This window comes from Osmerus mordax, chromosome 26 (genome assembly GCF_038355195.1).
Source record: "Osmerus mordax isolate fOsmMor3 chromosome 26, fOsmMor3.pri, whole genome shotgun sequence".
NCBI lineage: Eukaryota > Metazoa > Chordata > Actinopteri > Osmeriformes > Osmeridae > Osmerus > Osmerus mordax.
In genome coordinates this window covers 5,633,272-5,684,368 of record NC_090075.1, presented here as the reverse complement: position 1 = coordinate 5,684,368, position 51,097 = coordinate 5,633,272, and the positions used below count along the sequence as shown (strand labels likewise).

At 48.8% G+C, this 51,097-nt stretch overlaps 1 protein-coding gene across 1 annotated transcript; it reads right to left on the bottom strand.

The window, feature by feature from the left end:
- Positions 1-3,225: 3,225 nt before the first annotated feature.
- On the bottom strand, positions 3,226-31,360 carry atp10a (ATPase phospholipid transporting 10A). Its single transcript, XM_067229636.1, has 21 exons — positions 30,933-31,360; positions 26,046-26,250; positions 25,069-25,154; positions 22,889-22,995; positions 22,450-22,581; positions 21,854-21,984; positions 21,324-21,576; positions 20,742-20,959; positions 20,027-20,221; positions 17,707-18,283; positions 14,801-14,904; positions 14,134-14,260; positions 13,750-13,934; positions 12,715-13,078; positions 11,337-11,413; positions 9,978-10,103; positions 9,016-9,216; positions 8,500-8,580; positions 8,136-8,240; positions 6,831-7,018; positions 3,226-6,533 (listed from the first exon to the last, which is right to left on the bottom strand). The coding sequence occupies exons 1-21, from the start codon at positions 31,358-31,360 to the stop codon at positions 5,882-5,884; spliced, it is 4,542 nt and encodes a 1,513-aa protein (XP_067085737.1). The 3' UTR covers positions 3,226-5,881.
- Positions 31,361-51,097: the final 19,737 nt, after the last annotated feature.

Here is a 51,097-nt window from a genome sequence, read left to right as displayed (position 1 = left end):
AAAGAAATAGAAAGAGAGAGAGCGAGAGAGAGAGTGAGAGAGAGAAGCTGCCCCATCGATATCTGTAGCCAACCTAAGCTTTACAGTCCACAGCTCCTACACAAGGGCCTGCTGTACCATTTCCATTTTACAACACAAGCGCTGTTCCTAACTAACCTCTCTGCTCAGGTCATGTACCTTCTCAATTATTCAACGCCGCAAAATCAGGGATTTGAACAGACTGCCCGTCGGACAGACCAGCGCTCAGCTAAAACTGCTCTGTGCTGTATAAGCCCTGGTCCCACGAGGAGGGCAAACACGTGTCGTCGTTCCAGCCGTTATTACCCCAGTCAGCCTTTGTACGAGATGAGAGGATAACACGACAGAAAGAGGCTTCACAGTGAAGGTGAAGCCCCGCCACTGTTCAGCACGGACCGCAGCATGGCCTACACGAGGCGTACTGTACCACGGGACACATCCGACTGACCCTGCTGATGCATCGTTGACATGAAATATGTGAGGGTGACGGCGGGGTACTTTCAACCGTGTTCACGCAGCCAGCCAGACCGAGGCCTGGTGAAGGTTGTTCCTAGGACAGAGGGAAGGGGGAACAATATAGGAATGTTTCCTCATCATCGTTAAGTGATTCCTGGAAATGTGCCACGGGACCAGCAGAGAGAACGAAAGAGACAGGGACAGAGAGAGAGAGACACAGAGAGATAGAGAGAGAGACACACACACACACAGAGAGAGACATACAGAGAGAGAGAGAGAGAGAGAGAGAGAGAGAGAGACATACACACACACAGAGAGAGAGAGAGACATACAGAGAGAGAGACACACACACAGAGAGAGAGACACACAGAGAGAGAGAAACACAGAGAGAGACAGAGAGAGAGACACACACACAGAAAGAGAGAGAAAGAGAGAGAGACACATAGAGAGAGAGACAGAGAGAAAGAGAGAGAGACAGAGTGAGAGAACGAGGGTTAGTGAGGCCATTAAAAGAGAATCCAAGTGCTCCGTGATCACGGTGAGCCTGCTTCTCCAGAGTCCCACAGGCTACAGCATGGTCTCTGGGCCGTGTCCATGGCCAGCATAATTAACTCGTCCTCCCTCTCTCTCCTGACTTGGACCGCTGGCTCTCATTATCCTGTCTCCCCATCATCTAACTCTCCTCAGTACAGTACCAGTTACCTCACAGCACATCCAGGCAGCAGTATGCAACGGTACAGGTATGTTTTCAAATGTGGGTGGGGCATCGTCTTTTTGATAACTGAGGATTTGGTCGTTAAATATAATATTCTTAATAAAAAGTGTGTGTGTGTGGTGGTGGGGGGGCGGGGGAGTGAAACCTGAAGAGGTGTGGGAGGTTTGGACCGACCGTGTCACTCTGGGAGGACAGAGCCACTCGATGTCTTCTGGGTATGGAGGCAGATGGCCCTGGCCAACCCCGCTCTTTCATTTGCAAATTGGAGCCTAAAGTGACTTGACGCCTGACTCACGTCTTCTGCACGGGTGTGAATCAGAGGCCAGTATTACTCTCCGGTCTCCCCCACACCCTCTGTTGAGTTGGGGACGGCCCAACACATAAACTAGTCGGTAGGAGGCTGTAACACGGCGCGGTGGCAGTCGCATCGAAGCAGACACTTTTATGAGGTGGCTCAGAAGATTGGAAACGTTCTGATTTGCACCTATTAAAACTATGAACAGTGAAGAGGGTCGTGGTGGTTCACGATGCGAGCCCACCGGGCGCACATGCAAAACATGCAAATAACCTCCATAACTGCAGCTGCGCCAGCCTCATCTCGGCCCACGGGCGCAGGTAATCAAAAAAAGTTATCAGGACGATGAAAGGAGAGAGGAGCGGATCCATTCATCCTCACAGAAGAAGGTCGTCCAATCACATTAGTCACCTGCTACATATCATCGTGGACAGAGATAGGACAAGCTTGTGACGGCAATTAATTTCATACCCTATTCCTGGTCATATCACTCTAGAGAGCAGCAACGAACCCCTAAAGACTTCGAGAAAGAGAGAGAGAGACAAAGCGAGAGACAAAAGCACTACAAAGTCGCAAAAGATGCCCATATTATGCAGAAAAAACAGCTGATCAATCTGTCTGCGTATACGACCTCGGCGGCAGGGCGCTGAAAGAGATAGAGAGAGCATCGCGCAAGGGCGGACTAGTCATCATTATCTCTGTGTTAAGATGAGGAACTTGCTTTTGAAAAGTGCAGTGACGGTCAGTAATTTGCCGATCCCAGGGTAAGGGCGGAGTAACGGCGGCATCAGCACTGCCGCCTCCGTCCCATCTCCCTCGCTGCGCCTTAAAAGAAATTCATTAATAACAGCTTCACCTGGCGAGGGACCACAGATGCTCCGCTCACACAGCTAAAGCAAACCTCTGCAACAACAGGCCAAAGATCATTCATCTTGTAAAGGCCCATCGCCTCCTCCCCGCCCGCCCGCCAGGTCTCAGAGGAGAGACGTGCCGAGGCAGGGGAAGAGAGACGGGGGAGAGGGATGGAGAGCACAATCAGGCTAGGGAACTCCTTCAGTAAACGTGATGATAAAGCTTTCACAACGAGCGGCCAGCACGTCAAATATTGAGCACTCGATTGACCAACTCCACATATAGGCTAACAATGTTACTGTGATGTTGGTGTAGTAATTACATTGATTTTTTTCCCCCTTTCTTTTTCCGTTGAATGAAAACCCTGCTGTTTACAAGCAAGCACACAAGACAGACAGTTGTGCGGTTACCAACTCAGCTACAAACTTTGAACCTATGGCAGGGACTCGCAGTCTGCAGGGAGGCAGTCTGCAGGGAGACAGCAGTGCCTTCTGTGCTTATGGGACAACATCAAGCCTTGTCTGACCGCTGGAGTTGAACAGAGGTGACAAGGGAGGGGGCAGCAGGACCCCTCCAGGGACCTGGGTTGTGTGTATGGGCAAACACAGAGATGCACACGCAGTCCTCCTGCCACCAGGACTCCTCTGGGACAGGGATGACCATATGCCCCCCTCAGTCCAGATGCACAGCAACATCCGTCTCCCGGGGTTACACTCCCAGCTGCTCCTCCATAGGTCAGCACGGAAGGGGGTTAGGTTTGGTTCCTCAATACACCGGTCGCGATGTCATTCAAACATGCAAGTATCGAGTTATCAAATGACTTTTATTCAGCTCAGGGTTTCAGTTTTATTTTGCACATAAAAAAGGATTATACACAGATGTTCTCTTTTTCCAAATCAGTTTAAATTTATTAAATATTTCAGACGCATCAGAACTAAAAACGGCATTAAGTAGGCATTGCCCGAACACCACATCAGACAGACAGAAAGAACAGCTGGAGAAGTCCGTGAATCAGCAACGGCACCGTAAACAGTACATCCCATAATAACAAAACACCGCAACAACGTTGTTGGTGGTGAAAAAAAAACAGGAAACTCTCAAACAAATGGTGTGACACATCAAACTAACCGACAACTATGACAGCCACCATGTGACAGGAACGAAACAACAAACCAGGAGGTGTCCCAGGGTCAAGTACTGAGAGAGGGAGACGGGGTGCTAGAGAAGAGGGCTCACAACTAGGAGAGCTCTGTGCCGGAAGGCAGCAGGAATTGAGGCCTGGTTTGGTTCTAGAGTGTTCTGTATGTTCAACAGCAAAGAGAAGAGAGGAGACAGCAGCCGATAACAGCAACACATCCATCAAAACATGGATGTTATACTGGAGACCTACACTGTGAAACCTGGCGACCATTTTTTTTTTTATACAAAAAAAGAAAATACAAAAGAGATGGATTTAAAATCCTTATCAATGTGCAGCTGAATTATCTTAGTGTTATCTTGGTGATGGTAAGTATCAAAGTCTTTAATGAGGAATACCTTTTCCAGTGTTGAGGAACGTTACCGTTTAGGAAATACACCGATGGACTGGATAACAGTTGGTCCATCGAACACTTCAAGAGATGATACTGTCAGAACCGATTTGGACAATATAGCATCATAACATAACCAGCTGAAAGGCTTTACAGGCACTGCTTGGTACAACCCTTAAGTTTTTGGAAAAAGCACTTTTTATTATTTTCCCCTGGATAACTGTAAGCATCATGGTATGGCTGAACATGGTTTCCTTTACCTAAACTAAAAAACACCAATGTGAGTGCATAGTTAGAAACAATTACTTTTGTAACTGAACATCATTAAAATAACAACAGTATACGATTTGAGATAGGATATATATCCAGAATCTTTGGTAGGAAAGAGAAGAATATGTAACAAACTTGGCTGCTTAAATTCAGAGTAAGTACACACTAGAAACAGAGAACTTGCATTGATATTTTAGACATGATCCTTTTGAAGCCATCTGCTCAAGGTACTTGGAATGCTCTTGCATAGAATGTTGCTCATGTTACTCACGGTCAGGCCGTTTTTTCATTGGCTGCCAAATCGCCAGAAAATTCCATAGTGCAACTTTGGATTCTATCTGGGAAGGAGCAGTGGGTAGCAGAAAAACAACAAACTTAACAATCATAAGTCAAAGGTCACACTCTCTAGGTACTTTGGAATGCTGGATTTGGTACACGAGTAAAGTGTGTATTGGTTGAGATGTGTGTAAAAAACAAAACAAAAATCAAAACGAAAAACGTATTATTACAACTTACAGTTCTACTGCAGTGTGTGAACCTTCAGCTGACCCTCAACACACACATACACGCACACAAACACACACGTGCACACCCACGTACACTGTGTAAAGGAGTGAAGACTTGAACACGGAAGTGAGACCTCGCTGTGCTCAGTACAGTAACTCACGAGGCATCTTAGGGGTCACTCACAAGGACTACATCACTTGGCTTTGTAAAGGACTACACGTCTCCATAGAAACAGCACAGGAGGAAAGTGAGGAGAACCAGATGAGAAGAACTACGTTTTGTACTGCTACAACATTACTGCTTCTACCGTAAAGACTGTAGCTTATATAAATACTTCATGGAATGCACTTAAGGTCAGCGGAGCCATAAAGAGGTGAAAACGGCCAAATTCAAGGAACTGAGTGACATTCACACGGTTATATAAAACGAAAAGGCCTGTGTTGAGACCTAAATGTGCTTTGAAGCGAAGCGCCTCAACAAAGCCCGCGTGTCATACAGTTTCAAGTAATGGCAAAAACCTCGATAAGTCCTGCTCCGACGCCGTCCTCCAGAAACTGGTGTCGAGGAGGCTTGAACACAGAACAAAACGGACCCATGTCTCTCACCAGAACCACAGGGAAGCTTCCAGTAACAGTTGGTGTGAAATAAAAGGCACGTGGAATCTTCCGAACAAACGCGCCACAGCGTTGAGGCTAGCCTGGGTTGGAGCATAAAAGGCACATTGAAAAGGATTGATCGTTCGGAGAGCAAGGTCACTGTGAATCTGGACATAGATGAATGGATTCACTCCCAGACCTGGCTCAAGGAATAAACATTGTGCAGTTGTACACAGATTCCTTCTCCCATCAAAGACACATGGAAATAACTGTACTCTCTCTATAAGAGAGAGAAAGAGAGATATGCAAAGAGAAAGAGAGAGACTTCAAAATATATCTATACAAGCTGGAAATGGAATGCCTTTGGTCTGCTTTAGCTGGAAGCAGAAATCCTCTGCAATTTGCAAGACATCTTTCTAATACCCCTGCAGAGTTCCAACTCCCAAAAAGCGACCGTCCAGTTTGATAATCTCCCCAGTCAGAGCGACTAACTCTGCTTCACTTTATACATCTAAAATACAAACGTTGAGTACCTACAAATCTTTTATAACTTTATAAAATATCTCCAAAAAAATATAAAAAATTCAATAAAGCTATCGTGCAAATCAGATGGTTCGTGTAACATAGTACAAATGGTGAGCCATCATAGTAAGCTGGTTTGGAGCGAGTCCCTGGGGCCGTGTGAGGCCCGTGGGCCTGGCTCCAGCACCGCGTGGTCGGCCCCCGGCCTCCCCTCGCAGTCCCTCCTGTAGGTGGCGCTCTGCCTCCCCCCAGCAGGGGGCGCCGTGAGCTGGACGCTCTCTGCCGGGCTGAGCAGAGGCGTGGAGGTGATCCAGCTGGACAGACTAAGGCGGGAGAGGTCCAGACTGGCGTCCACGTCGCTGGCCGCGTGTTTAGCCGGGGAGCGGTGGTGCTCGGCGGGCCTCGGGGCCTCCTTGGTGTACGGGAGAGTGTCGGTCTCTGTGGAGGCCAGGGTGAAGGGATCGGTGAGGCTGAGGTCGTTGTCTCTGAGCCCTGCCAGGCCGCTGGGGGCCTTCCCTTGCGGCCTCAACGGCCTCTCCTCCAGGGGGCTCTTGGAACAGCCGAGGCCGTCCTGGCCTCCGAGGCCGCAGTCTTTAGGGAAGGAGTCGCCAGGGAAGGGGAAGAGGGAGGGTCGGAGGGCGTAGCGGGCGCCCACGGCTAAGCCGCTCAGGCTGAGAATGTTCCGGCGTGTCTCGGCTGGGAGGCGATCCAGCTGCCGGCCAACCTGGACCTGGCTGGGGAACAGCGAGCCCTGACACGCCCTGTAGAAGTATCTGGAAGATAACGTGGGAGTGAGACATCAGGACATACTTCCTGGCAGCTCTATCTGGGGATGTGAATACCATTTCACTGGAATAAACATAAAAGCATCTGGTAATGAAAACAGAAATAACCCAGGACTCTTATGACAACATAACCCTGCTCTGAGAATGCTGTAACACACACAGAAAAACTTGCACTCACTCCAAGACAAACACACGCACGCACACACAGTATACAAACATGCAGAGGTAGACAGACATTCAGACAGACAAACACACTACACACACACACACACACACACACTTCACCTGGGCAGCAGAGCGGCCACAGGAGTGACGACACACAGCAGGTAGAAGAGCGGTTCTCCCAGCAGCCTCTGCATGGTCCAGTAGGGGTTGGACGGGGAGTAGCAGGAGGGGCAGGAGGCATTGTAGCACAGCGACACGGCGAAGAACAGGGCCACGCTGAAGCCGATGGACAGCCAGTTCATCCACGTCTGCAGGGAGGGAGAGAGGGGCACAGTGACTCACAGCCACCTGACTCTGCTGACTCACCACACCGCCGGTGGCCACGGACCGAAAACATTCACAACGCGGAGAAACGTCCATTAGTGTGTCACCAATTAAAGGGAGGTGGGGATGACGACTGAGGGGTCTCTCTCTCTCTCTGGTGGGGGGGCAGGTGGTATGTTTCTCTGAAGGGGGGGGGGGTACACAGTGTTCCCTCGCACCCCCTCCCTACCTCCCATACCTTTTGAATGACTTTCACAAGCCTGTCCCAGTCAACAGACTTTATTTTCCTGGCCAGGCAGGCGGTACTGGAACTGCCAGCTGAACATTTGCTCTCCAGCGTTGCCACGGCTAACTGGGAGTATGGGCTTCCTCTCTGCCCTGCACAAGAGGACATCGTGGGCCATTTTTCATGTACGAAAGCTGTCAGGTAAACCAAATTTACAGCCTTCCGGCGTAATGGAAAAGGCTTTAATCCAGTCCAGGGTCATCCGTTTTAAAACGGCTCGCAAGCCGCCCATCTCGGACGCTAGGGGAGGCACGCACACCTGGGAACCGACTCGTGGGACACCCAACTAAATAAAGCTTTATTTTGGCGGCTGTGCGTGGCGCTGCCTCGTAGGGGGAACGCAGCGTCGACACGTTGAGCACAGGCGGGGATAGTCGCCGCGGTGATAGATGGCCTCGGGTGCCGCAGTGTCTTCTGGTTTGATATACTCAGCTAGACGCGCGGAAACACCTACTGCCTTGTCAAGCCTCGGGCTGGTGCAGACACTCAGCCAGGGGGCTGGTCGGAGGCTGCAGGAGAGGGGGATTCTGGGAGAGGGAGTTTCTCTACTGCCAGGACCGAGGAAAAGGATTATTTTTAATCCCCCAAAAAGCTGCAGCAACTAAACCTCACAAGCTTTGGTTCAGTTACCGCAAATTCCCCCTTTTTCTTTGTAGCTAAAACGTTTCCGCTTAAGTCAGGGGAGCCTCTCCTGAACCAGGGCCTCATCCAGCCGCAAGCTTCTTTATCGGATTTCTCAAGTCGATTGATTCCGGAACTCGAGCGCACAGTCAATTAGTACTGAATGAGCGTGTGTGGGCTGGCGGGGTCCTCACCCAGGTCTTGGTCTCCACGCCCAGGTGCAGCAGTATGGTGAACAGGGCCAGCGTGGTGATGGGGGTCCCCCACGTCAGCAGATCCACCTCGGAGTCAGCGTAGGCCTGGAGGAGGGTGGGGGATGGAGGGAGGGAGGAGAGGGGGTAAACAGGGAAAGGAATGGGGAAGAGCAGGGAAAGGGGGAGTAGAGAGAGAGGGACAAGAGAAGGAGAGAAGGGAGAGGGAGGAGGGAGAGACAGAGAGGGAGAAACACAGGGAGACCAAACAACGCCAGAGACACAAAGAGAGACCACAATCAGGCTCGGCAACGAAACAATATAACTGAATATCCAAAACGCAAATCGAAACCAGAAAAACACTCACAAAGTAAGGGATGAAGAAACAGATGAGGCTTTGGTAGAAGGCATCGATCATGTTCATCCAGAACATGTATGGCTTGTATTCCTGAAACACAGATCCAACCAAAGCCTTAACTTTGAGCATCACAAACCACTGCTCCCTTGTGCCTGTACCAGAAAACAGTCCGCCGGTTAGGACGTCCTCATAATGGACCTATATGAAGTTATGGTCCGTGAACAATAATCATAAATGTCCTCTGAAGAGTCGCAGAGGGCCCAGATCAGCCCTAACTGTTTAATTGTTCCGTGTAGGGTGATTCGGCTCAGCGGTTGATTGAGTTTTAGAAAACAGAGCCATGCCTTCCTCGGATGTCAAACTCCCTGTAGGATCAGCCGCTACAGAGGCTACAGCTGGGACGTAGCTTCTCTCCCGGCGCTGCGTGCTCTACACACAACCTCCCCTCCATGAAACCCCAATACGCTTTCGTACCTCTTAAAAGATGGGCTGAGAGCACAGGTGAGTGTGTGTGTGTGTGTGCACCTCTGAGTTCTGTCCGTTCATGTAGAGCTGAGGTAGTTCCTGGAGCGTCTGGGACGACACGTCCTTGTCCAGCGTGCCCGTGACCAGCTGGGGGAACGCCGAGAACATCAGGTTGAAGAAGATGAGATACCACTGGTCGATCATGGCTGAGCCGGAGAAGCCACAGTAGAACTGATACCAGAAGACCAGGGCCACGAACATCTGTGAAGAGAGGGAGAGAGACACAGACAGAGAGAGAGATGGGGAGTGAGAGAGAGGGGGAGTGAGAGACAGAGAGAGGGAGGGAGGGAGGGAGAGAGAGGGACATGGAGAGGGAGAGAGGAGTGAGAGACAGAGAGAAAGGGAGGGGAGAAGGGAGAGAAAGATGGAAAGAGGGAGATAGAAGACAGAGGCAGAAAAGGTGAAAGGTGAAGAGAGAGAGAGAGAGAGAGAGAGAGAGAGAGAGAGAGAGAGAGAGAGCGGAAAAGGGAGGGAAAGGAGGAGGCAGAGAGATAGAGAATGAGCCAAGTGAGCATCTGCAGCTGTTCTCAGGTAAACAAACGCGGGGGAATCTCATAGCCCCAGGCCACACAGGATGGCCGTCCGACAGACCAGACAGCAGCTCCCAGACTGAGGCACGCTTTAATCCAACGGATTCCAACACGGGACACACAAACAGGGGGCCGCGCCGGCCACTAAGTAAAGAGCTCTGATGGAGGACATTGAAAATATTGATGGAAAATATTAGCACAGATCAAAGCAGGAAGGAAAGAAACCTCTTCCAATTTTTGGGTTTGTTATTTGGGGTGACCTCCGTGTAGGACTAAAGATGAAAGGGAAAGGAGTCAGGGTGACAACATGAGGTTTAACCTACATGTAACCCCCTCAGGTCAGTCATCCTAGAACCATCATCATCTATTCTAGCCCAATGACTTCCCGCCACAGTCCCGTTGCAGACCAGGCCTCGGGAAACAGACACTCACTGCATTCTTGTAGAAGAAGTAGAGGATCATGTTGGCCAGCCGGGAGTAACACCAATGTCCGTGGACCAACAGCAGCTTCTGCAGGTACTGGAAACGTGGGAGGGAGAAGTCGCTGGCCATGACAGCCTGGTGGAGGAGGGGGAGGGGGGGGGGGGGGGAAGGAGGAAGTGTCGGGTGAAAAAACATGTATAAGTGAGCACACACACACACTTCAAAGTGCTGACACACACTATTGCCCACACACACACACACACACACACACGTTACTAGGCACACAGCCCTTCCCCACACTAACTCCTGCTGTGGGAGCATGACAAATCAGCTGCTTCTTCTAGACTAAAACGCTTCCTGAAATGATCTAAACATCCCCTGAAAGACTCCCTCTCCTCAGAGCCGCGCCGGGCAAGCCGAGCGCCATAGTCGAATACAAACACGACCAGAAGAAGTCAGAGAGACACAGAACCCCCCCCCCCACACACACACACAAATCCCTGAGACACCAGGAACCTTCTGGAAGGCCTCACGACTGTCAAAATAACAGCAGCTGCCTCATTGTACAGTAATTTAATTTCTGCTGCGCCCCTAATAACCGAGCTTAAACGACCACGCGGGGGAACCGGTACCGACTAGAGAGAAGGCCAGTTAATCACAGCGCCTCGTTCGCCGCGAGCGGAGAAAAGCCCACCTCAGCAAACCGCGGGCTCTAGAGGAGTGACTGTCTTCTCATTAAGACCAAATTTTATTAACAATGATTAATCTGGCGGGCGGCGCAGAGACAGGATATGGAGTCTTTAAACAGATGTGAGGTGCTGCGTGCCGCCCACAGAGCCCTGCCTGCAGGTTAATTGGACGGCTCCCTCCGTTGCTATGTCGTTGCTATGCCCGGTCACCTTCCCGGAACGCGGTGCACAGTTGCACTCTAAGTTCATGCACATCTCTCACTCGCACACACAGACAAACTCACACATGCACACACACACACACATATGACAAACACACACACGGCAGACTGTTCCTCAGAGCCCAAAGGACAGTACCTGGTGTGGTTAATGAGTGGGGATGTAGAGTGCATTACAGGAAACCACCCAGTTAACCCAGCCATTTACCATTACCCCTCCTCTGACTGGATCTCCCTTTTAAATGTCATCCTTCGCTTCCCCAGGCCTATTACTGTACATCCCATCCTCCCTCCATCCTCCCTCCATCCTCCCTCCTCTGTCCTCAACCCCCTGTAGGCCCTCACCCCCCCATCCACTCACTTACTCACTTATATATTTTATAGTCCCCTCTAAATCACCCCAACCCTGCTCCTACACCACCCCTCCCTCCCTCCCAGGCCCCTCCCATGTTTCTCCTTACCTGCATGCCCTCCTGTCCCGAGATGCCCACGCCCACATCTGCCACCTGGATCATGCTGACATCATTAGCCCCATCACCTGAGATTAATGTGGGGAGAGCAGAGAGAGGTACAGATAGAGAGAAAAGAGAGCGAGAAGGAGGGAGAGGTGGAGAGAGAGATGAGAAAGAGAGGGAGAGTGGAGGGAAAGAGGGGTGGGGGGAAGGGGGAAGTGGAGAGAGAGAGAGAGAGAGAGAGAAAGAGAGGGGGGTGGGAAGAGGAGGTCTCACGAGAAAGAGAGAGAGAGAGATAGAGAGAGGGTGGAGAGAGAGGGAAATAGGGAAGCAGAGTGGGAATGAAAAGAAAAGAAAGGGAGAGATTCAGTAAAGGGTGCAAAGCTCCCCATCCCTCACCACTAAGTCACTCCACCTAACTGCTAACACAGCAGAGGCAGGAAAGCGCTCAGCAGGCAGAAACGTGAGCTAGCCGAGCGCAGCGGCAAACAAAACAACACACACACACAGTGAACAGACAAGACCACAGTGAGTCGTAGCGGTCCCCGCAGAACACCACCTTCATCCCGACGGCACACCCTTCCCCAAAACACACCTCTGCGTAAACAGAAAGTCCTCTCCATCAGAGGGGGGGGGGGGGGGGGGGGTCACAAACACAGCCTATATATATATATATCTGGGTGTTTTATTATCGTTATTGTGGGTAGGTCCGATGGTGGACCCCCCCCCCCTAATAAAGCAAAATAGTTTTGGCACCAGTGGAAACTGCTGTCGTACGGGGGGGGGGGGGGGGCGAAGGGGGTTATGGATGGAGGTCTTGTGATGGTGAGCTGCTGGAGGTAGGGAGCAGTCTGTCAGAAGGTCTCTGCCTGGTATTGGCTGCCAACACGCTGCACGCTAGCATATTTCACAGCCGTGAAGCCCCTCTCCTGCGGGGGAATAAGCGAGGAGTGATGTGGGGGGGGGGGGTGGGGGGGGTACGCTACACTTCGGGGTTTGAGCCGCTTTCGAGGCATTCCATCCATCAGTTGGGTTGTTTTCCGGGAATCACCTGCCACAGTGTTTTAGGAGGTGAGGAGCTGGGGTTTTCTCAAAGAAAACTGCAGCGATCACTTACAGCTGCCCCGGTCTCCCCACATGACGAGCCAATCACCTGCTGACGGGGCTAATCGACCAATCGCCTGCTGATGTGACGAATCGACCAATCCCCTGCTGATGTGACGAATCGACCTAGCGCATGCCCAGCCAGTCACCTGCTGGTGTGACTAATTCACCAATCACATTCTTATGGGCTTCGACAAAGACAATCTCACCGAGACGGTGTGAGAGAGGCCACAAAACAAACCTGATCATTTAAAAAGCCAGACAAGGACGGCACTTCACCCACCTATGGCCAGGGTCATGACCTTCAGCTTGTTCCGAACCAACTGGACCACCATGCTCTTCTGCAGCGGCGTGGAGCGACAACACAGCACCGAGCGGCAGCTCCGGGCCACGGCCAGGAACTTGTCCTCCAGGCTGCAGTCCAGCGCGTAGGCCAGCGTGCGTCCGTCGATCACCAGCCCCAGGCGGTGCACCAGGACGGGCGCGGCCTGGGAGGAGGCGGCGGAGGAGGAGGAGGAGGGAGGAGGGGAGAGGTCGAAGAGGGGGAAGTCGTGCTGGAAGGCCCCGGCCGCCTGCTCCGGGGAGGGGCACAGGAACTTGGCCTGGATGTAGTGGAGGCTCTCCTCGAGCAGCGCAGCACAGGCCTCCTGAAGGAGAGAGAGAGGGGGTGGGGGTGGTGAGGGTGAGAGACAGAGAATTGGAGAAGAGGGAGAGTTAGGGAGGAGGAGTAGAGAGGGGTGAAGAGGAGAGGAGGAGAGACAGGGAAAACAGAAGAGACAGAATTGGAGAGGAGGGAGTTGGAGAGAAAAAGAGAGAGGTGAAGAGGAGACAAAGAGAGAGGAGGAGAGAGGGAAAATAAGGAAATAGTCAGGGAGAGAAAAAGACAGAGAAAGAGAGGGTCAGGCTGTTTCTATCTAACTTTCACAGAAGGCGCGTGATTTACAGACACACAGTCAGGGAGGGGGGGGGGATAGGGGGGCAGGGCCGGAGGAGAGGACACTGTCAGTATCCAGCACCGGTCTATCCCTCAACACATCTGGCATCCAGACCCTGGTACCAGACCAAGCCAGAACTCACTGCCACGCCTGACCCAATCACATAACTTTCTCCTCCGCGAGCCAAAAATAATTAGCCAGGAGAGAGCGTTCGCCGAGGTGTTGAACAGCATCCAAATCCCTTCTCCTTCACAGAGAAAAAGGCCCAGAAACGATCCATCAATCGCTCTCAGCGCTCCCTCCATCCATCTCTCTACATGGGGGCCAGTAGAGGGCAGCGGACTAGGGGCAGAGCCAGCCAGAACCGCCCGCGGGGGCCTCACCTGGGAGTCGGCGTTCAGAGTGATGATCTCCTCCTCGGGTTCCAGCAGCTTGCAGGCGTAGGCGATGTTGACGGCCGTTTCCTGTTTGTCCCCCGTCAGCACCCAGATTTGGAGTCCGGCCTTGCGCAGGGAGGCGATGGTCTCCGGTACGCCGTCCTGAAGACGGTCCTCGATGCCTGTCGCACCTGCATCGTCACACGCCCGCTTTGTTTACTTCCCACATGACCCTCACAGGGACCCTTACACATTCCCCCCCCAAAAAAACGAAACAAAAACGCATTCTAAATTCTCTTTAAACCCCCAAAAAAGAAACACTGAATTGTAGACAAAACGTCTGGATTCTTTCGCTGCTGGTGGCGGGGCGGTGTCGAGGTGTGCGTTTACCCAGGAGATGGAGGTTGGTCTCCAGGCGCAGGGCCGAGTCAAACAGCAGCTCTTCTCGGCCCTGGAGGGCCGTCTCGGCCTCTAGGTGGCGCCGCAACCAGGCGGCATACTCCTCCTTGGTTAGAGTCTGACGCGAGCACACACACACACACACACACAACAACACAGAGCGTAAAATCCCAAATTTAGTTTTCTTACATTTTTTTTAAATCTTGATGTGAACTCTGAGCTCAAAAACAAGGTTTTTCCCTCCTTACTGGGCAAGGGGAGGTAAACAAACCAGAGGCAGGTGGGAGCGAGCGAGACCTTGAGGAAGGGTTTCATCACACCAGGACGCGCCGTACACAAGGGAAGCTCAACGATCTCACGAGCCTCGGAGGTGTCGAGAGCGTGAGTTGACAGGCTGGGAAAACGGCCCGGCCTTCGACTGTGTCACCACGCAATGTCACTCACGGAATCACGGCGCGGTCTGTGCCGCGCCACCCCAAAGCCTGCCAGAACAAGGCTTTCGGGAAAGTTTTCCCCGCGGCCGGCTCAGTGACACGTCACGGTCGAGTTTCAGGTTTGAAAACGGATGGTGCTGGATGGCAATGTGCTGCGTGTGTAGCGGGGGGGCCGTGGTGTGTGTGTGTGTGGGAGTGTTGTCGTTTTCTCCGGTAAGTGTTACCTTTTTTGCGATGCACAGTGTGCGTAGCCCGTCGGCCGCGTAGAGGTTCAGGTAGTTCTGGGTCTTGTAGAGAATCTTTCTTTGGCGCTTTCCTTTGGAATCATCTGGAAACACACCAAAAAAAAACGGGGGAGTAAATTAAATTAAATTCAAAAAGGGAGGATTCCATCTTGTTCTGGGAGGCCATGTTCTAATCCTGAATGACTTAGCAGCTCTTTCCCTGTCAGTTCTCGCACGAGGCACATGAGAGCCATCTGTCCTTCACACCAAAACAAACCCACAGGCTGGTGTCTTAGCGCAGCACTGCATGTTAGTCATCCCACACAGATAGGACAGCATGCAGAGCATTCAGCTAGAACAAACTAAGATATTTCAGCAGGAAGTTTCAACAAGCGTGACAACAAGTCCTCATCCGATACGAGTCGTTCGATCGAGACGTTCGATCGAGACGTTCGATCGAGACGCACGTCTCGCTTGAGGACGGATTGGCAACCTTGAGGATGGGTGTAGCTCGGTGGCAGAGCATTTGACTGCAGACCTGCAGGTCGCAGGTTTAAATCCCCCCCTGGATGATAATGGATAAAATAAATTGGGAGTGCAGCAGATGTAAGGGACTGTGTTTTCCCTGCTCTTTAAAGCCTGGCCTGGCCTGGCTTTGGGCTGAAGTTACATTGTGACAAAAGGGTAGTTTGTCACTTGGGTGTCTTGTGGCCGTTCCCCCTCCACACGCAGTGTTATTAGAGTGACGCGGTGGCCCTCCCCACTGGCTGCCTGAAAGGAGCCATTGTAGCGAGGGGGGCTCCACTGGACACACCCAGCCTGCAGGGAGGACACAGCACTGAAAGCCTGGAATTATGAAACGTTTGGGCCTGGGCTGGAGCTGGGGTTGGGGCTGGGGACAATGTCCCAAAACAGCTCTAACCTCCCAGTCTCTCTCTCTCTCTCTCTCTCTCTCTCACACTCTCCATTCAAGTAAGATACAACACTGCAAGTTTTATATTTTGGTAAAGTTGAGCCATTTCCTAAGTCTAAATCATAACGTCCTGCGACACTGCTTTAGACAGCCCTGTGCAGAGGACACTTAAGATGATGAAGATTCAGCCAGGTACCAAAACGCAGGAACGCGCTGCCGAGTTCTAGTAATGGAAAAATCCATATTGTAAATCACATTTTAATTCCGAATTATTTCACTGGGGTCCGACTGCTCTCAGACGTCAAAACAACCTGGGCAAGTTTTTTCTTCTGATATACGCTTAAAAAAAAAAAAAAAAGACTGTTCGAGGAGAGAGCTTCAAGTCATTCAGGGTTGTATTTCTTTGCGACTGAGATGAACTCGGGTCTCCATAGTGAAGTTCGAAAAGAACATATTCAATCAAAAACAGCCCGAACCCGACGGCAGGAGGAAGCACATAATCCACACAACGTGACGCCATGTTTGAATGTTTCCATTCGGCTGCATGCCATCACACCATCAAGCTGCTGAGAGCTACAATCTGAACCTCGTCATGGAATGCAGCGGAGAGTGATGTTGAACGCGTCCTTGAGCGTGAACCAGCACCTTTCCCCGTCACAACGGCAGGGTGTTCTGAACCCGCTGCTTTCCTGTTGGACGCCCCCGTCTTTCCACTGCACTTCTGGAACCACCTCGTTCCAGGACGCGGTCGTGAAATAAAACCCTTTGTAACCCCCCCCCCCCCCCCCCCTACAACTGTACTGGATGTGCTCCAAAAATGGAGGAAAGGTGATTTCCATGACCGAGTTGTTTTTGGTCGTTCCCGCAGCCGTCCTTCACCCAGCGGGGCAGCGAGGCGTCCGGGCTGGGCCCTGCTGGCCAGGCGACGGGGGCCTGATACACAGCAGTACTGATACACAGCAGTACGGCAGAGGGCCTCCATGGCTCTTTGCAGGCCTGGAAAACTAACGACCCCTCCACCTTTCCGTCATTAGGCCTCCACTCCCAGCTCCGCTGACAGAGGGAGGGGGGTTTCAGCGTGGAGAAACTCACACACACACACACACACACACACACACACACACACACACACACACACACACACACACACACACACACACACACACACACACACACACACACACACACACACACACACACACACACACACACACACACACACACACACACACACACACACACACACACACACACACACACACACACACACACACACACACACACACACACACACACACACACACACACACACACACACACACACACACACACACACACACACACACACACGGGGGTTATCATCACGATGTGACAACAGCCTTTCTTCCGCAAAAACGGAGCTATCCATAATTGAAAGCAATTAATCACAGGGGATTGACCAGTGCTGCTGAAAATCTCCTCCATTTGTTAGGGTGTTCGCTCCCTGGCCGAGCCTGGATTACAGCCAGTGATTTGTAGCCTTTCTGGTCCTGTGCCAAGATTCATCAATCCTACTGGAGGATTAAGTCGGAAGACAGCAGGCTGGTCCACACACAGTCTGGACTCAGGACACACACACAGCCCTGTTAACAGCATGATCGTAGTGGGTTCGTACTCTTCTGGGACTTTGATGTTATCACCTCTCGCCTGAAAATACCCCCATCATCCAGGAACCCAACCTACACCACGGTCTATCTTTACAGCCTTCCCAGCTCAGGATTTCAGAGCCGCAGGTATTTATGCTCAAGCTCATAACTGACATCGGAGTTTTAGTGACACATCCAACCACATTTTAATATCTGGAGCGGGGCAATACTCCAATAATTAATTGTGTGTTATTTGTTTATGAAAAAGATGTATTTCTGAACCTTGGGAACCAAATGTTGCCGTGTGTATGTGTGTGTGTGTGTAAGGGTGTGTCTCTGTGTGTGTCTTTCTCTCTCCCCCGGCCTACCTGTAGATGGAGGCCTTATCAGGTCCATGATGACTGAGTCGGCTCCCTTGGTGTAGACGGTGATCTGATTGGTCAGCGGGTGGCGCACCACCACCGACATGCGCTTCCTGGTGGCGTCAAAGCCCAGCGTGTGCAGCAGCTCAAAGCTCAGCTTCCCCAGGTGAGGCAGCTCCACGGTCACCTGATCCGGCAGCCGGCCAACCAGGGAGCACTTGTAGGCCCTCGCCGCGTACACCAGCGCCGCCTCATCCGGAGACTCCGCCTCGTAGCGAAGCTCGCCCTCCTCGATGGGCGCCGGTTTGGCGTCGTAGGAGGGGGGGGCGGGGCTGAAGGCGTTGGCGTCCGGCCCTTCGCCGCCGCCGCCGCCCTCCCCCCCCTCCCCCTCGTCCAGCTTGGTGAGCGTGCTCTCCGAGGAGGGCGAGGGCATGGCGCCCGACACGGCCCTGCGGGCGGAGCGCTCGGCCAGCAGGCTGGAGGAGCTGCTGCTGTTGGAGGAGGTGAGCCGGCTGGGGGTGAAGCGCTTGATGAAGTCCTCGATGGTCTTCACCGGACTCTTCAGCTCGAACCTCATCCTCACCTACAGGAGGGGGGGTGGGGGGGGGGGAGGGAGAGAGAGAGAGGGTTCAAAACCCAACCTTCCGGAACCACGCCAGAAACCCAGAGAACGTCGACACCCAGGTGTGTCGGCCGTACTGCCCCGGCACGATCTGCGGAGGGAGAGAAACGCCACCCGCCGCATCCCGCCTACATAGTCCCCAAGGTCGTTCATCTCCGCATCATACCGCGATAGACCTGACACGCGAATACCGTCATCGTTTATCTACTCTTCTCCCAGTGCCTCCCCTCCGCGAGACTCCTCAGGTCACACCTAGGAGGTGGTTCCTGGTCTGCGTTTCCAGCCCAGGCGTTCTTTCACGCCTGGGAATGTGGCCCAGTCTCCTGGGCTCCAGACCAGCCAGCACACCTCCTGACTGGAGACCCCTTAACTCCTGGGCTCCAGACCAGCCAGCACACCTCCTGACTGGAGACCCCTTAACTCCTGGGCTCCAGACCAGCCAGCACACCTCCTGACTGGAGACCCCTTAACTCCTGGGCTCCAGACCAGCCAGCACACCTCCTGACTGGAGACCCCTTAACTCCTGGGCTCCAGACCAGCCAGCACACCTCCTGACTGGAGACCCCTTAACTCTTTACTCCGAGGTGGGTCTTTACTCTGGAGCTCTCTGAGGACCCCGGCAGCAGAACTCAAGATATTAATCATTCAGCTGGCTTATGCACAAGGGCACACAACAAAAATAATAAAACACAGGCAGTTACAAAAAGGGACTGGGGAAACACTAGAAAGAGGTGAGAATGATAATGTCAAGGTACAGCATCTAAGCCAGCTGCATTAAACAGACCTGTTTCCACTCACATTCTTTTTAAAGTGTTTCCTTATTTTTTGAAATGCTTTGTGACGTCCTTGGCATCCCCAAGAGCCTTCTTGCAAGTAAAAACTTCATTGTTTCGTGGACGCGCGTAAGAAAGTTCAGGAAACAGAAAAACTTGGAACCTCCACACAGAAACCCATCAGTGACGCAGTCGAGATATAAAGGTGTTCGATGGGAAGGGGTTTGGCACGGAGATAGGACAGGAGCTGGGCTGCACAGCTGGGCAGGATGTTACCCAACCCTGACACTAGGACCACACCTAGGCTTCCAGGAACCAACACAAACACACACCCAACCAACCAGACAGACAAACACACACTGAAAAGACACACAGACAGACACACCACCTTCATCCAGATTTATGAACACTAAAAATCACTGCAAACCGGAAAAACTTGCCGTTTTTCCCCCTACTGATGCAATATTGTCATAGGTCTTATGCATTACACCTCCCTCTGCTCTGCCCACACAACCAACACAGCTGCTGGCTGCATGGAGCGGTGGGCTGCCAGGTTGGGGCCTCCGTGTCTCTCCCAGGAGAGTCATGGCAGTGGGGCACACATGGTTTATCGGTCGACATGGTAACTGGGGTGAGGGTGGGTGAAGGAGGGAAGGGGTCGAGGAGGGTTAGGGGCTGAGAGGTAAGGGAAGATTGAGGGTGTGGAGGAATGGAGTGAGGAATGGGGTTGAGGGATGGAGAGGGAGAGGGGCGGAGGGATGGAGGACAAGATTGGAAGGGGTGAAAAATGGAGGAGGGGACGAGAGGAGGGATGGAGGGCAGGATTGGAGGGGGTGAGGGATGGAGACAGGGAGGCGTGGAGGAGAGGAGAGATGGGTGGATGAGGAGAGGGGGGGGGGCAGGGAAAGCAAGCACGTGTAGAGGGTTTCACCTTCTGCCTGGGCTGGTTGGGGGACGACACCACCACTGTGTTGCAGATGGTGAGAGCGATGAAGAAGTCATTGATGTCGCTGAGGTCGGAGGGCAGCTGGGAGAGAGGCTGGCTGTGGAAACGCATGAAGTCCATCTGGCTGCCGCCTTCGTTGACCTTGTCCAGGAGCTGAGGGTCAGGTGTGATGTCCTTCTCCTGCAGGACACAGAGCACACAGGTCAGACCCTGGGACCGACAGACAGAGAAACAGAAAGACAGACACGCAGGCAGAGAAAAAGATAAACAAACACCCAGCCGGACGAACAGGCAAACTAACCAGGCAGACAAAAACAGCTAGCCAAACAGACAGACAGGTAAACAGCTAGTCAGACAGACAGACAGGTAGACAGACAGTCAGGTAAACAGCCAGACAGGTAAACAGCCAGACAGGTAAACAGCCAGACAGGTAAACAGCCAGAGACAGGTAAACAGACAGACAGGTAAACAGCCAGCCAGCCAGACAGGTAGACAGCCAGATAGACAGCCAGCCAGCCAGACAGGTAGACAGCCAGACAGACAGCCAAACAGGTAAACAGCCAGCCAGCCAGGTAAACAACCAGCCAGACAGGTAAACAACCAGCCAGACAGGTAAACAACCAGACAGACAGGTAAACAGACAGGACCCCCAGCAGACAGCAGGGTGTGCTGGTGCCGGGGCCGGCAGGCCGGGACCGACCATGGGGCTGCTGAAGGCCGTGTGCTTGGACAGGATGCTGGCCCGCTTGGCCTCAGCCCGGCTGCCCGTCCGGCGATGGGACTTGGTGCTCTGGGAGCGCAGCACCACCTTGGCGCTCTGGTGGCTAGTGACGCTGTCGCGTCTGGACAGGGTGCCACCGTGGGACACACACTCCTCCTCCTCAGAGTCCAGCTCCTGGTACATGGCTAGTCTCCGAGCTGGAAGGGGAGGGACACACACACACACACACACACATGCACGTACACACACACACACAAAGAAAAATCAATTCATGATGCGCGTGCACACACACACACACACACACACACCACTTCCCATCCCACACGGTCATGTATAAACAGATTCTACAGTCAAATTCCGTAGTATAAACAGATGAACACATCGCTAAACAGAGCACCGCCCGACGTGTCCCACCCTTGCCCTCCGGCCTCTCTCAAAAGCAGCATCCCTTCATCTCACGCTTTCATCCGAAGCCACGTGCTGCGCGTGGCTTTGAACCTGCGACCTGTTGACCCACAGCACAGCGCTCTAACCCCTTGAGCCATCCTCCGGCCCTCGTACCGTTGGCGTCGTGGGAGTACTCCACCCCGGCCACCGTGCAGCGGCGGAACACCATCTTGTTCTCGGTCAGCGTGCCGGTCTTGTCTGAGAAGATGTACTGCATCTGGCCCAGGTCCTCGGTGATGTTCAGTGCCCGGCACTGCAGCTGCGAGTCGGTCTCCTCGTCGTACAGGTCCACGTCCTGGTGGATGAAGAACACCTGGCAGATCTTCACGATCTCGATGGACACGAACAGCGAGATGGGGATCAGCACCTGGAGAGGGGGAACGGGCAGGCGGACGGTAAACAAGACTGCGAGGTGGGAGATACACAGGAAATGTGGTTGCACATCCTATGTGGTTTTTGGTATCTAGGGCCTGCTGTCTGGGCTTATAGAGCAGGAGTCCTAACCAGATCAATTGTAGTAAATAAGAGAGTCTGTGAAGGTAATACATGATTATATTCATGTATGTTTTTGTAGTTTTTTTGTTGTTGCAGGAAGCATCTTTACGTCATTGGTTCTGGTAATCTGGGACCCGGGCATTCCATACCTGAAATACGATGATCATGGTGAGGAAGAGATAGATGGCCGACAGGGCGGGCGATAAGTCGGTTCCCTCAGGACTGAGAACGTCAAACACGGGCCTCTTATCGCCATATTGAAACATCCACAACCCGTGACCTGGAACAGCAGCAGAACAAGGTCATTCTACCCTCACTGTTGATAAGTAGAAGATTTAAACAGTGGTACAGCACCAAGTTGCTCGAAGACATTCAGAAGCTCTCCAGTCTACAATAACCAAAGCATCCCAAATAAATAGCTTGAAAACATTTGAAGTATTATTTAAATTCAATGAAATTCAATTGGGAACACAACTCTGTGATGTTGCTGTTTTTAAAGCACACTACCCAGTGGTAAAGCGCATTAAAATCTCTAAGCAAAAAGACAGTTCTCAGCTCTCAAAATCGGCTAACCTATCTAAGCATCCCAAATAAATACGCAAATATTTTTGACACAACACTTCAATTCAATGACATTTTCTTCGGAACAAACCCCCGTTTAGACGATCATATGCTTGTGAACGTTTTGACCCAAACGAGTTCAGTCGAATTTCCAGAGGCCGTTCCGACCTGTGGACACACCTACCGATGGCTGCCAGGAGGCACATGATCAGCAGGATGATGACACACCAGAACACGTCCACGTTCATCTGCCTCTCCAGCTTGCTGCGCTTGTAGCGCGGCCCGTTGTTGTTCAGCATGGCTTTGGTCTCGTGACCTGGGAGGAACCGGGAGTTAGGGAGTCAGGTGGCTGAGCGGTTAGGGAGTCGGGCTAGTAATCTGAAGGTTACCGGGTCGATTCCCGGCTGTGGCAAATGACGTTGTGTCCTTGGGCAAGGCACTTCACCCTACTTGCCTTGGGGGGAATGTCCCTGTACTTACTGTAAGTCGCTCTGGATAAGAGCGTCTGCTAAATGACCTTCCCAGAGGGGGGGGGGGGTTGTGTGTGTGGTGGATGATAGAAGAGGTTGAGTGTGGTGGATGATGGTGGAGGCTGTCTGTGCTGGCGTCACGGCGGCGGTTACCTGCATAGATCACGATCCCCACGGCCTCCTCGGTGTTGCGGACGGTGCAGCCTCGCAGCAACAGGTTGTCCTTGTACAGCCCATCCCTCCTCCCACTGCGATGCACACTGTCCCAGACAGCCCAGAAATAACAGAATTACTGGTGCTGCCAGCACAGCACACAAGCAGCAGCTTCTGAGCAGACCAAGCAGTCGTATCCTCGGCTATTTCCCATCAGCTGCCCTCAGTCATGGCAAAAGTTGTGAATCTGAAGATTCCGAGGTTGATCTGAAGGAGGGAACACTCGTCGTTCTACTCGGTGGGACTCGTCCAATCACAGGCGAGCCTCAGGAGGGATACCGTATCACGACGCGCTCCCCGGGTCTCGTGACGTAGAGTTGAGGAGATCCCCTAGGTCTCCATTCCGGCTGGGACGGCTCCCTCTGGGAGAGGGGGGGGGAAGCCAACCTGGCAACCCTCCATCCCCCAACCCCATCATCTCACCTCAACATCCCAGAGTTAAAACGCATACAAATCAGGACGCTTGATAGAAAGCGCCAGACGCGACCAGAATCCCACATCAGTCCTAACTACCAGTCGGACCTGCGGGCTGGTTCAAACAGCTCTGAGAGTAAGCTTCCATACTCTCAGAGTAAGAAGTCAAATGCAAATGGGAGAGATTTAAACGAGAGCCAAAACGTTCGACGCCCCTGGTGCAAAGAGGCTAAGCTTTTAACGTCAGCCCTAATCCCATTACTAAATCGAGGATTACATCTGTGTTAGTTAAATAGCCCACAAGTGTTGGTTTGGAGCGCCGTTTAATCGCCTGCCCCTTCCCAGTGGGTCTTCTGGGGAAGAGGCTCTGTCAGCACGTTTAGCTACATTAGAGGAGGGGAAGGGGGAGTGGTAGAGCCTTTTCCCGGACGGCAGCCAGACTGACACAGAGCCCAGGGATAACCATTTCCCTGGGCTCTCTGGAGGCGTCTGCCCCTGGTATCACGGCCAGGGCCCAGCCCAGTCACCAAACGGATCCCAGTTCGGACCTCCGGATTCTCCGCTTTCTCTCCCCGCAACGTTGTGAGATTAGACCGTGATGCCAGTGGCCTGTGATAGTTACCCAGGAGGTGTGCCGTTGCACAAACACACCACACCACCCACACACACACACACCACCTACACACCACCCCCACACACACAGCATGGCAACGGAAGGATGGCAGCATCTGGTCCCCGTCAACGCTGGGAATAAATGTCATAACCCTGGGGCTCCAGGTCAGCAGACTGGCTGGCCTGGCCGGAGCCCTCCGTAGCCCCGCAGCAACACTGGGGACCCTCTTCGGCCCCAAGGGGCCTGCGTCCTACTGCTGGAGACCAAGAACACCCTGACACCAGCCTAGAAGAGAGCCTGGAGGTAGCTCATCGAATCACTGCACGTACCACGCAGGCTAAGGCCTTCCTGCAGAGGCCTGGGCTCACAGTCTGGCCTTGGCCCTTCGCTGCATGTCTTTCTCTCCCTGCAATTCCCAGTCACTCTTCACTTGAAACTGTCCATAAAGCATGAAAAATGCCCCAAATACACATATATATATATAAATAAGAATAGAACCAGTTGAAAGAGAACACCATGTGCACCATGTACGTAGTCCTCACAGCGCTGTATCGATCCCACACCAAGACCGGTTCTCCTCAAGCTCCCTGCACTACCGCGACCTCTGACCTTCTCAGACAGGGAGAACCCGGTTGCTTACGTTTTGCCCTCTTCGACACGAGGAGGGCAAAGGAGCTGAGGGAGGAAGACCTGATCGCTTCTGGAAATGTGCTGGCAAAGAGTTACTTGGGTAATTACGCTCTATAATAGAGTGGGGGAGCCATCTGAATAATGCTAGTGCAAGTGAAATGCAAAGCGCAGCCCTGTGAGGACATTATTAAACTTTGGTTTGTGGGTCAAAAATACCCACTCATCCAGGAGATTTTACTGGTTAATGAGCTTTTAACCAAGATGGGCTCCACGGGACTGAGACATTTGAAAGTATTACCACCATCTAGGAGTTATTGCGATGAAAACAAATCATCCCAATGACCAAAAGTACAATTAACCCTGATAACGAATGATTATAGCTGAATCAAGCTTTCTGTGCAATTAACAGGCACCAGTGTGTGGATGACAAATTACACTGCATGGACATTTTAATTATACTCACATGTAACCACGGAAACGGTTCAGGTCGTTGTTTGGTTTCTCACATTCAATTACGCTGTTGTACTTCGAAGGGTCAAAGTCACAATCCTGCAAGAACAGACTTAGTTTAGTGATTCAGGTCCTTAAGAGGAACAGACACCTCAACTGAAGAGAGCATTCATGCATCAACAATCTCTAGAGTAGGTGACAAAATTAATAAAAAATTGAGAAATTACCCACTAAGTAGGCCAATGGATTCTTGCCACCGGTGTGTGAATGGCAAAACAAACTTTTTAAAGTCGGTTTCAGAACACTGACAGAGCTGTTAAAGTGCTTTTGTTGGTGGAGTGCGAGTAAACAAGGAGACTAGCTCAAAAAGTCCATTAGCTTTCGTCCACATCCCATGGGGGGTTTAGGTTCAAGGTCAAAGGTATAAAATGCAGTCGGAGCAGTTAGGATTTTGCATCCAGTAACCGTGCTCTTCTGCTGCCTGTGTTTTGGGAAACAGGCCAACGATGAGAGCGACGGCTTCACACCTGGGTGTTGTGTCTCGGCTTTGGCAGACTGCTGGAACTGGCCAATCAGACCACCAGCTGAACACACCGACCCCAAAACAAACACCTCTCCATTCCACAAAACACACACGCTTAAAAAAAAAAAAGGAAGGAAGAATCACTACCACCCATTTCCCTTCCTCCTCACTACCGTCACCCTCCCCTCTAGTAGAGTTTAAACTGCTTATCGAGACGAGCGTTGCAATTTTAGTTTGTCAACAAGCTAGTCTGAGTGTTTCGACATGAAACAGTGTTTCGGAATAGAAATTGGGTGCTACTGGCCAGCAATATGACGTTTACCGTAGTAGCTCGCACCACTTGCTTTTCTTTTTTTTTATGCATACAAAACATCACGAAGACTCCGAGGATATATACACCGTATCCTATCCACATACGTCTGACTGGCTTTAGGAAGAAGTCAGGAGCCGAGAGTGGTGGTTCTCACCAGGTCGAGGAAGCTGCGGACCACCTGCCTCTGCTTGAGGTTGGTCTCTCCATCCAGGGTGGCCGTCTCAATGTGGCACAGCCGGTCCGGGTCGCTGGAGCTGAGGAGCAGGACGTCGGCAGGGAGGATCTCATTACAGCGCAGCCTGATGAAGTCGCCCACCCGCACCTCCTTCCAGAACTTCTCCACGTACCGCCTCTCTGGTCTGCCGCAGGAAACGGAACGTAACAACAACAACAGTGTTAGAGATAGAAATCTGTTGGTTACACTTGTGGGTTTTATCATGGGGAACAATAGGAGAATGGGATGCCTTTTTCTTTTGTTTAGATATTGGTCTATTCAATTTGCCATATGATATGCTGATGGAAGGGTAACCACGATGATACGAACGACTGAATGACTACCACAGCCTAAGTAGGCAAATCCTTAACCCTGTAAGACCCCTGGTAGCTCTCTAATTGCTCGTTTTCTTTTTGAAAGACCAAGCTCGGAGAGCTAAAAGTGATGTTGTAATTTTTAACCGGGTCTTACAGGGTTAAATCCCATGAGCCAGATGTTCTGGCCGAAACAGATGCTCACAAGCATCTAGTCGACCATCTTAAATCTTGTGCCTCCGAATCTCTGAGGTGATGTGGGAACGTCTGTTCCAGGTGTAAAGACTAACAGGAAGAACCCGGAAGGAAAACTGCCGCTTGCGGCGATTCTCCTTTCCCGGCCCCTGGAAAACCTTCTGTGTTCTCCTCCTCCAAGACCAAAAAGGAAACTTGACCACTAGTTAACCTGCTCTCCCAGGCCAGCCAGCAGCAACCTGGGATTATTCCACTGCAGTGATAACAACGTACTGGTTGAACGTGGACGAAGACCGTCTATGATTCTGATCCCTCATCCCTTTCTGATTCTGATTCTGATATGGGGGTCAGAGATAGTAGGACGATGCTACCCTACTACAGGAAGTGTCCCACCCACATGACACCATACATTGTCTTTCACACAAGGAGAAGCTTGTTGGAGGGAATAATTTCCCCTCAACCAAGGCTAGCTATATATAGAAGCAGTCTGGGTTGCACAGCAGAATAAGTGGACTCTCCAAACCACACAAGTTCGTACGATGACTGTTTCACCACCAAGTTTGTTTACCCCTCAAAACCAGATGTCTCAATACAGTTCTCTAAATAGGAGATAACTTCAGCCCGTGTCTCAATCCACCATTATAAACAGGCTGCAAACACACTGATAAGAACGCCCCGAAAGATATTTAATTATATACGGGAGGGATACATTTCTAAACGTTTCAAATATTCCTGATAGCGAGATTGTTAAATAATGCATTCCCCCACAGATATGGTAGCGGCCCGAAACCAGCCCACAATAGCTGAACGCTTGGAGAACCCTCGGAATTAGTTATGTATTAATTCACACCGCTCTCTCTGCATTAAAAGCTCCCATGTTCAGCCTTCAGTTGTGTGCCGGCTTCCCCCTCTCCCTCTTGAAGTGTCTGTGAACATGAAGAGGCTTCCTAAAGGGTATATGAAGTATCTGCCTAAATGGATCTCAATGTGTATGAGAACTGTGGTAAACAATAGTGTCGCTTACGTAACCCCATCTCCCAGACTTCTGCTAATGTTCCCGATATGCTTCTATTTCAAACTGAGCCTGAAGATCTTTCACATCAGCATTCAGTTACAGGACAAACACCACAACATCATCTTTATGCACAGCCAACAGAATGCCTAGAAAGAACATGAACAATATAATAAGACGATAACAAGGCCACATGATTTGAGCCAGGTTTGGTACATTGCACAAGATATTTACTTCCTCAGAATTATAACCATGATAAGGAATCACAGTAAGAACAACAACAACAACATTCTGAACCATCAACAACACCAGCAACAGCATCATACTGGCTAGGGAAGTGCAGTGTTTAGTTATTAACCCTTGTGTTATCTCGGGTCATTCTGACCCATCAGTCATTGTGACCCACCGTCGTATTGCGACAAATTTACCTCATACAAAAACAAAGTGAATCATTTTCTTTTAACTGTCAGGCTGTCTCAGACCCCCCACATTGGAATGGTTAAAAGAAAATTATTTTTATTTGTTTTTGTATTGGGTAAAATTGGGTAAACACAACGGTGGTTCGTTATGAACCATTGGGTCATGTGACCCGAAGGCAGCACGAGGGTTAATGTAAATTGTTTTAAAAGGAGAGAGATTCCAAAAACGCAAAACCCCGTCTTTCAGCGCTGCAGTGCTTAACCTACTCCAGTAGCCAACGGGCCCAAGACTTCCCTTCATCAATGTTGTGAAGGACTTGAACCATTTCATGTACCCCTATGCTGTTCTATTCTCCTCCATTCTATGTTGTTGGCTTAGGTTTTGAAGCCATGTCATTAATGGACTCTGTACTATGAGCAGGAAGTGTCAACAAACGTCTGTGCAGAGAAAATTCCCTGCATTCTTGTTTCTCCATCTTACAGCCAAGGAACCAAGGCTGAATATTCAAAACACCTCCAGAAACAGATTTTTTTTATCATAAACATGTGAACAGGAGCTGAAATACTGTTCATTTTGAATTCAGACCAATGCTTCAGACAACTCCCAACCTCATGCGAGCACTTTAAACACTATAATTCGCAGGAAACACAGGAAATGTTAGGTGGGGGACAGTTTTTGTTATGCTCAATGTGAAAATTCTATTGTTGAACAACTTTGGAGTTCTGGCAATCACAACATCTTCCAATAGTAGGCTGCAGTCTGGGAAACAAGGCAGTTTGTCACTCCCTGTTGCCTGAGAGACAAATAAAAGCAATACAACCGTGAAATAGTACAACCGGGAAGTACAAACCATGAAACAGACAGGCAAAACTACAGCAAAGATAAAAAGGAATCTCACAAAAACAACAACAACTTGTATAACAACTTGTCATGTGTTGTGCAGAAACATACTTAGGAATATTTGCTGATATCTGAGCACTTACGACCCTCATACATTGCATTCCTCGTAGCTTGAGAGGAGGATAGTCACTCTGACCTTTGAGACGGTGACAAAAACACCAAGCAGCATGTGAGTCTCTCTGTGTATTAGGTAAACATCTAGCCAAAACCTGATGCAAGTGTTGCAGGCCCGCTGGCCCACGACCCCAATGAAGAGAGGAGACAGTGAACCTCCCCAGTGTTGAGCCCCCCCCCCCCCGTCTTCAGCATGTTTGATAAGGCTGGATTGATAGAACTGTGCCACACAGGTATGTAACCCCCCCACCCCCCCCTCCAGCTGTTGTCATGGGGTGACAACCACACAGAATAATTGGTCTTGTTTTCTGCCTGTATCAGCTGAGACCTATGGTACAACAAATGTTCATTAAAAGAAAAACTCATGGAAAATCACTGCCACTCGAGCCACCTGGGAGGAAACAGAAAACAAGGCTGCTTGTTGAAATTTCAAAAAGATAAGTCATCTTAATTGCACAATTGTTGGCGCATAGCCTAGTTGTTGTCTAGTCTGGGGTTGTTTTGCTACGTATTGACCACAGCACAAGTTACAGAAAAAAATTCAATCATGTCCAACCCTGAGAACAGCTCTGGCCAGAAGCTACCTAAAACTGTACAGTCACAAAAACACTGAACCTTTCTCCAACCATGAATCATTGACTGTGCATGGCTGACAGTGCTGCTTTTCATTAAGGGCAGTACGCTCTCAGCACACGGACTCCAGAAAATAAATAAGTACAAACTTTCTCAGCGAACAGAGAGCAGCTCAGGATCCCTTCAGGGGAAGCAGAGGTCGAAGAAGCCACTTCCAGGAGAATGTTTGGAGACAAATAATTACAGTTCAAACACCAGACGGCCTGGCTTCTACAGCCACACAAAGAAAACTTCGTTTGCGGTTCCAAGTGTCACCTGTAAACACTGTGGGCCGAAAACAAAAAAAGTAATCGCTCCTTTCAAGCATGCCTAATTTGCCTTGCCCGAAACACAGCATTCTGCTAAATGAGTACCAGCATGTCAAGGTACTTTCCAAATCTTCCTCTGCCCTGAATTTTGAAAAGATATGCACAGCAAAAACACAACAAAGACCTAAACTCAAGTTTCTCCCGTTCAGGGATGTGTCAATGTGAAGCATGGGTTCTCTACAGCAGGGCTGATATCTGAACACTCCTTACAGTCACAATAACAGCAACAGCAAAGAGAATGGACAGAGATCCTACAGACCACATGAACCCAGAGCAGGTTCAGGTCCATTTTAATTCAGTAAATTCGGGCAGTTGGAAGCTGGTCTTCTGACCACCAGTGATACTGAGGATGTTGTTTACAAATAAGGATAAACAGACGGGTTAGGCCCATGGTAACAGGGGAAAACATCACTACAATGTAAAAAAATAAAATACCCTGGCAGAAGGAACAATAGAAAGTATTTATAGTTGTCGTTTTATACGTGTCAAAATCCAAATTCCAATGTCCAGGTTTCTCTCTGCATGAACGACCCAGAGGCCTGGAATCATCCGCCATCAATCACAGACTCAAGAATCCGACTGCTAGTAGCTGTTTGCAGAATTCTAACTAATTCTAATCCGACATTATGGATGTGATTGCGATGGCATATTTCAAACGGAAGTATCAACAACCTGGAAAGATAATCTGGGTTAATTGTTTACCAACGATATGGCAAATTGACAGAAACGGAGGCTAACTGTTGCAAAGGACAGCCTGTAGGGTGCTTAGCAAAACGACGATGATCTTGACAATAATGTTCGTAGAATACCAGATGGTGATCTACAAACAGTAACAAAGTATCATTGAAACAGATACTTGTTGACACACAATATGTTCGCCCAAAGATGATGGCTAATCGGATCAAATGCATCGATCCGTAGGCTACATTACCTGCTGTATACCAGACAATCCATGTGATTTATTTCTTTATCAGATCGGTGTCTTCTGTAATCTTCCCATAGATCTTTGATAGCGGTGACAGACAAAATGAAGACCACAGGGGCCAATGCCAGTTCTGGTTGAAATGCATTGACAACGGGAACAAAGTTTAACAATGCGATGAAAACAAAATACACATTCGCAAACCTGTGGAACTGTTCGAAAAGATTTTTCGGTAAAAACGAGAGAAATGTGTATTTGGTCGTTTTAATCTTATTGTTTGCATAGTGTCTGTTTGGATTGTCCTCTCCTTTCGCATTATCATACAATATATTTGAGTGAACAGTTCTGGCTTTGTTTTCCTTCTTGTTTTTCTTCTTTCTCTGCTTTTTAACTTTTGAACCTTTGGTTGCTTCAGCTTCTCCAACATCTAGCGCCATACTTTGCCTCAAACTTCCAAACTTTTCTTGTCCGTTGTCTGAAAGTAGCCTACGTTATCATGCTGTTTTGTTTCCGCAGAATCGCATCGTTCCTTTTAAGCAGGTTTATCCTTTTTACTCACATCCTCGACTTTTTCCATTCCCTCTACGGTCTAAGCAGAAGAAACTTTTATTGTCTTTTTCCTGTTGCGAGTGAAGATGCTTTGAAAGCGAGTAGCGAGGCACAGAAACACGTTAAACTCAATCGACGATCTGTAAACTGCAGGGATTTACTTTATTTAGAAACCAAAGAACGTATGATGCGTGAAGATCAGCTCATTTGTGCAGGTTATGCGCAAACAGTTGTCCGTGAAGGAAGGGAGTAGGCTGGTCATTTCTGACGAAACACGACCGAAAGCCCCTCTCAACCACGCTGCGTTTTTTTCCTCTTGGATGGAAGTGCCACGCGGTATTATTTGAGTTCATGCAGTTCTGCCGGGAAGTCAGACAACTTTCTCTGTTTTTCAAAGTCTGTTTTGACTATTGATTCCCATGCGGCAGGCTGGAAGGATACCGGTTGGCTATATTGAGTATCTGTTGAGGATTTGAAGTTTTTGTAAAGAGAAACCATTGCGAAAAAAAGAAACTTTATCTTATATGGTTTTGGAATAGTTTTTGGAAGTGGTAGAGCGTTTGACTACAGATCAATATAGGTCGCAGGTTCATGTCACCTTTAGTAGGCCTATGTCATTTTGGATTACAGCATCTGCTAAATTATAATTAATTTACATTGACAGTTATTTTGTAATCAGCTTCCAGCAGGACCATCACTCCAGTGACCAAAGGAATTAAACACAGTACACAGGGCCTATATGTTGAAAAAAGTTTAACCACTGCTCTCTGTGCCATGGAAGAAACGAGCTGCCATATTTTAAGTCGTTTGGTCGCTGTGGAGACCAACGTGACTCAGTACTGTCGCTGGTCGCTTCTGAGGTCAGGTTCAGCTCCAGTTGTCTCGGTTCCAGTTCTCTCTGGCCATCCATCACAGGGAAATTGAATTGTTCCCCGTGCCAAAATGCCACAGAGTCCAATCAACCATTACTTTTTAGCCCAACAGCTGGATGGTCATATTGCAAATCACAGCAGACGGCCCTGAGATAGGCCTCTGATTTATCTCCTACAGGGCCACGGCTGGCTAAGTGGCCAGCCTGTCTTTCAGAGGCTGAAATACTAGGGGATTCTGCAGCCTTTTTCTCCAGGAAAATACTCCTGTGGCTGCATACATATGGGAGTCCATGCAATTTCTATACAGTTGTGTTAGATGTCTGGGTGTGACAATCTCTAATTTAACTATCTTAATGTGTTCATATTTATGGTTACATTCTGTCTGGTTCTGTTAAGATGGGGCGCTTAACTATAATGCTTTGATGTATACAATCATTTGGCATGTACAACAATAGGAAAGGGGGTGAACCATTTGGTGTCCTGAACAAGCTTCAGGTTTTGCCCTGAAAAACACGCCCCCTTGTGGTATAGCCAGGAGGTTTTTGATCTTACCCTTCAGAGAGAAGTTATTTTCTGACTCGTATAGGCAGAGGCCTCACCGTAGCGGCCTGGGTTTGAACAGGCCCTTTGTTACACATCATCCCCCCCCCTCTCTCTCTTTCTCTCTCTCTCTCTCTCTCTCTCTCTCCCTTTCTCTCTCTACCCCAGGTTTCCTGTCCCTCTATACCGCACTATAATAAACAATAAAGGCAGCAAAACCCCCCTGATTAGCTGTCCTCCTCCTCCTCCGACCCCCACACAACCCGGTCAGGGTTGCAGCTTTGGGCCCAGAGCCAGCCCAGAGCCAGCACAGGGTGGAACACAGATTCAGGTACCGCAGGACAATGGGAATCCTTCAGCAGCATCTTCTCGCATGAAAGGTTGTCATGGTAATTGCAATACGCCAAAATGATGCATCGTTTGAACACGCGGAACCTCGTAGCCCTTGTAAAGGTTTAGTTCACGATCTCATTGTGGATGGAAAATGTGAAACAAAGACAATGTGGCAGGTTCGACTTTTGTGCCTGCAACACAGCAGTGAAAATTGGAACAATTAAGACGATACAACACCATTGCAGTGCCTGGCGACAGAAAATATTAAGATGTAATAAAACAATTTGATGGCCTCCTAATGTAAAATATGAGGACATCAGTATTCTTTAAGAGTATGAGAATTCAGAATATTACAGTAATATCAAGTCAAGGATGAATAGGAACAATGGAAGCTACCCCTGCAAGTCTTTAAACCTCTGATTACATATTGCTTATATCTAGGCTATGATATTTAGTTTTTTAGTCAGATAAACATGCACCCAGACTGCAGCACCAATTGTGGTTACTGCACTGCACAGCTGCACTGTTTTAGAAGGGAGAGGTTTGGAATCTCTGAGGCTGAGAGAAGCCGTCCTGGCAGCCCTCCAAAGACCAGGGTGTATGGAAGCAGGTAGACAGTACTCTGCCACACCTGTCTGAGCATGCATCAAGTCTCACTAAACAGAGAGAGAGAGAGTACGCCCTCGAAGGAAAAGTCTGACTCCAACTGTAAAAGGGTAATTGCCCCCCCCCCTCCCCCGCAACCGAGGACAAATCCAATAGGTTAAAAGGGTGATATATCATGACATAGAAATGAAACCATTTGTTTTTGTTGTATTGAGGGTATCAGGGTAATATGAAAAGTTGCCTTTTTTATTTGACATGACTGCACTGGAGGTTCAGATTTCTCTGTAGCTCACTGTTAGACGGGGGCTTAGTGCGTGCTATTACCCCGCGCCTCACATGCACTAAACGTTTGTCTGACGGCCCTTCCGGTTGATTCTGAACAAGTCTCATCCACCCTGCTTCTCTGAGACGGAGACAATCGCCTTGCTCTCCCGGCCAAAAAGCGGCCCGCCAGAAGAGGGCATGAGACTCAAAACAGTGTGCGCCAAACGTTCCGCTGTTCCCATAGCAATGTGTCCTTGTGCGCGCGCGTGCATGCGCGCGAGCGCCATTCCACTTATTCTATTATTGCTTTTCACTTCCACACTGTGTCGATGCTGAATAGACTCAATCAGTGGTTTGCAAAGAGTTTCTGACTGATAGTCTACAGTGTCAGTGAGTTCTCCAGATTGAATGCTGAGACCGTGCGTAGGTGTGTTCGAGCCATGACAGTATTCAAGCCTTGGTATTCCCACCCACCATCAAATCTGTTTTGGCGTTTGGCTCCATGGAGGATTTCAGCGCACTGGCAATTCACAGCTTTTCCTCCTAAGAAATTTGGCATTGTTAAAAAGAGGTTCGGGGGTTTGAATCACACCGCAACCTTCATGCATTTGTGAAAAGGAGCCTGACACCTGACAATGACATGATCTTGTTGCCTTGGAGACTGTTCTGCATTTGGCAAAATTCTGGATCTAATTCAATCTTACGGTTCCAGACAGTTCATAGAAAACCATCCCCAGCAGAGATCCGTCGCAACAGAACAAAACATGTTCTGTTATTTTTTTAAATATATTTTTAGTTCAGTTCAGATCAGTACACCATTGGTGCCACAGTGTGCCAAACCAAGCAGGGAGGAAGCAGGATGCTCACAGCTGCGTCCATTGGACTGCAGTATTCAGCTCTCTCCAGCATTGTGCACCAGGGCTGAGAGTCAGTCTCACACTGTCCTCATGTGCTGCTTTTCACGGGAATCCATTTACTGATCACAAGAGGGCCAGGGGTGAGGCGGGTCTGGTCGATGGAAATGATCTTGTTTCCTTCCGTGTCAGTGATGGAAGATTGCTGACATCATCGTCAAAGGAATAATATCTTGATCTCTATCCCTGAGTAACCTCAGACAGATATGAGGTTTCAGACTGCGCAGGATGCAGACGTAGGCCAGGGGGAGGACAGACACACAGACAGATCCACCCCCAGTCACAGAGACAGATAAACAGACAGACAGACACACAGACAGATTGATGGACAGACAGACAGACACACAGACAGATTGATGGACAGACAGACAGACAGACACACAGACAGATTGATGGACAGACAGACAGACAGACACACAGACAGATTGATGGACAGACAGACAGACACACAGACAGATTGATAGACAGACAGATTGATGGACAGACAGACAGACAGACACACAGACAGATTGATGGACAGACAGACAGACACACAGACAGATTGATGGACAGACAGACAGACAGATTGATGGACAGACAGACAGACAGACAGACTCCTGGGGGGACTGAGGCTGAATTAGCAGCACTCATGTTCACTGTAGTTCCCCTGACTCCCGGCCTGCTTGTAATGAATCCATGGGATGAATATTCCCTTTGTCACATGGATAAGCAGTGCCTGCTTGGCTTCCCAGTTTGGTGGGAGAGCTAGCCGCAAAGCTGCTGATTCTGTTGAAGTTGCAGATCAATCTGCTGGAATGATTTACAAGGGCTTGCAAGCAGCATTGCAGAAGCTGGAGGAGATCTCCAATCACTTATTGCAGATGGCATTCATGACCCGGACGTAACATACCTCCTTCAGTGAGGAAACACAGTTGATGCAACAGAGAGAGGTTTACAATGACATAACCCCGGACGTTTTGATGCAACTGAATACGTCTCTTCAAAGGGTGATTTCACACAAACTGTACACAGGTTTGACATCCGTACATAACGCACCTAGTATAATCTGTACCTTCAAACTTCAAATGATTTCAAGATTCAAAAATCTTTATTGTATATTACATAATGATCGGAAATTGCCTTGAGTTAGGGGCTCACGAACAGCGTGAAACAGACACCCATGAAAGACATAAAATCCCACAAAAAAACACGAACAATCCATAAAATTAACAAGAAATCCATCCAATAAATGAAATAAGGAAGAGCGGGTGTGCAAAGCTGCATTCAAAAGTAGCGACAGTGGGTTTAGCCTTGTTTGAAATGGATATTGCAGTGGGAATGAAATACGTTGAGTAAGTTCTGTGCTTTGGGGTACTCTGAAGCATCTGGCTTATGGGAGTTGCTGAAAGGAGTGGTGAAGGGGGTGTGAAGGGTTCTTAGTGATGGAGTTTGCCTTTCTTTCTCTTTCTCTCAGACTGTGAAGGTACGAGAGTTAGAAGAGTTGAGATTTTGAAGTAGTCAAAGGTGTTCGAAGAGGGTTTTATGTTCTTGGTCTCTTTGGATATCAGAATCAGAATGGGATTTATTCGCCATGAAAGTTTGCACAGACAAGGCATTGGCGGGAAGGTGCATACAATAAACATATAGGAACCTAAAATAAAAAAATGTGGACTATCTATACTAAGGGTACATAGACTAGCAGTACTAAGTGGCATTAGAATTAAATAAAATATAAAATATACAATAAAATAAAATATGATGTAAAAAATAACAAATAAAAAACTTGCCTGTCCAGCACCCTGGTCTCTCTAATCCTGCTATTGGACCACTGGGCCGGGCCAAGGTAGTCACGGGAAGAGGAATGGAAGACATGTTCTTACTTGGTTGGAGATGGCTGGGTTTAACCAGAATTGAAGGAAGCGGAGAATTGCTATCACTGTCCATGTCTGTGACAACTTTCCCTGTGTTAGAGATGAAGCCTGAACCAGCAGATAGCCAGCTTATCTGCTTGTCAGGTAGGGAAGGGCAGATATTCAATATAAAAGCAACAAAACGATGAAAGTGAGACTGAGAAAGAGAGTGACTGAGAGACGGAAGGGAGAGAGAACTCGAGAGATGAGAAGGAAGACCAGGAAAAAGAAAGGTAGAAGCAAAAAAGAGAAAAAGAAACAGAGAAAGAGAGAGAGAGAAACTAGAAAAGGTGGAGAGAGACGGAAATAAGTACGTGCAGCCTGCAGTTGGACAACACCTGATTACCACGAAGCTCTCGGCGTTTATGTTAATCAGAGCACCTAGTATTATGTGTGCACACACTAGTTCCTAGCAAGAAAACAGTAATTAATCAGAGCACAGCTCTGGAGCAAAGTGTGGGCAACCGCACTGGGCTGCCAATGAGCGGCATATCTAGGTCATGGATGTTGTTTGTAGCCCCCTCTCTGGTCTGGGGGGGGGGGGGGGGGGGGGGTTGGAGGGGAGGGGGTGGCAAAACAACAGAGGGGGCAAAAACAACAGAGTGAGTCAGAAACACCATGCTGTCCTCCCAGGCATTTTCAACAGCAGCACCGACCTGGTGCTGCTGTTGCAGGACTGTCTGAGCGTGAGTGCGGCTGTGGAGAGAGAGAGAGAGAGAGCGAGAGAGACAGAGATGGTTACTGTGTCTTCCACGTGTTATATACGCTATGTTATATGTCCTTCAGAGGAGAAGACATGAGAGAGACAAAGCACAGGAGTGAGAAACAGAGTGTCAGAGCGAGAAAGGAACAAGAGAGAGGAGAGAGAGGGAAGGGGGACAAAGAGAGGGAGAGACGGGTGAGAGAGGGAGGGAGGGAGGAGACGGAAAGAGTGAAAAGGCGAGGGGGGGAGGGAGGGAGAGAGATGGAGAGAGAGAAAAGCGAGAGAGTGAGAAAGAGAGAGCCACAGTACGTGTGAGGGGGACAGATTGTGAGCCTTCTTCTCTGGCCTGGAGACAACACACCCACTTGAAGCAATCAGAAAAGAATCATTATTTGGTTATGCAAAGGCACCAGTGTGTTGATTGCTGCCTTGTGTGTTAATGTTACGAAGAGAGACAACAGTGGTTTTCCACTCGTTGCTCCCAGCGTCTTGTACGTTAGAAAACTGTGCTATCCACATGAGACAATTAAACTGCTTATTTTTAGAGGTTTCGAGCTCTGGTTTGAGCATTCGACAACAAACAGTGAACCAAAGCATCTTTACATTCTCAGAGAAAGGATTACGTCAGAGGATAACCTATAGTATGACATATCTTTTTGGCAAACTTTCTCTTGAGATGACTGTTGGAGCCCATAAGAAAGACTGGAATGAATGTAACTAAATACAGTATAGCACATACCCTCTAAAAAACAGAGCTATACAAAGAGCCAGTGTACTCTATCGCTGCCCGACCAATCTGTGGGCTGTCTAGACATATCAGGCCAAGCAACCCATAAGCATCAGAGGAAGTATCGGCCACATCTGCTAAAAGCAATATTAAATCAAGACAATAGGGGAAGAGAAATACAAGTGGCCGAAAGGAGAAAATCAATAGAGTGGAATTCATTTTAGGAGCAGGCAAATGAGACGGCCCGCCTGCCTTCTAGAAGCTTCCTCACCGTCCAACCGTCTGGACGTTATTCAGGAGGACTCTGTCCCGCTTTCCTAAATGGTGTGAAATAAAGGGAATCGGGCGTCAGTCGTCTCGCTAGGAGAAGGAACACGCAAGGGCACCTCCGAGGCCAGGTAAGAGGAGAGTGTCCCAGTCGAAGCCATGTTAATCTAGATTGATTGGTTTTTGATTTATGGCTGGTATTTATCAAACCCACTGTGAAGGAAAATCGATGCCACTCCAGTAAAGACACCTTTTAGATTATACAACATCGCCCGCGACAGTGATCCACGGAGCTTAGAGCAACATGGCAACCTGCGGTCCAATCACTCTCCTAGATCCACAGGAAAACAGTCGCTCAAGAGAAGAACCAAGAGGAAGTAGAACCCCCCTCCCATGAAGCTCTAGTGACCAACCAAGGTCAGACTTCAGCCCTCAAGCTGCTGAAGGGCCTCCAGCGCCCAAAGAGAAACCCCCAGTGACCTCACGCTTCGCACCGGTTTGTTTTCGGAACGCAGCAGGTGAAAAGTCAGTTGTTTGCTCGTTGCCTCACACAAACAGCCCGAGCAGGCTGATTGGAGCTTGGCTGGGGCATCACAGTAGTGACGGCACCTTAGAGAGCACACGGCCAGGTGGAAGCAGATTCAGAGCAGAGGGCCACCGTCAGCTTTGAATGCAAGGAGGAAGCAGGCTGCAGAGAGAGAGAGAGAGAGAGAGAGAGAGAGAGAGAGAGAGAGAGAGAGAGAGAGAGAGAGAGAGAGAGAGAGCAAGGGAGAGCGAGAGAGAGAGAGCGAGAGAGATAGAGAGAGAGAGATAGAGAGAGAGAGAGAGAGAGAGAGAGAGAGAGAGAGAGCGAGAGGGAGAAAGAGTGAGCGAGAGAGATAGCGAGAGCAAGAGAGAGAGAGAGAAAGAGAGAGAGAGAGCGAGAGAGCGAGAGGTCCAGGGTTCTAGCTTTGGCTCTAGAGCAGGAACAGAAAAAAGAGAGTTCTTCAATCCAGCACTTGGAAGCTTTGTCTCGGCGACCGGAACCAGAGGGTGGGCTCGCTCCTGGCCCGTTGGCACCTTGTCAGGCTTCAGAGCCGGGCCGTAAATGAAGCCACAGACAGGCCCGTGATGAAATTGCCAAGCAGACAGACTGATTTATGGAAGAGGATGTCAGGGAGGCGGGGCTGATTAATGGAGTGGCATTGACTTGATGGAACCACCAACTTCTCTCTGAGGGGAGAGAGGGGGCATAGACACCACTGAACACAAGCAACAACGCTGGCTCAAAGGTCACAGTCACCAGGAGCTTTCTCTCATGGAAACTGGCTAACCTCTCCCATGTAGTCCATCTACCAATTAAACAATCCTCTCGTGTAGGGTTCCTCCCTAACAAACATTCCCGCTCTCATTCCCAGTGAGGGACGTGTCTAATGAGGAAACACATTGATTGAGTGCTCCTCCCCAGAGTTTATGAAGTAGCCAGTGGGCCGCTTAATTAAAGAGCCATCTACCCATTAGGAGATGGCTTGTGAAATAGAATGAGCATCGCTCTTTGGCGGATGAGGAGTCTTGCTGTTTCTCGAGATTTCGAAGAGAGGAGAGTACAGGAGAGGAGAAGAAGATAAGACAGGACAGGAGACAAGAGGAGCAAATATAAAAGAGGGGGACGATGGTATCCTTTTCATTTGCCCGTGCGTTCAAAAGAAGAATGAGGAACGAGGCGCCTACAAGGCGATGTCGTGGCCGTGTAAATATGAGTTATCTGCGCACCCTTGTCTTTACAACTCATGTACAGCTTAATTATTCACATGCTTTTGTTTAGTCGTGGCTGTTGATCCGTAGTGTTCAAACACCAGTCAGCCTGTGATGAATGCATGATCTCCTTGAAGGATTGAGCTGCCTGCTACCTCGATGAATAATGAACTCAGACATTCTCTGAGCAGAAACCCAAATAAATCAAAGTAATTAACTCAATAATTGATTGGATTCATTCTCCCTTCAAAATGGATACGTTTCTGCTCAATCTGCAGAAATAAGAACCTGGAAGGGCCCAGAGGCAGCGCTGGATCCTGCATAAACAACTGGCACATACTGCCAGAGGATAAGTCACTTTTTAATTACACTGTGCCACACCATGACCCCCCCAATCAATGATTCAACAGAAGCTACTTGCCAGGCTGATGTGTCAAAACAGGAATTCAGACACAAGACACTCTCTCTATAAATGATTCTCAGTTCCCAAGACTTGGTCAAATGTATAGAAAGAGACAGAGAGAGAGAGAGAGAGAGAGAGAGGGAGAGGGAGAGAGAGAGAGAGAGAGAGAGAGAGGGGGGGAGAGAGACACAGAGAGAGAAAGAAAAGAAACAGAGAACTATCTCTTGCATGATGCATGACTAAACTGCTCAGCCGAGATGACAGTTGTCTCAACTGTTACAAGTATAACAGAGTGTGTGTCTGTAAAATAGCCTGGTTTTGCTATCTGGTTTTTCAAAACTTGTGTTTGACCATAACCTATTGTTCAGTATAAGGTTGAAACTTAACTTCAATTTTTCAACTAAAAATGTGTTTTGAAAATTGATTACATTAATTTTATGACGTAAATTAATATTTAATACTAAATGAACTTGTGGCTGGGCAGTTATTGATTCGAAGGAGGCAGAGTTATTGCAAGGTAATCGTTAAAAAAACGATTTAGGTCCGTTCTAGTGCAGGTGGCCAGTGGTGTTCAGTGGTGGTTTCGGATCGATGGGCTGTGGTTGACTGTGCTTCTCTGCCTGGTTGATGTTAGACTCAGACAAGAACAATTCATTCCCATCATCTGGAGCAAACCTGTCGGACCCCAGGGGATTCTGGGTGAGGAGGTGTGCTGGTAGCTCCACTCCCAGGTCCCAGGTCTGAGATGAATAATGGATATATGTTGTGTCAACCAACACTGACTTAGTCAATCTTTCTGTTATTGACCAGTGAATCATGAATATTTTAGAGACCCCCCCCCTATAAGGTTTGGTTTGTGCTTGACTGAAGATCGTTGCAAGACGTTGCAGGTTCCAATCCCCCCTGTACTGAATGTTGCTTTGGAGAAAATGAACACATTATTATTATTTGCAGATGACTGTAGTGAGCTTGTCCCTGTCTTCTCAGCTGGCAGAAAAAGATCATTGTAGGCTGGTGACAAACCCGTCTGGTGTGTTTCTCAGAAGCAGGGCTCTCTCAAGCCACATACACACGTCCAAAACACATCCGGTTTACAACCTGTGTTTTGGGGCATGTTCTTTGGATGCTCTCGCACCTAATCATCATTTAATGTTTGCCAGGTGTATTTAATTCCAATTACTTCCTCCCTCCCTAATAGAATATAGTGCCTTTGAATGATTATATTCTGCATGCTGCAATTCAAGTATGATGCCTGATTGTCCAAACTGTAATGGGGGGGGGGGGGGGGGTGGCTGGACCCTCTGTAGTCAGGTCACATGTCAGACCTCTCAGATTAACCTCCTAATCCCGTTGTGAAAGCGACGTGGCCAAAGATGTATCTGCAGCAGTCTGCTCACGTTTCAAACGTGGCAGCAACACATAGCGGGGCAGTGAGCCATTAGGACGACAGCCGGCTAATATAACTTCCTGTTGGAAATGTCCTCTCATTAAACTGCGAACCGTGACCATAATTTAGCCACTCACCCAAATGTTGAACATGAAATACATGTAAAGCGATGGTGGCATCAGGTCATTTGAGCTAGTTTCACCTCTGACCAACCTGCCTGGTGCGGTTAATTAGTCCAGCTCTATGGTTGTCCTGTGTTGTTTGGTTTCCACCAGAGAGACCGTATGATATAGAGAGAGACCATCCACTGCCTGTGGCAGGGTGCCTAATGAGAGGAGAAATGAATGTCCCCAGACGATGTCAGCAAACTGATACCAAGGACTGACAAAAGGGGATTAATCAAGGGGGTATTATGTAATTACCAGATTAATGGAGCGTGGTTCTGGTCTTGGGTGGCCCCAAGCAGTTTTGAGGCGTTTCTGCGTGTCTGGAATTCCTCAGCGCTTGGTGGCCAATGGTCGAGGTTACTGTGTCTGGACTTCCTTAACATGGTGGCTAATGGGCGAGGTAACCGCATCAATTGCGCCCCCGGGTCAGAGTGGGATGGCCGATTACAGACAGAGCACCCTGGTTCGGTCATCACCACAGGGCTGTCTAGCACTTTCACTATGAAGAGCACCTGCTTTTAACTGGATGTGAAGTATGTGTATATTGATCGATCCCTCACAGTAAGGTGCTGAGATTGCTTTGGAAAAATGAATCAAGGAATCGAATGAATCAAAGAAAATCTATAATCCAAACAGTGAGTAGAAAGCCACAGAGGAGAGTGTTCTCCACGTCCCTGTGGGCACATGGGATTAGAGCGTGAACCTGGTGTTCATGTCCTGCGATGTGATGGATGATGGCCGAGCGGTGAGGGCAGAGCTGCAGGGACGAGGATACGAAGGATGACGTCCTGCTCAGAGGAGAGCGCCACCCCACCCCACCACCCCCCCCGGGGGGGCGGCGTGTCACAGGCTCGCCCGACGGCGAGGAGAGGATGCATCCACGGCCGGAGGGGGGGCCGGGATGGGATTTCCACAGGCCGCCGAGCGGTCTCTCCTGCGTGCATCCGGACGAGAGCCGGCTATCTCCTCTCCCGGGTGGTGGGCGGACCGCTGCGTTTCAGAGCCACGTAATCCCCCCGGTCGTGATGCAAGGCCACCTTTCTGCGGCGGCGGATGGGGGACCTGCAGTGGCAGAATGGCAGGGGGTGCAGTTGTTCAGGCTCCAGTGGAAGTTAGATCTCTGTTGACGTTTCTCCTCACCAGGGGGGAAACAGAGGCCGGGCAGATGCCTAGGGGAATTCAGCTTTGTTCTGCAAGTCCTTCATGTGAAGCGTATGAGTCATAGAGCCAGCGAACCAGCAGCCTAGCCAAACACCTGCCCACCCCCCCCTTTCCCTATGCCCCATCCCACCACCCCTCCCCTTCCCTCCCCATCCCATCCCACCACCCCCCACCATCCCATTCTATCCCATCCCGACACGCTGCCCTTCTCATCCTATCCCATCCCATCCCGTCCCCTCCCCCCACCACCCCCCGTCCCCTGCCTAACCCATCACACCAGAGGTGTTTGCCTTCCCGGGGAAAACGGCATGCTGAACATGTTTCACTGCAGAGCGTTGTGTTCCTCATGCTGTCGGTGACAAACGAAACATTCTTCAAAGCTACACCTGCCTTGTGTGTGCAAGAACACAATGGTCTCTCCTTCACAATCCTGTGCCTTTGTGGGTTTCTCAACACGGCAAACAAACATGTCCCCATATACCTCTCTTTCTCTCATCATGAGGGTCCCCTGGTTCAGAAACTCGAGCCTCAAAACTGGTTGTTGACTTTTTAGAGGCCGCTCGAAGCTCATCTATTGTTCGAGTGGAGGCTGCCTCACTCCATGTTCAGCTTCTCTTACTAAACAACCAAACACCAATTCTGTTCGCTTTTTCCATTTTGGCTGAGCTTACCAGTTAGCTTGAATCGTGAGGCAAGAGAATGAGTCCTGTTCCAATGTAGGTAGACTCAGTTCAGGAGAATATGTGTGTTTGTGTGCATGTGTGTGTGTGTATGTAAGAGTTAACTCATTATTCTAAAGGGCTTCTGGGAACGGTGCCAGGGCCAGTCTGATATGCCAAGGCACCAAAGCATTACAGAGCTCCTATTATTGAGAGCTACTGAAGTGGCCCGGTTTATTACATGCAGGGTTAAGGGACGAATGTTGTTCAAGGATGACTTTGACTACGCAGGCCCCTATCTGCGTGATGCCAGCTTCCCACTCGGAGTTTGTCCCATGTATTGGAGCATTTTCCGTCACAAAATCGAATATGGAGGGCATCAGGGCACAGCTGTGGTCCTGAAGCTTAATGAGAAAGTTACATCGAGGCGGGCTGTTACAGGAGATAGTTCAATAATGTAAGAATACATTGAGGTACTCCGCGACAGGAGAAAGCTCTATGATATATTACATTGAGGCAGGCTGTTTCAGGTGATAGCTCAATAATACAATGGTACATTTGGGTGGTCTGTTACAGAAAAATAGCTCTGAATTGATAGATTACATTTAGGTAGTCTTACAGAAGATAGCTCAATGATACAATGTTACATTTACGTAGTCTGCTACAGGAGACGGCTCAATTCTACAATATTACATATTCAGGCCATCTGTGAGAGGAGATGGCTTCAACTTCGACTGTTACGTTCACATTCGACCATGGTTAGCTCACTATTCCATAGAGGCTTTGTTTGTGTGCGTGCGAGAACGTGTGTGTATGCGTGACCTGAGGAGACTTCTGGATTTAACGTTCTGAAATCACACTCCAGTGTCCTAAACCGTCTCAGGTGCTGGCTCTAATGTGTACGCTCCCTCGGGAGACAAACCTGAATCCAGATCTCATTGGCCTCAAGTCTGAGGAAAACACAGCAGAATAGAGATTGGCTTCACCGAGGAAAAGGGACACACTTTTTGGGGATCACGTTTGGCCTTTTTCCAGCTTTATTTATTGACATGACAGTTGAAAAGACACAGGAAAACACGTGCGGGAAATGACCTCAGTCAGATTTGAACCAATGGTAGAGGCTCTTAACCCACTTTCGATCAAAAGCACGTGCTAAAAAGGAATACAAATGTAATTTCACCGAAATGTTATGAACCCCTGTGATGAACCTCTCCTTCCAGCCTGTGTATCACATGAAGCCAGAAAGATCTGTGTGTGTCGAACACCTTCACGGAGACCCAGTAGCTGTACATCACAGACACATCTGTTACCAAAGGCTTGTTTAGAGTGTTTTATTGCTTCATAGTTGGAGCGTGATCTGTGTTCAGCCCACTCTCCCGGAGAAGGCTCTTGCAAGGCTCCCGGTGTGATTAATTGGACTCCCTCTTGTGAGTGGGTGGGCAGGTCAGATGTGGGTGTGGGGATAGTGTGCGCTCCCGTCCACACAATTTGTTTTTTTTGGAGACGCTCGGCTAATCGCATTCACTTACCTCCTGCGACATCATGCCATGCTCACATGCGCGCGCACGCACGCACACATACAATACTGTGGACAGATACACACATACAAATCAACCTTTCTATGTCTCTCTCTCTCTTGCTCTGTCTCTGCACGCACGTCATCAGACACACACACACACACCCACACGCGCACATAGGAAGAGACACACGCGCGCACATGCTGCGTCTGGCCAAAAAGAGCCTTCACTCCAGGACATCCCGGCATTAGCGCTGATTGTGCTAATGATTGTATCATTAAGCGAGGCTGAAGAACAGGAGGGATGTAATGGAGGCCAGGAGACGCTGAGGCGCTGTGCGCGCTCGGAATGCATAATAAGCTCTTCGAAGGCTCCACTGAGGAAGTAAAGACACCCAATCAATTATGGAGAAAAGGGTAGAGAACAAAATATATGCATCACAGCAGGAGAAGTAGCTTGTCTGGTTTAAAGATCGTCAGTCCACACAATAACTTGATCCTAACTGCCGATACCTCTTCTTCTTTGTTTATGTACTAGAACGTGAACGAGGCATTCGCCGAACACGGAGAGCATGAATGATAGCATGTGCGCTTGCGACCTGTAAATCTTTGTTTCCAGAGGAAAAAAGAAAGAAAAAAACAAAAAAAAAAAAAAGAAAAGTTGGAATGCATGGACCAGTCATTGGCCTCAAACTCATGGGTAGCATTTCTAAGTGCTTAGCAAGCCCTTTCTAAACTGAGATTTTAGAAGTGCATGGAAACTTGAATGTGTACTAGAACTGACATAGCCTTGTGCACTGAGTGCTTACAAACTTAAACTCTGCAGGAACAGATTGCTGCACTGCACATTTACTAATCATTCCACACCATCTCCCTCAGTTCTGTTTTCAGGGTGATAAACATGTTTTCCAGAACATGCTGATATAAGAGAGAGAGAGAGAGAGTCTGATGAAGAGAAAGAAAGAATGCATGATAAAAGTACAATACATCTGTGGGAAAATACAGTCTAATATACTATTTATTTATGTAAATATTAAGCACTTTAAGGACACAGGTTGAACTGTGAAAGGTTTCCCACTTCCTTATACTGTCCTGATTTAAATCCAAACTGAATCAGTTGCTGTCACCTTGACAAAAGTGTAGAAAAAAAGACATATTTCATGCTGACAAGCAGATAACAGGCGATTACATTGACGAGATAGCATAAAGAGACAGGTTAATAATGAACATAATTAAAACAATACTCGCTAACAGTAACAGTTGTACATAGCACATGCACGGTTACAGTGAATTGTATACTGTACACTTAAGTTTATGTGGAACGCAAATCAGCATGACGAGAGCTGAATAATTCACCCAGGACGATCCTAGCCAATGTATACACTCACCCAGTGCATCCCACTCCACCATCATCAGAAGGTGAATCACCCACAAAGGAGACATATTCGACACTGATTTGTAGACGCGTGCTGCAATGCACTTGGCACAGCCCATTCCCTCAAAGAACGGCCTTGTTTCGGAAAGTCTTATCTCTTTCACTCCCCTGCTCCAGCCATAGGTACAGTGATGTTGTGTTTCTCCTTCATGAAAAATCAATGCTTTTTGCTCGGTGTGGGCTCTCCATAAATCACCTACTGCAGTGGGGTAAATGAGGTTAACTCAATGAGACCTTCCAGGTCCTGTATATTGAACAAAGGTTCACTTGATTTGAATGCCTGGGCCAGCCCTCCAAGTTGAAGAGGTTTGCTTTCCACAAGGTTAAGTGTTGTCGACAAACACAAAGGTGTTGTTTGGATGTGTGGTGTCGGGTGCAGCAACTGTTCCAAGGTCTCCACAGAGGAATGCTGCCAGTATCCATAGTGACGCTGCTATGCTGATGATGACAAGAATTACCAGAACGACTGGAATGATGACAAGAATACTGTACTTGCACAAAACATAAAAACACACAAGAAAGATATAAAACAGAAAAGAGAAGTCATCATGGAGTCTGGAGGAGGGATGAGGGAGGCTGGCCTGTCCCTGACTGTCCCTGCCTCAGACTCCCAAGGTCCTGGAGCCCCTAACAGCTGTCACTCCATCATCCTGGAGGATATGCACAAATCATTGGAACTAGCAGGCGGAATGGGGGCCGGAACAGCAAGTGGAAGATGGATTCTAGGTTCTTGTCACTCCTTGCTGTTGTGAGAGTCCAGAAAACGCCCTTGCGACCTCATCTTGCCCAAGGGAGGAGCGTATCTGTCATGTGATCATCACATCTGATCTCAAAGTGGAGCCAAACGATGATGAGAGAAACAAATTTGACACCATGTCCCATGATCCTTCTCTTCCACCTGACATTGACAAACTACAAGTTCAAATATATAACACAAACTATGCAGTCATTTCTATAAAATAAAAAAGTTCAAATTCAAAGGGATCAGACACCACAAACTTCTCTGGGAGTGTGGTTATGGATAGTTGTTTTTTCCCAGGTCCATTTTTGATCTAATGTTGATAATGGGTCTTCAGAAACGCTCTTTGCTTCCCCCTCATGCACACCTTGCCCCACTTCAGGGAGAGACAATACACCAAACTGTTGCAGTGTGGCCTATATTTTGGGGAGTTCGAACATCATAATTGTTGTTTGGGCGTAAAAACAGAAAGTGGGGCAGCTATTTCGAGGGAAAGTTAGATTTATCTGCATTATCGAGGAGGAGACAAGGTGAGGAGCCCTATAGCTTAAATAAGAAAGGAGTCTGTCTAAACTGAGGATATGTTTCTGTTTGGCAGATTTGCATGTGATATTATCTCAACTGTACCTCAGCGGAAATGAGAGGCCACGGGGGAGGGGTTGCGGGGGGGCTGGGCCTTCTGATGGGGGTTGGGGGGGGGGTTAAGGCAGGGACAGAGTTGAGGATCGGGCCCGCGAATTTCAAAAAGTGTTTCTTCTCGACTCTGGAAGGCTCACAGGGGGGGCACGTCGATTAGGATCCACGCCGTGTATGTGACCGGGACCAGGAGCGTGGCCCGGAGGGAGTGTGGTGAACACCGAGGCCCTCCTGTGATGAGGCAAGCTTTGCTTTTCATCCCTGGGCACCCAGAGCGCTACTCGCCAGCCCCTTCTCACGGTAAGATCCTCTGCCCGTGCCCCACATGTGATCCAACCCCCCCAGTTCTAATATGGCTCATTTAGATTGATCACGCTGTGTCAACATGCAAATATTTACACAGACTGTGTCTTATTACGCCCCGGAAAATACTTTATTGCCTCTCTGTAATTATCTCCCTCAAAAGCTAATTTAAAAAGAGGAAGCCAATCAAGTATTAGTCGTGTTATTGTTTCTCATGTGTTTCATTGTCCCATGTGATACACAGGAGTCCTGAGGCAAGCCGTACAGCATGAGGCATGATTGCGATAGTGCAGACTGGCTGAGCTTCCAAGGCGCTATTAAAGGTACTGTTGGTTTTTTTTTTTCGGTCCGGGTGGAGATACTGACACTGAGATAGAGGGATGGAGCAGTAAGTCATCTTTTTATTTCAGACAAACCAGGAAATTACCCTCTTGCCCTTGAGTGCGTACAGATAAAGATAGAGGGTGTACCGTGTACATTGGGACGAATAGCGCCGGGACTGGTCGAATCATGTGATATGGGTCGAATAAATCACAAGGCTTTATCTAGATGTCAGTGTTTATACTGGTGAATCATGGGAAGGCTGATTGTGTATTGCTACAACACACTTTGGTTGATTTAAACCTGTATTGGTTATTTTTCAACCCACATGATGATAGAGTTTTATGACAATTACAGAACTAATGTTTTCTGTGTTGTGAGAAATCGTTGCATGAAAAGCTATCAGCGCCACTCATATACCCACTCATCTGTTGTTTTGCCTCCAAATAACCTAATTATAGACCGGAACCTTTACAGTCATGTTATGAATGGGTTTCCATGTGGCTTTTTGTTCATTAATGAACAGTAATTAATCATGGTTTTCATGACATGTGGTAATTCCTTTCTAACAGCTAAAGTATGGATGCCTACTGGTATGGATGTAATGTTCACATGCTAGGTTTGTTGTGTCCTCACATAAAATAAAACTAACAATTTACAGAGGTCATCTTTTATTGATGCAATGAACCTCCATTAGATTTTTCTTTTCTTTTTTTTACTCGTTTTAACTCGTCATGGACACCTGGTTAACCATTTTGACTGCTAACAAGATTCTTGCTCAACCGTAAAACCTATTAAGTCAAAGAGGGTTTGAACTATGAATGAGAGTGGTTATTTTATTCTTGTTTAGCACCACATTAAGTCCCTGTATTCCAGCTTTCAGAATGTCAGTTCCAATTTGAAAAAAGCTCTGTGAAATTAGGAGAAATCGAAATTCCTGGACTTTACATCCAAACCCATTGATTAGCCTATTCACGTAACACAAATTCAGAAATTAAAATCAAGTATGAAAATAAATAATACTAATGCAATAGCAGGCCTATGTATAAGGAACGAATCAGAAGAAAAGGAGAAAGTGACAGAGAACAGAGAGAGAGAGCGAGAGAGAGAAAGTGAGAGAGAGAGAGAAACAAATGGTATTTCCTCAGATCTTGTTTGCTTACGTCACACAGTTGAGATACGAAGCGGAGTGTCGCTGCTGTTCATTAATCTCCTCTTCATAATGATTATAAATCTGCTGTAATTTGGGAATTGAATTATAGTGGCAGTTGCAGCTCCCTTATATTACACAACACAACCGAATCACATAACCATCAATCTCCAGCCATACTCTCCCAGTCCCAAAACTAACTGGAGCAAGGGAATAAGATATTACCCAGCATTATAGTGGCATATATTAGAATGACTAATGCATTTGCTGAAAAATATAACTGAGGGAAGACTAAAAAACAAGCACCAAGAAAACAAATAAAGAAGGTGAGTGATGATTCACGGTTGGCCAAGGTCTCGGCCGCAACCAGGGCCTCTGGGTGAGGGTGTTGAACCAACACTGGCCGGCCCACAGGCAGAGCGAGGCAGAGAGAGACAGGCAGGAGAAACACGGGAGAGACACTATGGATCACACCCCAAGTGCAAAGAGCATCCTTAAATCAAATTAATATATAGTAAATGAGGGCTTAATTAAAAAATGGATTTTATTTATTTGAATTTTATTGTATGTTTTTTTATTAGATGTTTTTTCCAACACAGTTGGAAGTGTAGTTAATGTGTAATCACGTTTTGTCTTGGGACTGCACGTCCATCAGGGATCCTCTCTGAGCCATATCTCATCTGACAAGACATGCCGAATACTCATCTGAGAGCTCAGTTCATAATGTCATTAAAAGGTCAGGCTGGACTTGTGATCCCACATCACACACTGGGGAACCCACTCTTCTTCTTATTCCTCTTTTTCAGCCTTTGTACTTTATGATTGAACTCATTTGATTATCTTTAAGGGGACTAAGGGCACCCTGAAATGCCATGGCTAATTCGTCTCCAAGCCGTGGA

What these genes read in the sequence shown, in the direction of transcription:
- atp10a (XM_067229636.1), bottom strand. Translation starts at nt 31,360, where the DNA reads ATGGCGCTAGATGTTGGAGAAGCTGAAGCAACCAAAGGTTCAAAAGTT. An exon ending in CCAACCAGCCCAGGCAGAAG is followed by an intron (nt 18,284 to 20,026) that starts GTGAAACCCTCT and finishes CCCCTCCTGTAG; the next exon opens with GTGAGGATGAGGTTCGAGCT. An exon ending in GCGTGGAGACCAAGACCTGG is followed by an intron (nt 7,019 to 8,135) that starts GTGAGGACCCCG and finishes CCCTCCCTGCAG; the next exon opens with ACGTGGATGAACTGGCTGTC.